Source organism: Leptodactylus fuscus, chromosome 8, assembly GCF_031893055.1.
Source record: "Leptodactylus fuscus isolate aLepFus1 chromosome 8, aLepFus1.hap2, whole genome shotgun sequence".
Lineage (NCBI taxonomy): Eukaryota > Metazoa > Chordata > Amphibia > Anura > Leptodactylidae > Leptodactylus > Leptodactylus fuscus.
This window is the reverse complement of record NC_134272.1, coordinates 97,344,450-97,416,538: the sequence shown is the minus strand read 5'-3', so window position 1 is coordinate 97,416,538 and position 72,089 is coordinate 97,344,450.

Below are 72,089 nucleotides of genomic sequence, written 5' to 3'. Positions count from 1 at the left end.
GAGGTGTAACTATGAGGTGTAACTATGGGGTGTAACTGGGTGTAACTATGAGGTGTAACTATGGGGGTAACTATGAGGTGTAACTATGGGGGTAACTATGAGGTGTAACTATGGGGAGTAACTATGAGGTGTAACTATGAGGTGTAACTATGGGGGTAACTATGAGGTGTAACTATGGGGGTAACTATGAGGTGTAACTATGGGGGTAACTATGAGGTGTAACTATGGGGAGTAACTATGAGGTGTAACTATGAGGTGTAACTATGGGGGTAACTATGAGGGGTAACTATGGGGGGTAACTATGAGGTGTAACTATGGGGTGTAACTATGAGGTGTAACTATGGGGGTAACTATGAGGTGTAACTATGGGGGTAACTATGAGGTGTAACTATGGGGGTAACTATGAGGTGTAACTATGGGGGTAACTATGAGGTGTAACTATGGGGGGTAACTATGGGGTGTAACTATGGGGGGTAACTATGAGGTGTAACTATGAGGTGTAACTATGGGGGTAACTATGGGGTGTAACTATGAGGTGTAACTATGGGGGGTAACTATGGGGTGTAACTATGGGGGTAACTATGAGGTGTAACTATGGGGGGTAACTATGGGGTGTAACTATGGGGGGTAACTATGAGGTGTAACTATGAGGTGTAACTATGGGGGTAACTATGGGGTGTAACTATGAGGTGTAACTATGGGGTGTAACTATGAGGTGTAACTATGAGGTGTAACTATGGGGGGTAACTATGAGGTGTAACTATGAGGTGTAACTATGGGGGTAACTATGGGGTGTAACTATGAGGTGTAACTATGGGGTGTAACTATGAGGTGTAACTATGGGGGTAACTATGAGGTGTAACTATGGGGGGTAACTATGAGGTGTAACTATGGGGGTAACTATGAGGTGTAACTATGAGGTGTAACTATGGGGGGTAACTATGAGGTGTAACTATGGGGGGTAACTATGAGGTGTAACTATGGGGGGTAACTATGAGGTGTAACTATGGGGGGTAACTATGAGGTGTAACTATGGGGGGTAACTATGAGGTGTAACTGTGAGGTGTAACTATGAGGTGTAACTATGGGGGTAACTGAGGTGTAACTATGGGGGGTAACTATGGGGTGTAACTTTGAGGTGTAACTATGGGGGTAACTATGGGGTGTAACTATGGGGTGTAACTATGGGGGTAACTATGAGGTGTAACTATGGGGGTAACTATGAGGTGTAACTATGGGGGGTAACTATGAGGTGTAACTATGGGGGTAACTATGAGGTGTAACTATGGGGTGTAACTATGGGGGTAACTATGAGGTGTAACTATGGGGTGTAACTATGGGGGTAACTATGAGGTGTAACTATGGGGGTAACTATGAGGTGTAACTATGGGGTGTAACTATGGGGGTAACTATGAGGTGTAACTATGGGGTGTAACTATGGGGGTAACTATGAGGTGTAACTATGAGGTGTAACTATGGGGGTAACTATGAGGTGTAACTATGGGGGGTAACTATGAGGTGTAACTATGGGGGGTAACTATGAGGTGTAACTATGGGGGGTAACTATGAGGTGTAACTATGGGGGGTAACTATGAGGTGTAACTATGGGGGGTAACTGTGGGGGGGTAACTATGGGGGGTAACTACGAGGTGTAACTGTGGGGTGTAACTATGGGGGGTAACTATGGGGGGTAACTATGGGGGGTAACTATGGGGGGTAACTCAAAGCTGCAAACCAAGAAATTCTTGCCGCCGCCTCTCGTTGCTCTTTTCCGCGCTCATGGAACTTATTAACTCTTTTTGAATTAAAAGTTATTTTTTAACCGACACGCCGGAGCCGAGAACACAGAGAGTCCGCCTGACAACCGGGGAGTCCTCCTGATAACACAGAGAGTCCGCCTGACAACCGGGGAGTCCTCCTGATAACACAGAGAGTCCGCCTGACAACCGGGGAGTCCTCCTGATAACACAGAGAGTCCGCCTGACAACCGGGGAGTCCTCCTGATAACACAGAGAGTCCGCCTGACAACCGGGGAGTCCGCCTGATAACACAGAGAGTCCGCCTGACAACCGGGGAGTCCGCCTGATAACACAGAGAGTCCGCCTGACAACCGGGGAGTCCTCCTGATAACACAGAGAGTCCGCCTGAAAAACGGGGAGTCCTCCTGATAACACAGAGAGTCCGCCTGACAACCGGGGAGTCCGCCTGATAACACAGAGAGTCCGCCTGACAACCCGGGAGTCCGCCTGATAACACAGAGAGTCCGCCTGACAACCGGGGAGTCCGCCTGATAACACAGAGAGTCCGCCTGACAACCGGGGAGTCCACCTGATAACACAGAGAGTCCGCCTGACAACCGGGGAGTCCGCCTGATAACACAGAGAGTCCGCCTGACAACCGGGGAGTCCGCCTGATATCACAGAGAGTCCGCCTGACAACCGGGGAGTCCTCCTGATAACACAGAGAGTCCGCCTGACAACCGGGGAGTCCGCCTGATAACACAGAGAGTCCGCCTGACAACCGGGGAGTCCTCCTGATAACACAGAGAGTCTGCCTGACAACCGGGGAGTCCACCTGATAACACAGAGAGTCTGCCTGACAACCGGGGAGTCCTCCTGATAACACAGAGAGTCTGCCTGACAACCGGGGAGTCCTCCTGATAACACAGAGAGTCCGCCTGAAAACTGGGGAGTCCGCCTGATAACACAGAGAGTCCGCCTGACAACCTGGGAGTCCGCCTGATAACACAGAGAGTCCGCCTGACAACCGGGGTGTCCGCCTGATAACACAGAGAGTCCGCCTGACAACCGGGGAGTCCGCCTGATAACACAGAGAGTCCGCCTGACAACCGGGGAGTCCTCCTGATAACACAGAGAGTCCGCCTGACAACCGGGGAGTCCGCCTGATAACACAGAGAGTCCGCCTGACAACCGGGGAGTCCTCCTGATAACACAGAGAGTCCGCCTGACAACTGGGGAGTCCTCCTGATAACACAGAGAGTCCGCCTGACAACCGGGGAGTCCTCCTGATAACACAGAGAGTCCGCCTGACAACCGGGGAGTCCACCTGATAACACAGAGAGTCCGCCTGACAACCGGGGAGTCCGCCTGATAACATAGAGAGTCCGCCTGACAACCGGGGAGTCCGCCTGATAACACAGAGAGTCCGCCTGACAATCGGGGAGTCCAACTGATAACACAGAGAGTCCGCCTGACAACCGGGGAGTCCACCTGATAACACAGAGAGTCCGCCTGACAACCGGGGAGTCCGCCTGATAACACAGAGAGTCCGCCTGACAATCGGGGAGTCCAACTGATAACACAGAGAGTCCGCCTGACAACCGGGGAGTCCGCCTGATAACACAGAGAGTCCGCCTGACAACCGGGGAGTCCACCTGATAACACAGAGAGTCTGCCTGACAACCGGGGAGTCCACCTGATAACATAGAGAGTCCGCCTGACAATCGGGGAGTCCAACTGATAACACAGAGAGTCCGCCTGACAACCGGGGAGTCCGCCTGATAACACAGAGAGTCCGCCTGACAACCGGGGAGTCCACCTGATAACACAGAGAGTCTGCCTGACAACCGGGGAGTCCGCCTGATAACACAGAGAGTCCGCCTGACAACCGGGGAGTCCACCTGATAACACAGAGAGTCTGCCTGACAACCGGGGAGTCCACCTGATAACACAGAGAGTCCGCCTGACAACCGGGGAGTCCACCTGATAACACAGAGAGTCTGCCTGACAACCGGGGAGTCCACCTGATAACACAGAGAGTCTGCCTGACAATCGGGGAGTCCACCTGATAACACAGAGAGTCCGCCTGACAACCGGGGAGTCCACCTGATAACACAGAGAGTCCGCCTGACAACCCGGGAGTCCGCCTGATAACACAGAGAGTCCGCCTGACAACCGGGGAGTCCTCCTGATAACACATAGAGTCCGCCTGACAACCGGGGAGTCCGCCTGATAACACAGAGAGTCCGCCTGACAACCGGGGAGTCCTCCTGATAACACAGAGAGTCCGCCTGATAACACAGAGAGTCCGCCTGACAACCGGGGAGTCCTCCTGATAACACAGAGAGTCCGCCTGATAACACAGAGAGTCCGCCTGAGCAAGCTCTGCACTGCCGGTAGCCCGATCCCGCAGCTGAAACACTTTTAAGAGACGGTCCTGGCGCTTGCTGGTCTTTCTTGGGCGCCCTGGAGCCTTTTTGCCAACAATGGAACCTCTCTCCTTGAAGTTCTTGATGATGCGATAGATTGGTGACTGAGGTGCAATCTTTCTAGCTGCGATACTCTTCCCTGTGAGGCCATTGTTGTGCAGTGCAATGATGACTGCACGTGTTTCTTTAGAGATAACCATGGGTAACAGAAGAGAAACAATGAGCCCAAGCACCAGCCTCCTTTTACAGTGTCCAGTGGTGTCATTCTTACTTAATCATGACAGATTGATCTCCAGCCCTGTCCTCATCAACACCCACACCTGTGTTACTGGAGCAATCACTGAAACCATGTTAGCTGGTGCTTTTAAGGCAGGGCTGCAATGATGTTGAAATGTGTTTTGGGGGATAAAGTTCATTTTCTAGGCAAATATTGACTGTGTAAGTAATTGCTGTTAAGCTGATCCCTCTTTATAACATTCTGGAGTATCTGCAAATTACCATTAGGAAAACTGAAGCCGTAGACTTTGTAACAATTACTATTTGTAGCATTCTCAGAACTTTTGGCCATGACTCTACATACCTCACTCAGTCCTTAATAGTGATTCAGGCTACTCGCAGTCCTTAAAGGGGTGGTCCCATCTCAAGGATCCCATTTATACTGCTAGCTTATGATGTAAGATTTTTCCTATTGCTTCAGTAACACTGCTTTGTTTGGCCGCTATCTGAGAGTCTTCGCTTCATTGTTTACACTGCGTTTCCATAACCACGGACCTGGGGGTGATCTTATCTCTCCGTCCAAGTCAAGTGATGTAGCTCCCTGCTCTCTGGAGGGGGGGGCGGAGTTGAGTATTTGGGAGTAGCTTGTATTTCTGAGCTCTTTACCTCCCTCTTCCAGTTATTAGGTCGGCTAATTGAATTTTGCTGATAAGGGCTGAGACAGGGAGTTTGTCACCTCTGTATGTAACACAGACCTAAAACGGAGTTTACTGCAAGCTGACTCTTGGTCCTGTAGCATGTAAGTTTGGGATTCTCATCACCTATCAAATCCAGCTCTGCTACATATTGTGCACCCTCCAGTGATACTGTGCCAATTTATTTACAACCGTCCCTCATTACTGACTGCAAACATGTACTGCTATGAGGAGAGATAGCAGAGCAAGTGAAACCCAGCCCACCAATGTACCGAAAAAAACCAGGAAGTGAACAGAGAAGACAGCCTGCATGGTGGTGAACAGGCAAGGTGGCAATAACCCTTTTAATAGTGATTTAGACTACTCACCGTCCTTAATAGTGAATCAGGCAGATGATTTTTCAAGGTGTCTCCATTTTTTTGTCCTCCCCCTGTACTTGCATAGGCTTTTAGAAAGACTATTTCACACCTACCTTTAGTAGTTTTTGAATGAGCCTGTTTTTACTCATATGCTAATTAGCCTCCAGCAAGTACCGGAAGTTCTCAGTGAGCGCTGTCTGCTCTGTGTGGTGAAAGCAGGGAGATGAGGCAGCAGCAGCCGGTGCTGCACACACATGGCAGACAGCGCTCGCTGAGACTTCTGGTGCTCGCTGAGACTTCTGGTGCTCGCTGAGACTTCTGGTGCTCGCTGAGACTTCTGGTGCTCGATGAGGCTTCTGGTGCTCGCTGACCCTTCTGGTGCTCAATGAGACTTCTGGTGCTCGATGAGGCTTCTGGTGCTTGCTGACCCTTCTGGTGCTCGATGAGACTTCCGGTGCTTGATGAGACTTCTGGTGCTCGATGAGACTTCTGGTGCTCGCTGAGACTTCTGGTGCTCGCTGACCCTTCTGGTGCTCGCTGACCCTTCTGGTGCTCGCTGACCCTTCTGGTGCTCGATGAGACTTCTGGTGCTCGATGAGACTTCCGGTGCTTGATGAGACTTCTGGTGCTCGATGAGACTTCTGGTGCTCGCTGAGACTTCTGGTGCTCGCTGACCCTTCTGGTGCTCGCTGACCCTTCTGGTGCTCGCTGACCCTTCTGGTGCTCGCTGACCCTTCTGGTGCTCGCTGACCCTTCTGGTGCTCGATGAGACTTCTGGTGCTCGATGAGGCTTCTGGTGCTCGCTGACCCTTCTGGTGCTCGATGAGACTTCCGGTGCTTGATGAGACTTCTGGTGCTCGTTGTTGGCTAATTAGCATACAAATAAAAACGGGCTCATTCAAAAGGTAGGTGTGGCATTGCCTTTCTAAAGCCTGTGCAAGGGTGTGCTTAGATAAAAATGACTTTTCCTAATGATAGTAACCCTAACCCTAATCATAATGGCCTGTGCACTGATGTATCACACTAAGCGCAGTGTGGGAAGAATATGCAAATCTGTCTCCCAAGATATAAACAGGGAGACAGTGCCTCTGTTATGCCGCCCTCTATGGGAAGCACCCTGAACATCATGCGGGGTTATAACCAAATCAATTTCTCAGCTACGGACGGAACCGTTTCTGTCTGTTGGACTTCATCAGCGCAGCCTAGAGAGGTTGAAGTTTGAGGCTGGTAGATTTGGTAGAAGTGAGAGGCTGAGACACCAGATTATGGGGATAACGTCCATCCTTAGGGAGAGATTCTCAGGTGTGTGGAGACTTATACAGCCATAGCATAACAGAGGCACGGTCTCCCTGGTTACATCTTGGGAGACAGATTTGCATATTCTTCCCATGTTCCCTTGCAGTGGAACAATTATGGCTGTATAAGTCTCCGCACACCTGAAAAGGTGGTCTCTCCCTAAGGATGGATGTTATCCCCATAAACTAAGCACAGTGTCAGTAGTCTCTCTGTTTTCTGGGGCTCTTGGTGGGTCACGTCGGCGTCATTACGAATACGTGACCCCTTGGGCAGTTCCTTTGACCTCATTTGCTCTGACATGCGCGGTGACCTCTTATATAGACTGGTCTGCGCCTTTCCTAAGCAAGTCCAATCAGGTCAATTACTCCAGACTCCAAGGAAGAAGAAGCATCTCAAGGAGGATCAGAAGGAAATGGACACATGTGAGTTACATATGAGCGTCACAGCAAAGGCTCCGCATACTTATGGCCTGGGGAGAGCTCAGGTTTTTTTTAAATAAATTTGTAAAAAATCTCTCCATATCTGTGTTTTTTCTGCCCAGATGGGGCCGAGTGTCCATTAGTAAGACAGAACATGGAGACAAAGAGGGAAGAATGTGAAGGGTCTGAAGACTTTCCGTAGCCCCTGTAAAGCCACAAAACAGTAAAGTGAAGAAACTCCACATTATGGATCAGTGTGCACAGACGCCAAGTGCTTTACGCTTTCCACCAGATGAAATCAAATTCAAGAAACAAACATAAGGAATAGAGCCATCAGAATTAGTGTGGACTTGCTGGGGGTTGTAGTCTGGCACGATCTCTGGCCTGGCCGTGCTATGTCCTTGCTGCTCCGCACTCACATCATTTCCTTCAGCTGCCACTTTCCACCCTGGAGATTTAACTGTTTTGACTCATTTGATCAAGACAATTAAACAGCAAAATTGATGTAAGGATGAGAAGTCGTTATTCGCACGCAGCTCCCCGCACAATGAAATTCAATCAGAAAATCTATAGACGGATGAGAGTCTAGTGATTGCAGCACAAGTCATAGACACAAAGAAAATAACCACAAACCCTGAGATGTTCTCCTGGAAGACATCACATTCCCAGAAGTCCGGGACATCTGAAAGCATCAATATGACAGAAGCAAAGTGCCAAGAGGTAGAGGAGGAGAAGAGTCCTGACCATAGGAGCTTACAATCTATAAGAGGAGGAGTAAGAGTCCTGACCATAGGAGCTTACAATCTATAAGAGGAGGAGTAAGAGTCCTGACCATAGGAGCTTACAATCTATAAGAGGAGGAGTAAGAGTCCTGACCATAGGAGCTTACAATCTATAAGAGGAGGAGTAAGAGTCCTGACCATAGGAGCTTACAATCTATAAGAGGAGGAGTCCTGACCATAGGAGCTTACAATCTATAAGAGGAGGAGTAAGAGTCCTGACCACAGGAGCTTACAATCTATAAGAGGAGGAGTAAGAGTCCTGACCATAGGAGCTTACAATCTATAAGAGGAGGAGTCCTGACCATAGGAGCTTACAATCTATAAGAGGAGGAGTCCTGACCACAGGAGCTTACAATCTATAAGAGGAGGAGTAAGAGTCCTGACCATAGGAGCTTACAATCTATAAGAGGAGGAGTAAGAGTCCTGACCACAGGAGCTTACAATCTATAAGAGGAGGAGTCCTGACCATAGGAGCTTACAATCTATAAGGGGAGGAGTCCTGACCATAGGAGCTTACAATCTATAAGGGGAGGAGTCCTGACCATAGGAGCTTACAATCTATAAGGGGAGGAGTCCTGACCATAGGAGCTTACAATCTATAAGGGGAGGAGTCCTGACCATAGGAGCTTACAATCTATAAGGGGAGGAGTCCTGACCATAAGAGCTTACAATCTATAAGGGGAGGAGTCCTGACCATAGGAGCTTACAATCTATAAGGGGAGGAGTCCTGACCATAGGAGCTTACAATCTATAAGGGGAGGAGTCCTGACCACAGGAGCTTACAATCTATAAGAGGAGGAGTCCTGACCACAGGAGCTTACAATCTATAAGAGGAGGAGTCCTGACCATAGGAGCTTACAATCTATAAGAGGAGGAGTAAGAGTCCTGACCACAGGAGCTTACAATCTATAAGAGGAGGCGTCCTGACCACAGGAGCTTACAATCTATCAGTGGAGGAGTCCTGACCACAGGAGCTTACAATCTATAAGAGGAGGAGTCCTGACCATAGGAGCTTACAATCTATAAGAGGAGGAGTCCTGACCACAGGAGCTTACAATCTATAAGAGGAGGAGTCCTGACCACAGGAGCTTACAATCTATAAGAGGAGGAGTCCTGACCATAGGAGCTTACAATCTATAAGAGGAGGCGTCCTGACCACAGGAGCTTACAATCTATCAGTGGAGGAGTCCTGACCACAGGAGCTTACAATCTATAAGAGGAGGAGTCCTGACCATAGGAGCTTACAATCTATAAGAGGAGGAGTCCTGACCACAGGAGCTTACAATCTATAAGAGGAGGAGTCCTGACCACAGGAGCTTACAATCTATCAGTGGAGGAGTCCTGACCACAGGAGCTTACAATCTATAAGAGGAGGAGTCCTGACCATAGGAGCTTACAATCTATAAGAGGAGGAGTCCTGACCATAGGAGCTTACAATCTATAAGAGGAGGAGTAAGAGTCCTGACCATAGGAGCTTACAATCTATAAGAGGAGGAGTCCTGACCATAGGAGCTTACAATCTATAAGAGGAGGAGTCCTGACCATAGGAGCTTACAATCTATAAGGGGAGGAGTCCTGACCATAGGAGCTTACAATCTATAAGGGGAGGAGTCCTGACCATAAGAGCTTACAATCTATAAGGGGAGGAGTCCTGACCATAGGAGCTTACAATCTATAAGGGGAGGAGTCCTGACCATAGGAGCTTACAATCTATAAGGGGAGGAGTCCTGACCATAGGAGCTTACAATCTATAAGGGGAGGAGTCCTGACCATAGGAGCTTACAATCTATAAGGGGAGGAGTCCTGACCATAGGAGCTTACAATCTATAAGGGGAGGAGTCCTGACCATAGGAGCTTACAATCTATAAGGGGAGGAGTCCTGACCACAGGAGCTTACAATCTATAAGGGGAGGAGTCCTGACCACAGGAGCTTACAATCTATAAGAGGAGGAGTCCTGACCACAGGAGCTTACAATCTATAAGAGGAGGAGTCCTGACCACAGGAGCTTACAATCTATAAGAGGAGGAGTCCTGACCATAGGAGCTTACAATCTATAAGAGGAGGAGTCCTGACCATAGGAGCTTACAATCTAAAGGGGAGGAGTCCTGACCTTAGGAGCTTACAATCTATAAGAGGAGGAGTCCTGACCATAGGAGCTTACAATCTATAAGAGGAGGAGTCCTGACCATAGGAGCTTACAATCTATAAGGGGAGGAGTCCTGACCACAGGAGCTTACAATCTATAAGAGGAGGAGTAAGAGTCCTGACCACAGGAGCTTACAATCTATAAGAGGAGGAGTCCTGACCATAGGAGCTTACAATCTATAAGAGGAGGAGTCCTGACCATAGGAGCTTACAATCTAAAGGGGAGGAGTCCTGACCATAGGAGCTTACAATCTATAAGAGGAGGAGTCCTGACCATAGGAGCTTACAATCTATAGGGGAGGAGTCCTGACCATAGGAGCTTACAATCTATAAGAGGAGGAGTCCTGACCATAGGAGCTTACAATCTATAAGGGGAGGAGTCCTGACCACAGGAGCTTACAATCTATAAGAGGAGGAGTCCTGACCATAGGAGCTTACAATCTATAAGAGGAGGAGTCCTGACCATAGGAGCTTACAATCTATAGGGGAGGAGTCCTGACCATAGGAGCTTACAATCTATAAGGGGAGGAGTCCTGACCATAGGAGCTTACAATCTATAGGGGAGGAGTCCTGAGCATAGGAGCTTACAATCTATAGGGGAGGAGTCCTGACCATAGGAGCTTACAATCTATAGGATGAGGAGTCCTGACCATAGGAGCTTACAATCTATAAGGGGAGGAGTCCTGACCATAGGAGCTTACAATCTATAAGGGGAGGAGTCCTGACCATAAGAGCTAACAATCTATAAGGGGAGGAGTCCTGACCACAGGAGCTTACAATCTATAAGAGGAGGAGTCCTGACCATAGGAGCTTACAATCTATAAGGGGAGGAGTCCTGACCATAGGAGCTAACAATCTATAAGAGGAGGAGTAAGAGTCCTGACCACAGGAGCTTACAATCTAAAGGGGAGGAGTCCTGACCATAGGAGCTTACAATCTATAAGAGGAGGAGTCCTGACCACAGGAGCTTACAATCTATAAGGGGAGGAGTCCTGACCACAGGAGCTTACAATCTATAAGAGGAGGAGTCCTGACCATAGGAGCTTACAATCTATAAGAGCAGGAGTCCTGACCATAGGAGCTTACAATCTATAGGGGAGGAGTCCTGACCATAGGAGCTTACAATCTATAGGATGAGGAGTCCTGACCATAGGAGCTTACAATCTATAAGGGGAGGAGTCCTGACCATAGGAGCTTACAATCTATAAGGGGAGGAGTCCTGACCATAGGAGCTTACAATCTATAAGGGGAGGAGTCCTGACCATAAGAGCTTACAATCTATAAGGGGAGGAGTCCTGACCACAGGAGCTTACAATCTATAAGGGGAGGAGTCCTGACCATAGGAGCTTACAATCTATAAGAGGAGGAGTAAGAGTCCTGACCATAGGAGCTTACAATCTATAAGAGGAGGAGTCCTGACCATAGGAGCTTACAATCTATAAGAGGAGGAGTCCTGACCATAGGAGCTTACAATCTATAAGAGGAGGAGTCCTGACCATAGGAGCTTACAATCTAAAGGGGAGGAGTCCTGACCACAGGAGCTTACAATCTATAAGAGGAGGAGTAAGAGTCCTGACCACAGGAGCTTACAATCTATAAGAGGAGGAGTCCTGACCATAGGAGCTTACAATCTATAAGAGGAGGAGTCCTGACCATAGGAGCTTACAATCTAAAGGGGAGGAGTCCTGACCATAGGAGCTTACAATCTATAAGAGGAGGAGTCCTGACCATAGGAGCTTACAATCTATAGGGGAGGAGTCCTGACCACAGGAGCTTACAATCTATAAGGGGAGGAGTCCTGACCACAGGAGCTTACAATCTATAAGAGGAGGAGTCCTGACCATAGGAGCTTACAATCTATAAGAGGAGGAGTCCTGACCATAGGAGCTTACAATCTATAGGGGAGGAGTCCTGACCATAGGAGCTTACAATCTATAAGGGGAGGAGTCCTGACCATAGGAGCTTACAATCTATAAGAGGAGGAGTCCTGACCATAGGAGCTTACAATCTAAAGGGGAGGAGTCCTGACCATAGGAGCTTACAATCTATAAGAGGAGGAGTCCTGACCATAGGAGCTTACAATCTATAGGGGAGGAGTTCTGACCACAGGAGCTTACAATCTATAAGGGGAGGAGTCCTGACCACAGGAGTTTACAATCTAAAGGGGAGGAGTCCTGACCACAGGAGCTTACAATCTATAAGGGGAGGAGTCCTGACCATAGGAGCTTACAATCTAAAGGGGAGGAGTCCTGACCATAGGAGCTTACAATCTATAAGAGGAGGAGTCCTGACCATAGGAGCTTACAATCTATAGGGGAGGAGTTCTGACCACAGGAGCTTACAATCTATAAGGGGAGGAGTCCTGACCACAGGAGCTTACAATCTAAAGGGGAGGAGTCCTGACCACAGGAGCTTACAATCTATAAGGGGAGGAGTCCTGACCACAGGAGCTTATATATTGTTCAGTGTCTGTGTAATGTCAGTACAGTTTCATGTAAGAAGTAACCCCGGGCCTGCAATTCATGGTTGGCAGACGTTTGCTGGGAGTCATGTGACCTATCTCGAAATATTCTTTACACGCCATAGATCAGTGCACACAGAATACAGATGGAGTGGAGCGGAATTCATTATGTAACACGACTGAGTCTGATATCTGTGGCTTTTCATAGGACTGCAGGTGCCTGACTCTACTACATTCACTTAACAATGTACAAAACAATTCACTGGCAAACTTAGCTCTGCTACATGTGATAGTTGTAGAGAGGAATTCTCCTCTATCGACGAGATCTCACTGTCATAGTTCAAAGAAGTTCTAAAAGCCCAGATTTTGGTCGGATTCTGATACATTATCGCCTGCAGCACAATATTCATAGACAATCTCTCGGCAGCCTGACCCCGGCGCGGCAGGAGTGTTATTTAGTGCCGGAGTAGAGCAGCCAGACAGAAGGGAACATTTTCTGAGGATATTGTCTCATTCTTCCAATGTACAAAGGTGAAGGAGAAGCGGCTGAGGATGTGAGAACCTCCCCGAGAAGCCAACGCACATAATAAGCTGCTCTGCAGATGGAGAGGAAATCAGCTCTGCAATAATGAAGCATTTTCTGCTGCTTGTACAGAACTCTCCAGATCATTTGTCTGTGACCTCCTGAGAACAGCAGCCCCTCCATCTCTGAATGTGACTAATGAGAGGTCCATGTCCTGCTGCTCTACGACCCGTGCAGAGGCCTCATCCAGCGGCTCCACAGGCAATGTGATCCTCCAGTCTGGGCTCTTTACTCATGTTACACGGTCACTTATTGCAGCTTCCACCTCCATTTGAAACCAGGTTTTGGTTGCAGATGATTTCACTATTACACGAGGAGCTGCAGAATGAAGGTGAAGATGAATCACTATCACCAGAAAGCAATATCCAGCACATGCACGATGGCCCCGCACTAATACCTGTTACACAGTCATAGTGCATATCACTAGAGAAGAAGGCCCAGTACATGTATGAGCGCCCCCTAGTGATAGCCATTAAACCGGGGCTAGGCAACCCAATTTAAATGCAAAAATCACACATTAGGTCCTTGGAGTTTCAGTCAATAATTGTAAGGCTGATGACCCCTATGCTAAAGTCATATACCACAAACCCTAACACAGAAGTGCTGGCACCAGATGCTCCGGACACAAGTGTTACTGCTATTTCCTCGGACGCTCCTGTAATTTTCCATTATAAGCAAGAAAAGTCCATGTGCGGCCCCATAATGAATGGTAAATGTTTGTGTCTAGGAGCACCGTATGGCAGTATCCTTATGCTGGAAACACACTACTTCTCTGGATGCAAAAACACATCTTTATACTGAATAATGCCCCATAGTGGCCCCTGCACACAGTATTATGTCCCATAGTGGCCCCTGCACACAGTATTATGTCCCATAGTGGCCCTGCACACAGTATTATGTCCCATAGTGGCCCCTGCACACAGTATTATCCCCCATAGTGGCCCCTGCACACAGTATTATGTCCCATAGTGGCCCCTGCACACAGTATTATGTCCCATAGTGGCCCCTGCACACAGTATTATGTCCCATAGTGGCCCTGCACACAGTATTATGTCCCATAGTGGCCCCTGCACACAGTATTATGTCCCATAGTGGCCCCTGCACACAGTATTATCCCCCATAGTGGCCCCTGCACACAGTATTATGTCCCATAGTGACCCCTGCACACAGTATTATCCCCCATAGTGGCCCCTGCACACAGTATTATGTCCCATAGTGGCCCCTGCACACAGTATTATGTCCCATAGTGGCCCCTGCACACAGTATTATCCCCCATAGTGGCCCCTGCACACAGTATTATGTCCCATAGTGGCCCCTGCACACAGTATTATGTCCCATAGTGGCCCCTGCACACAGTATTATGTCCCATAGTGGCCCCCGCACACAGTATTATGTCCCATAGTGGCCCCTGCACACAGTATTATGTCCCATAGTGGCCCCTGCACACAGTATTATGTCCCATAGTGGCCCCTGCACACAGTATTATGTCCCATAGTGGCCCCTGCACACAGTATTATGTCCCATAGTGGCCCTGCACACAGTATTATGTCCCATAGTGGCCCCTGCACACAGTATTATCCCCCATAGTGGCCCCTGCACACAGTATTATGCCCCATAGTGGCCCCTGCACACAGTATTATGCCCCATAGTGGCCCCTGCACACAGTATTATGCCCCATAGTGACCCCTGCACACAGTATTATGTCCCATAGTGACCCCTGCACACAGTATTATCCCCCATAGTGGCCCCTGCACACAGTATTATGTCCCATAGTGGCCCCTGCACACAGTATTATGCCCCATAGTGACCCCTGCACACAGTATTATGTCCCATAGTGACCCCTGCACACAGTATTATCCCCCATAGTGGCCCCTGCCCACAGTATTATGTCCCATAGTGGCCCCTGCACACAGTATTATGTCCCATAGTGGCCCCTGCACACAGTATTATGTCCCATAGTGGCCCCTGCACAAAGTATTATGTCCCATAGTGGCCCCTGCACACAGTATTATGCCCCATAGTGACCCCTGCACACAGTATTATGTCCCATAGTGGCCCCTGCACACAGTATTATGTCCCATAGTGGCCCCTGCACACAGTATTATCCCCCATAGTGGCCCCTGCACACAGTATTATCCCCCATAGTGGCCCCTGCACACAGTATTATGTCCCATAGTGGCCCCTGCACACAGTATTATCCCCCATAGTGGCCCCTGCACACAGTATTATACCCCATAGTGGCCCCTGCACACAGTATTATGTCCCATAGTGGCCCCTGCACACAGTATTATCCCCCATAGTGACCCCTGCACACAGTATTATGTCCCATAGTGGCCCCTGCACACAGTATTATGTCCCATAGTGGCCCCTGCACACAGTATTATGTCCCATAGTGACCCCTGCACACAGTATTATCCCCCATAGTGACCCCTGCACACAGTATTATCCCCCATAGTGGCCCCTGCACACAGTATTATCCCACATAGTGACCCCTGCACACAGTATTATCCCCCATAGTGGCCCCTGCACACAGTATTATGTCCCATAGTGGCCCCTGCACACAGTATTATGCCCCATAGTGGTCCCTGCACACAGTATTATGTCCCCTAGTGGCCCCTGCACACAGTATTATGCCCCATAGTGGTCCCTGCACACAGTATTATGTCCCATAGTGGCCCCTGCACACAGTATTATCCCCCATAGTGGCCCCTGCACACAGTATTATGCCCCATAGTGGTCCCTGCAAACAGTATTATGTCCCATAGTGGCCCATGTGGTACTGAATTTTCCAGCACTAACAGGCTTTCTTGGAGGTCTTTCTCGGTGGGGGCCAGGAGTAGGAGTTCGTCAGCGTATAGAAGGAACTTCACCTCTCGATTGTTCAGGGTGAGGCCTGGGGTTGGTGAGGCCTCCAGGGCTGTAGCCAGTTCATTGATGTAGATGTTGAAGAGCGTTGGGCTCAGGCTACAGCCTTGTCTGACCCCTCGGGCCTGTTGGAAGTATGCTGTCCTTTTCCCATTCACCTTCACACTGCACTGGTTTCCGGTGTAGGAGCTCTTGATGACGTCATATGTTTTTCCTCCTATTCCACTTTCTAAGAGTTTTAGGAGCAGGCCTGGGTGCCATACTGAGTCGAACGCCTTCTTAAAGTCCACGAAGCAGGTGAATATCTTGCCTCTTCTGGTGTTGTGGACGTGCGTCTTGATGAGGCTGTGCAGGGTGTAGATATGGTCTGTGGTGCGGTGGTTCTCTATAATACATAGTGTATGACAATGTTAGGACTCCTAGGACTATATATATCTATAATACATAGTGTATGACACTGTCAGGGCTCCTAGGACTATATATCTATAATACATAGTGTATGACACTGTCAGGGCTCCTAGGACTATATATATATCTATAATACATAGTGTATGACACTGTCAGGGCTGCTAGAACTATATATATCTATAATACATAGTGTATGACACTGTCAGGGCTGCTAGAACTATATATATCTATAATACATAGTGTATGACACTGTCAGGGCTCCTAGGACTATATATATATATCTATAATACATAGTGTATGGCACTGTCAGGGCTCCTAGGACTATATATATATATATATATATATATATAATACATAGTGTATGACACTGTCAGGACTCCTAGGACTATATATATCTATAATACATAGTGTATGACACTGTCAGGGCTCCTAGGACTATATATATCTATAATACATAGTGTATGACACTGTCAGGGCTACTAGGACTATATATATATCTATAATACATAGTGTATGACACTGTCAGGGCTCCTAGGACTATATATATCTATAATACATAGTGCGTGACACTGTCAGGGCTCCTAGGACTATATATATCTATAATACATAGTGTATGACACTGTCAGGGCTCCTAGGACTATATATATCTATAATACATAGTGTATGACACTGTCAGGGCTCCTAGGACTATATATCTACTAGCTATAACCCGCGACTTCGTCGGCGGCCCCCTGATGCCTGCACAAACCACCTGCAGCGCGGCCCATGGGCCCCAACGCCCCTCTACTTGTGGCCAGAGCGGGCCTGCCCCCAGTATCTTGTCCCCCCCCATCTCTGCCCCCAGTATCTTGTCCTTCCATCTCGGCCCCCAGTATGTTGTCCCCCTCATCTCTGCCCCCAGTATCTTCCCCAACCCATCTCTGCCCCCAGCTGCATGTCCCCCCATCTCTGCCCCCAGTATCTTGTCCCCCCCATCTCTGACCCCAGTATCTTGTCCCCCACATCTCTGCACCCAGTACCTTGTCCCCCCCATCTCTGCCCCCAGTATCTTGCCCCCCCCATCTCTGCCCAGTCAGCTGAGTGGGAGGCGTGGGAGACCCGGCGGCTGCTATAGCAACCTGATGTCGGCAGCCTAAGTCAGTGTAGGCGGCGGAGCTGACCATGAGGATGCGTACGCGCAGCGGGGGACAGACGGGAGGCGCGGACCAGGTAAGAGGAGGGGGCTGGAGAGCTACTGTGAAGGATGTTTGTGGCCACGAACCAGGGAGAAGCGCATGCTCCTGTGAAGACAGTGTAGTGGCTGGGTGGGCGGTGCCGCGGATCCTCACAGCGGTGGGAGTCGGCAAAGATGGCTGTGCCGGACAGTGAAAGAGATAGCCTCCTGCAGTATGGGTAAGGTGAGGGTGATAGTCCTAAAGAGTCTATAAATGTGAGTATGTGAGGTTAGGGGCTAGGCTATAGAGGGCAATATGAAGTTTTGGGGCTTGCTGTGGTCCAAAATGTGTGACATTGCATTGATTCTGCTGTGAGTTTGTGTTTTTGTGAGGGTCCTGTGCAAAACGTATGTGCGTTGTCGGGACGAAAAGTAGCCTATTGCACAAACGGGTGTATTAACTATGTTTGTGGAAAATTTGAGCCAAATCGGTGGAGCGGGTTTTGTGTGATTGAGGAACAAACATGCGAACATCCAAACACACAAACTCACAAACCCACAAACTTTCACAATATTAATAGGATAATACATAGTGTATGACACTATCAGGACTCCTAGGACTATATATATCTATAATACATAGTGTATGACACTGTCAGGGCTCCTAGGACTATATATATCTATAATACATAGTGTATGACAATGTCAGGGCTCCTTGGACTATATATATCTATAATACAGAGTGTATGACACTGTCAGGGCTCCTAGGACTATATATATATCTATAATACATAGTGTATGACACTGTCAGGACTCCTAGGACTATATATATCTATAATACATAGTGTATGACACTGTCAGGGCTCCTAGGACTATATATATCTATAATACATAGTGTATGACACTGTCAGGGCTCCTAGGACTATATATATCTATAATACATAGTGTATGACACTGTCAGGACTCCTAGGACTATATATATCTATAATACATAGTGTATGACACTGTCAGGGCTCCTAGGACTATATATATCTATAATACATAGTGTATGACACTGTCAGGACTCCTCGGACTATATATATCTATAATACATAGTGTATGAGACTGTCAGGACTCCTAGGACTACATATATATATCTATAATACATAGTGTATGACACTGTCAGGACTCCTAGGACTATATATATCTATAATACATAGTGTATGACACTGTCAGGACTCCTAGGACTATATATATATATATATATATATATATATATATATATATATATATATATTACATAGTGTATGACACTTTCAGGTCTCCTAGGACTATATATATTTATAATACATAGTGTATGACGCTGTCAGGGCTCCTAGGACTATATATATATCTATAAAACATAGTGTATGACACTGTCAGGACTCCTAGGACTATATATATCTATAATACATAGTGTATGACACTGTCAGGGCTCCTAGGACTATATATATCTATAATACATAGTGTATGACACTGTCAGGACTCCTAGGACTATATATATCTATAAAACATAGTGTATGACACTGTCAGGGCTCCTAGGACTATATATATATAATACATAGTGTATGACACTGTCAGGGCTCCTAGGACTATATATATCTATAATACATAGTGTATGACACTGTCAGGACTCCTAGGACTATATATATCTATAATACATAGTGTATGACACTGTCAGGGCTCCTTGGACTATATATATCTATAATACATAGTGTATGACACTGTCAGGGCTCCTTGGACTATATATATCTATAATACATAGTGTATGACACTGTCAGGGCTCCTAGGACTATATATATCTATAATACATAGTGTATGACACTGTCAGGGCTCCTAGGACTATATATATCTATAATACATAGTGTATGACACTGTCAGGACTCCTAGGACTATATATATATCTATAAAACATAGTGTATGACACTGTCAGGACTCCTCGGACTATATATATCTATAATACATAGTGTATGAGACTGTCAGGACTCCTAGGACTACATATATATATCTATAATACATAGTGTATGACACTGTCAGGGCTCCTAGGACTATATATATCTATAATACATTGTGTATGACACCGTCAGGGCTCCTAGGACTATATATATCTATAATACATAGTGTATGACACTGTCAGGGCTCCTAGGACTATATATATCTATAATACATAGTGTATGACACTGTCAGGACTCCTAGGACTATATATATATCTATAATACATAGTGTATGACACCGTCAGGACTCCTAGGACTATATATATCTATAATACATAGTGTATGACACTGTCAGGGCTCCTAGGACTATATATATATCTATAATACATAGTGTATGACACTGTCAGGGCTCCTAGGACTATATATATCTATAATACCTAGTGTATGACACTGTCAGGGCTCCTAGGACTATATATATCTATAATACATAGTGTATGACACTGTCAGGACTCCTAGGACTATATATATCTATAATACATAGTGTATGACACTGTCAGGACTCCTAGGACTATATATATCTATAATACATAGTGTATGACACTGTCAGGACTCCTAGGACTATATATATATCTATAAAACATAGTGTATGACACTGTCAGGACTCCTCGGACTATATATATCTATAATACATAGTTTATGAGACTGTCAGGACTCCTAGGACTACATATATATATCTATAATACATAGTGTATGACACTGTCAGGGCTCCTAGGACTATATATATCTATAATACATTGTGTATGACACCGTCAGGGCTCCTAGGACTATATATATCTATAATACATAGTGTATGACACTGTCAGGGCTCCTAGGACTATATATATCTATAATACATAGTGTATGACACTGTCAGGACTCCTAGGACTATATATATATCTATAATACATAGTGTATGACACCGTCAGGACTCCTAGGACTATATATATCTATAATACATAGTGTATGACACTGTCAGGGCTCCTAGGACTATATATATATCTATAATACATAGTGTATGACACTGTCAGGGCTCCTAGGACTATATATATCTATAATACCTAGTGTATGACACTGTCAGGGCTCCTAGGACTATATATATCTATAATACATAGTGTATGACACTGTCAGGACTCCTAGGACTATATATATCTATAATACATAGTGTATGACACTGTCAGGACTCCTAGGACTATATATATCTATAATACATAGTGTATGACACTGTCAGGGCTCCTAGGACTATATATATATAATACATAGTGTATGACACTGTCAGGGCTCCTAGGACTATATATATCTATAATACATAGTGTATGACACTGTCAGGACTCCTAGGACTATATATATCTATAATACATAGTGTATGACACTGTCAGGGCTCCTTGGACTATATATATCTATAATACATAGTGTATGACACTGTCAGGGCTCCTTGGACTATATATATCTATAATACATAGTGTATGACACTGTCAGGGCTCCTAGGACTATATATATCTATAATACATAGTGTATGACACTGTCAGGGCTCCTAGGACTATATATATCTATAATACATAGTGTATGACACTGTCAGGACTCCTAGGACTATATATATATCTATAAAACATAGTGTATGACACTGTCAGGACTCCTCGGACTATATATATCTATAATACATAGTGTATGAGACTGTCAGGACTCCTAGGACTACATATATATATCTATAATACATAGTGTATGACACTGTCAGGGCTCCTAGGACTATATATATCTATAATACATTGTGTATGACACCGTCAGGGCTCCTAGGACTATATATATCTATAATACATAGTGTATGACACTGTCAGGGCTCCTAGGACTATATATATCTATAATACATAGTGTATGACACTGTCAGGACTCCTAGGACTATATATATATCTATAATACATAGTGTATGACACCGTCAGGACTCCTAGGACTATATATATCTATAATACATAGTGTATGACACTGTCAGGGCTCCTAGGACTATATATATATCTATAATACATAGTGTATGACACTGTCAGGGCTCCTAGGACTATATATATCTATAATACCTAGTGTATGACACTGTCAGGGCTCCTAGGACTATATATATCTATAATACATAGTGTATGACACTGTCAGGACTCCTAGGACTATATATATCTATAATACATAGTGTATGACACTGTCAGGACTCCTAGGACTATATATATCTATAATACATAGTGTATGACACTGTCAGGGCTCCTAGGACTATATATATATAATACATAGTGTATGACACTGTCAGGGCTCCTAGGACTATATATATCTATAATACATAGTGTATGACACTGTCAGGACTCCTAGGACTATATATATCTATAATACATAGTGTATGACACTGTCAGGGCTCCTTGGACTATATATATCTATAATACATAGTGTATGACACTGTCAGGGCTCCTTGGACTATATATATCTATAATACATAGTGTATGACACTGTCAGGGCTCCTAGGACTATATATATCTATAATACATAGTGTATGACACTGTCAGGGCTCCTAGGACTATATATATCTATAATACATTGTGTATGACACCGTCAGGGCTCCTAGGACTATATATATCTATAATACATAGTGTATGACACTGTCAGGGCTCCTAGGACTATATATATCTATAATACATAGTGTATGACACTGTCAGGACTCCTAGGACTATATATATATCTATAATACATAGTGTATGACACCGTCAGGACTCCTAGGACTATATATATCTATAATACATAGTGTATGACACTGTCAGGGCTCCTAGGACTATATATATATCTATAATACATAGTGTATGACACTGTCAGGGCTCCTAGGACTATATATATCTATAATACCTAGTGTATGACACTGTCAGGGCTCCTAGGACTATATATATCTATAATACATAGTGTATGACACTGTCAGGACTCCTAGGACTATATATATCTATAATACATAGTGTATGACACTGTCAGGACTCCTAGGACTATATATATCTATAATACATAGTGTATGACACTGTCAGGGCTCCTACGACTATATATATATCTATAAAACATAGTGTATGACACTGTCAGGACTCCTAGGACTATATATAGCTATAATACATAGTGTATGACACTGTCAGGGCTCCTAGGACTATATATATATATATATATATATATATATATATATATATATATATATATATATATATATTACATAGTGTATGACACTGTCAGGTCTCCTAGGACTATATATATTTATAATAGATAGTGTATGACACTGTCAGGGCTCCTAGGACTATATATATATCTATAATACATAGTGTATGACAATGTTAGGACTCCTTGGACTATATATATCTATAATACATAGTGTATGACACTGTCAGGGCTCCTAGGACTATATATATCTATAATACATAGTGTATGACACTGTCAGGACTCCTAGGACTATATATATCTATAATACATAGTGTATGACACTGTCAGGACTCCTAGGACTATATATATCTATAATACATAGTGTATGACACTGTCAGGGCTCCTAGGACTATATATATCTATAACACATAGTGTATGTTCTCCCTGGACAGGTTGCAGGTTGAGAATAACTCCTGCCCATCTGAGGAGCAGTCGAGTCTTACCAGCAAGCCCATACTTCATTGGGATAAAACATCAGTCTTGCTTTAGTCCATCCGGTCAAGGGACCAGGACAGAATAGGGGAAGCCTCCGTGTCTGTGGGCAGAGGGCCTTCCATGTAAACGCTGGTATCATGGCGCAGGAATGGAAATTTCCAGAAAAGGCGCATGTTGCTTCAAGGATATTCAAGACTATGTTCCCTGTTGATTCGGCCCAACTCGACCGCTGGGGTCCTCCACTAAAGGTCGATCTCGTAGTTGCGAAGCTGTCCCGGCGTATCATCGTTCCCCTGGAGGATGGGGCCAACCTTCAGGACCTGTTGGACAGAAGGATCGACTCTACCCTAAAAAAGGCATACTCCACCGCATCGGCGCAGTCGGCTGTGTATGTTTCCTCTCCCGAAGTCTCGGATTTCCTCCGTGCCCGCCTAGCGCAACTTGAACAAGACATCGATGCAGGTGTGGGTAGAGACGAGATACTGGCCTCCATGGGCTCCGTCCACTTAGCAGCAGACTTCCTGGGTGAAGCCGCAAGATAGCAGCTGAGATTGTCATCCAAAACTATGGCCCAGACAACGGCCGCAAGAAGACCCTTATGGCTCATACCGTGGAGAGCGGATCTGCCCTCTAAATATGCGCTCTGTGGTTTGCCTTTCCAACCTGGCAAGGTTTTTGGGCGCGGGCTGGACGACCTCATGGAGGGTCTGGCGGAGGATAAAGGGAGATCCTTACCTCAAGCCTCCAGGAATAGAAGACCTCCCCCGATTGAGGGTTGAGGGCCCTCTCCCAGAGCCCAACCTTACAGATGAGCCAGATTCCACTCTAGAGGTGCAGGCTGGGGGCACGCTAGGGAGGAGCCAAAAAAAAGCCAACCATTTGAAGGTGCACCACTCTCTGTGGCCGAATATCCTGTGGGAGGCCGTCTTACCCACTTTGCCACCATGTGGAGTCAACACATAGAAGACCCTTGAGTTTTGCGGGTGGTGAATCAGGACTACGCCCTGGAGCTCAATCATTACCCCCGTGACCAGTTTATTTCAACCCACCATCTTACCTACTGCCCAGCAGAACATACTAGAAGCAGCCGTCCTGGAGTATATGTCAAAAGGAGCCCTGGAATGGGTACCCTCTCAAGAAAGAAGCCACAATGTCTATTCCCCAGTCTTCCTCGTCCCCAAACCATCCAGGGACTGGAGGATGGTAATAGACTTAAGGTTTCTCAACCAGTTCCTAAAAAGAAGACCCTTTTGAATGGAAACCATAGACTCCATGACAGCCTTCCTTCAACAGGATGAGGTAATGGTAACCGTGGATCTCAAGGACGCTTACCTACACGTGCCTATATTTCCTCCACACAGAAGATATCTAAGAATAGCCATCCAGACATCTGGCCACAGAGAGCACTTTCAGTTCACCGCCCTCCCTTTCGGCATTTCATCAGCCCCATACGTTTTTACCAAAATGGTCGCCGCCGCCTCTGAGATTAGAAGGCCTTTTCGTGGTTCCTTATTTTGTCAGCTGGCTCATAAAAACGCAGTCTACTTCAGTGCTTCAACATAATCTTCAGATCGCCCTATCCTTCCTGCAGAAGTTAGGATGGGTGGTCAACTGGGAGAAGTCCGAAGTAGTGCCAGCCACTCAAAGAAAATTCCTTGGTTTTATTCTGGATTCCCAGAACATGCAGATCTTTCTTTCCAGCCCAAGGAAACTGAAGATAGAAGCGGCCGCCCGGTTCCTCCTCAAAACTCGGCGGGTTACCATCCGGACCGCCATGAGGGTTCTAGGCCTGATGTCATCCTCGGCCAGGGCGGTCCCTTGGGCTTTATGGCATTTGCGTCCCCTCCAGAAGGAAGTGTTGAGTGCCTGGAACAGGTCTCCATGGGGACTGCAGAAGAAGATCTGCCTCTCTCCCAGTACCCATCTTTCAATCAGATGGTGGATACACCTGAAAGACGGAAAGTCCACGGTTCCACCAGAGTGGATCCTGCTGACCACAGATGCATCCCACTGGGGATGGGGAGCCCACCTGAACTATACACGGATACTGGACACATCCAGAGATAGGATCTTCCAACCTGAAGGAACTTCAGGCAGTGTACCTTGCCTTGTGTCACTTCGCACCCCTCCTCAAGGGGAAGGCGGTCAAAGTCCGGTCGGACAACATGATGACAGTGATATACATAAACAAATAAGACAGCACCAGATCTCCAGCCCTTCTAAGAACCACGAACCTAATCTTCGCATGGGCAGAGAAGAACCTGTTCCATCTATCCGCTGTTCACATCAAGGGCTCCCTGAACATAGTAGCGGATCAGTTGAGTCGGGGTATTACCGTATCCGGAGAATGGTCACTTCATCCAGGAGTGTTCCATCATTCGTCCAAAGATGGAGTCTCCCAGAGGTCGATCTCATGGCGAGTCGACTGAATGCCAAGGTGGAAACCTTCTGTTCCCTCTATCAGGAGGAAAATCCCTTGGCAGTGGATGCCCTGTCCAGCCCTTGGAGGTTCAGGCTGATTTACATCTTTCCTCCAATTCCCATCATACCCAAGGTATTGATGAAGATTAGACAGGACCAATTCTCGTGTATTGCCATAATCCTGTTCTGGCCGAAAAGGTCTTGGTTTGCCCAACTCATAAGGATGAGTTAAGGTGTTTACTGGAGGCTTCCCCCCCTCCCAGACCTGGTAACTCAAGGAGAGCTGACCTGCCAGGATCTGAGGAGATTCAACTTTACAGCCTGGAAGTTGACCAGTCCCTATTAGGGAATAGCGGACTCTCAAGAGCCGTCCTGAAGACGTTGCCATGTGCCTGAGCGGAATCAACTAATAAAAATTACCGAAGGATCGGTAACATATTCAATTCCTGGTGACGGGAACACGAGGTGGACTCCTTGGATCCCTCAGTGGAGGTAATCTTGGACTTCCTTCACAGGGGGCTCTCGGTCGCTACCCTAAAGGTACACGTAGCCACCCTGTCCGCCTATCTGGGGAGGCGATTATCTCAATACTCTCTAGTAAGCACCTTCTTGAAGGGTGCCAGGAGGTTGAGCCCAGCAGTAACTGCTTTCGTCCACAAGTGGGACCTCAGCACGGTCCTGTCAGCACTATGTGAAAAACCATTTGAGCCTCTAGAAGATACAGAACTAAAGTAACTCACCTATAAAGTGGCTTTCCTCCTGGCCATAACATCGGCCAAGAGGGTGGGTGAGTTGCAGGCATTCTCTTCCGAAGAGCCTTATACCATCTTCTTCGAGGATAGAGTCCAACTGAGGTACCTCCCTGGATTCAGGCCCAAGGTACCATCCGTCTCCAACAGGTGCCAGTTGGTTACATTACCAGTTTTTCATCCATCCCCCTCCACAGCAGAAGAGGTTAAATTTCAATCGTTGGACCTATCGAGATGCCTGAGGATTTACATAGAGTGCACCCGCTCTTTTAGAAGAGCAGAAAACCTGCTCATAAATTTTTTGGAAGGCTAAAAGGCCTTGGGGCTTCTAAACCCACTATATCTAGGTGGGTGAAGGAGGTCATTAAGATTTAATTTTTTTTCCCAAAGTCTGCCTCCACCTGCCTTCCTAAGAGCACACTCCACGAGGTCAGTGGCAACCTCGTGGGCTGAAAGATGCGCTTTGCCGTTAGAACAGATTTGTGCTGCTGCGGCATGGAGCTCAGACTCCACCTTTGTGAGACACTACAGGCTATCTAGCCGTGCGGCGGAGGCCTCTGCTTTCGGCCTTACAGTGTTATGCTGCATGCACACGGAGTTACGCCGGGCTTGTAAAAATCCTCATTCACAGTCGTACATGCGAGTGCAGCGGACAGCTCCCGAACACTTCCCATTCACTTCAATGGGAGCGCTCGTAAAATATAGAGTATATAATGTGTGCTGATATATTACATCACATAAGTTGCAGGTGATATTTGCTGTTGTCTTAGATTGAGTTCTCTGTATCGTTACTCATCTCCCTGTTATGTCATGTGACCGCACAGGAACATTTTCTGATTATCCGATAACGATCCATTTCCCCATTTCCAGACATGGATCGGCACCAGGGTTGGACTGGCCCACCGGGGAACCGGCGAATATCCCAGTGGGCCCTGAGCCTGACCATTAGTTTTCATTTAGCCTATCCAAATGCATTTATCAGGGGCTCGATCGGGATGTTCAGGGTCCCGATCAAGCTCCTAACCATCCCAAACGGGCCTCTGTACCAATCGCTGAAAGTGTGTGAAACCATTAGCAGGCGTACGGTCTTCTGCTCCCTGTGCTGTACACTGCCGTCATGTTGCCCCTCCCCTACACAGATCGGAGTGTGCAGGGGGACGTCTGCCGACTGCTGCAATGAACCAGAGCTTTCACCACTGCCAGACAGGACAGAGCTGCACAGGACCCTACTCCATACCCAGTGCACCCAGCCATATGTATATTTAATGTGTGTATATTTGTGTGAGATAGGAGAGGACACAAGAGGAGTGAGGACCCCGCTCACAAGAGCTTACAATCTATGAGGAGATAGAGAGGACACAAGAGGAGTGAGGACCCCGCTCACAAGAGCTTACAATCTATGAGGAGATAGAGAGGAGGACACAAGAGGAGTGAGGACCCCGCTCACAAGAGCTTACAATCTATGGGGAGATAGAGAGGACACAAGAGGAGAGAGGACCCCGCTCACAAGAGCTTACAATCTATGGGGAGATAGAGAGGACACAAGAGGAGTGAGGACCCCGCTCACAAGAGCTTACAATCTATGAGGAGATAGAGAGGAGGACACAAGAGGAGTGAGGACCCCGCTCACAAGAGCTTAGAATCTATGAGGAGATAGGAGAGGACACAAGAGGAGAGAGGACCCCGCTCACAAGAGCTTACAATCTATGGGGAGATAGAGAGGACACAAGAGGAGAGAGGACCCCGCTCACAAGAGCTTACAATCTATGAGGAGATAGAGAGGACACAAGAGGAGTGAGGACCCCGCTCACAAGAGCTTACAATCTATGGGGAGATAGAGAGGACACAAGAGGAGTGAGGACCCCGCTCACAAGAGCTTACAATCTATGGGGAGATAGAGAGGACACAAGAGGAGTGAGGACCCCGCTCACAAGAGCTTACAATCTATGAGGAGATAGAGAGGACACAAGAGGAGTGAGGACCCCGCTCACAAGAGCTTACAATCTATGAGGACACAGAGAGGACACAAGAGCTTACAATCTATGGGGAGATAGAGAGGACACAAGAGGAGTGAGGACCCCGCTCACAAGAGCTTACAATCTATGAGGAGATAGAGAGGACACAAGAGGAGTGAGGACCCCACTCACAAGAGCTTACAATCTATGGGGAGATAGAGAGGAGGACACAAGAGGAGTGAGGACCCCGCTCACAAGAGCTTACAATCTATGAGGAGATAGAGAGGAGGACACAAGAGGAGTGAGGACCCCGCTCACAAGAGCTTACAATCTATGAGGAGATAGAGAGGACACAAGAGGAGTGAGGACCCCGCTCACAAGAGCTTACAATCTATGACGAGATAGAGAGGAGGACACAAGAGGAGTGAGGACCCCGCTCACAAGAGCTTACAATCTATGGGGAGATAGAGAGGAGGACACAAGAGGAGTGAGGACCCCGCTCACAAGAGCTTACAATCTATGGGGAGATAGAGAGGACACAAGAGGAGAGAGGGCCCCGCTCTCAAGAGCTTACAATCTATGAGGAGACAGAGAGGACACAAGAGGAGTGAGGACCCCGCTCTCAAGAGCTTACAATCTATGAGGAGATAGGAGAGGACACAAGAGGAGAGAGGACCCCGCTCACAAGAGCTTACAATCTATGGGGAGATAGAGAGGAGGACACAAGAGGAGTGAGGACCCCGCTCACAAGAGCTTACAATCTATGAGGAGATAGAGAGGAGGACACAAGAGGAGTGAGGACCCCGCTCACAAGAGCTTACAATCTATGGAGAGATAGAGAGGACACAAGAGGAGTGAGGACCCCGCTCACAAGAGCTTACAATCTATGAGGAGACAGAGAGGACACAAGAGGAGTGAGGACCCCGCTCACAAGAGCTTACAATCTATGGGGAGATAGAGAGGAGGACACAAGAGGAGTGAGGACCCCGCTCACAAGAGCTTACAATCTATGGGGAGATAGAGAGGAGGACACAAGAGGAGTGAGGACCCCGCTCACAAGAGCTTACAATCTATGGGGAGATAGAGAGGAGGACACAAGAGGAGTGAGGACCCCGCTCACAAGAGCTTACAATCTATGAGGAGATAGAGAGGACACAGGAGGAGTGAGGACCCCGCTCACAAGAGCTTACAATCTATGGGGAGATAGAGAGGACACAAGAGGAGTGAGGACCCCGCTCACAAGAGCTTACAATCTATGAGGAGATAGAGAGGAGGACACAAGAGGAGAGAGGACCCCGCTCACAAGAGCTTACAATCTATGGGGAGATAGAGAGGAGGACACAAGAGGAGTGAGGACCCCGCTCACAAGAGCTTACAATCTATGAGGAGATAGAGAGGACACAAGAGGAGTGAGGACCCCGCTCACAAGAGCTTACAATCTATGAGGAGATAGAGAGGACACAAGAGGAGTGAGGACCCCGCTCACAAGAGCTTACAATCTATGAGGAGATAGAGAGGAGGACACAAGAGGAGTGAGGACCCCGCTCACAAGAGCTTACAATCTATGGGGAGATAGAGAGGAGGACACAGGAGGAGTGAGGACCCCGCTCACAAGAGCTTACAATCTATGGGGAGATAGAGAGGACACAAGAGGAGTGAGGACCCCGCTCACAAGAGCTTACAATCTATGAGGAGATAGAGAGGACACAAGAGGAGTGAGGACCCCGCTCACAAGAGCTTACAATCTATGAGGAGATAGAGAGGAGGACACAAGAGGAGTGAGGACCCCGCTCACAAGAGCTTACAATCTATGAGGAGATAGAGAGGACACAAGAGGAGTGAGGACCCCGCTCACAAGAGCTTACAATCTATGAGGAGATAGAGAGGACACAAGAGGAGTGAGGACCCCGCTCACAAGAGCTTACAATCTATGGGGAGATAGAGAGGACACAAGAGGAGTGAGGACCCCGCTCACAAGAGCTTACAATCTATGGGGAGATAGAGAGGACACAGGAGGAGTGAGGACCCCGCTCACAAGAGCTTACAATCTATGAGGACACAGAGAGGACACAAGAGCTTACAATCTATGAGGAGATAGGAGAGGACACAAGAGGAGTGAGGACCCCGCGCACAAGAGCTTACAATCTATGAGGAGACAGAGAGGACACAAGAGCTTACAATCTATGAGGAGACAGAGAGGACACAAGAGCTTACAATCTATGAGGATGTAGGGGGACATAAGATGTCAGAGGGCTTGTTTGCTACAATGGTCCAGCCATCTTTTATTAGAAAAGATTGTATAACTGAATCTGTATGAACCCGTCACCAACCGGTATCTGTGAATAAACAGATACTAAATACAAGGAGTGGAGGGAAACTTCTAGATGGAGAGGAGCGGATCTGAGGAACAGAGGAGGAAGGGTAAAGAGTTATTGTTCCCCATCTCTGCACACTACACGGTAATCAGGTCATGTAATAAGCCTGACCAAACAGATGGGATTTTAGGGCAGTTTTGAAGTTGCTGTAGTCAGGGATTAATCAGATTGTCTGGGGTAAAGCGTTCCAGAGCACCGGTGCAGCTCTAGAAAAGTCTTTTAGATGGGAGTGGGATGTTCAGATAACAGAGGATGCAAATCTAAGATCATTGGCAGACCAGAGAGGACAATTAGGGCGGTAGACAGTGACGAGAGAGGAGATATAGGGGGATGCAGCGCTATGGAGGGATTTGTGGATCAGAGTGATCATTGTATACTGTATTTTGTGATGGACGGACAACCTGGTGACTGACACAAGGAGGATGCGTCTGTTTAGCAGTTAGTCTGGCGGCCGCATTTAGGACAGACTGTGGTGGGGAGAGCTAACGAAGAGGAAGAACAATTACAAGAGAATTGCAATAGTGAAGACGAGGGAGAATCAGAGCAACAATGAGGGGTCAAAGTGACAATCAGGCGTCCGAGTTACAATGAGGGGTCAGAGCGACAATGAGGGGTCAAAGCGACAATGAGGGGTCAGAGTGACAATGAGGGGTCTGAGCGACAATGAGGGGTCAGAGCGACAATGAGGGGTCAGAGTGACAATGAGGGGTCTGAGTGACAATGAGGAGTCAAAGCAACAATGAGGGGTCTGAGCGACAATGAGGGGTCTGAGCGACAATGAGGGGTCTGAGTGACAATGAGGGGTCTGAGTGACAATGAGGAGTCAAAGTGACAATGAGGGGTCTGAGTGACAATGAAGGGTCAAAGCGACAATGAGGGGTCTGAGTGACAATGAGGGGTCAGAGCGACAATGAGGGGTCAAAGCGACAATGAAGGGTCAAAGCGACAATGAGGGGTCTGAGCGACAATGAGGGGTCTGAGTGACAATGAGGGTTCAGAGCGACAGTGAAGGGTCTAAGTGACAATGAGGGTTCAGAGCGACAGTGAGGGGTCTAAGTGACAATGAGGAGTCAAAGCGACAATGAGAGGTCTGAGTGACAATGAGGGGTCAAAGCGACAATGAGGGGTCAGAGCGACAATGAGGGGTCTGAGTGACAATGAGGGGTCAGAGCGACAGTGAGGGGTCTGAGAGACAATGAGGGGTCAGAGCAACAATGAGGGGTCAGAGTGACAATGAGGGGTCAGAGCGACAATGAGGGGTCTGAGTGACAGTGAGGGGTCAGAGTGACAATGAGGGGTCTGAGCGACAGTGAGGGGTCAGAGTGACAATGAGGGGTCTGAGTGACAGTGAGGGGTCAGAGCGACAATGAGGGGTCTGAGTGACAATGAGGGGTCAGAGTGACAATGAGGGGTCTGAGCGACAGTGAGGGGTCTGAGCGACAATGAGAGGTCTGAGTGACAATGAGGGGTTAGAGCAACAGTGAGGGGTCTTAGTGACAATGAGGAGTCAAAGCGACAATGAGGGGTCAGAGCGACAGTGAGGGGTCTAAGTGACAATGAGGGGTCTGAGCGACAATGAGGGCTCTGAGTGACAATGAGGGGTCAAAGCGACAATGAGGGGTTAGAGCGACAATGAGGGGTCTGAGCGACAGTGAGGGTTTTTGATGTGTTAGGATCACATCCTCCATCTTGTATTTTGTCAGCCATCTTGTAACCTTTTTCTTATATAAGCTTCATAAGGATGTCTGTTTAGAGTCTAAGAGACCCCTTTAGGGGATAAGGCGTGTGGAATGTTGATGGTTGGGTTATAACTCCTTATCTGTTTGTGGTGAGAATCTCATAACAGGTTCTATAACCAGTTGACCCTTAGCCACAGACCGGACTGGACAGATAGCATGTGATCATTATCTCTCGTGCTGTGATATATACATCTAGAATTAGTGTAAGATGTTGGTTTACACATAAATATTGTAAATTCTTCTGTATGTCATGAGAAAGGTCATCCCAGGTTGGAGTATAATAATGAGATGCAGACCTTATCCAATAGTCATGTGCCACAGCTTATGTATAACCAATCATGTCAAAGTCCAACCTGCTTTTGTTTGTATAAATGCTAACTTTCTGTAACAATAAATCAGAATCCATTTTGATACACTACCATCTGTGTCTTGTGGTTCTCCAGGCCAAAGGATGGCTTTAGCCGATCTTGGCCTGTTATTTAATTTGAAACTACAACAACATAAGCTCTGGGGCTATTATGACCCCAACAGATGTTTCCACGGTGAGAATAGGGCAAATTCTAGAGATGTTTTTGAGGTGTAGGTGGGGTAAAGGTGTGATCTGAATCAAATACAACCCCAAGACAGCAGGCATACTGCCTCCGTGTAATAGTAAGGCCACAGTAAGGAGATATGAGGGTTCGGTGGGTTAGAAGATGGAGGGAAAACAACAAGTTCAGTTTTTGTCCCTATGTACAATTTTACAACAAACAGAAAGCTACAATGAGCCGCACTGACTGGACTGATTCTTTACTCACAGCGCAGTTTGCAGACAATAACTCTCAGCAGAACTCAACATTACAAAGTCCATTTTATGTAAATCCAGGTTTTCATCCAGTCTTCATTCCAGATTTATCAATTTCTTCCTCTCTTCCAGTCGTGAATGAACGTTTGACAGCATTACAGAAGGGTCTAGAAAAGATTGTTGAGAATTTACATGATGCTCAAAAGCAATCCAAAAAGTCTGCTGACAGACAGTTGTTGAAGCAAAACGTACAAAGAGGTCCCCAAACATATCGTGACTTCTGTATATGTAAAATACAAAGTTCTATGGAAGTCATAGAAAGAGGCCGGAGATAAACCTCTTATACGCTGACTCCACCTAGATTTGTATCATCATTTCCTGACGCCAGGAATCTGCAGGAATACGGTAAGAATTGGATGCCACACTACGTAGAGAACTCCTTATTCTGCTTCAACCTTCTTTGGGAGTTTGTAGAACATCCCTGAAGAGCAGGAACATCTCTCCATATAGCAATAAAACTATAGGAATACATTCATCTCTGGCTTAGTGAGTTTTCTATTGCCTCCCCCTACGTGCTGCGAGTTACATGGATTTTACCCACATGGAAGTTACTATACGTTGCTTTATGCCTGTTTCTGTTATCATGTGCATCGGCGATTTTTGGTACGTGAGATAAAAACCAGAGTTTCTAGTTTTTGGGTGGCAGCTGAATATTTGTGGATCATGTCTAAGATTGTGGGAAACGTTCGGAGTATATTGTAGTAGATCCCAAAGTTCTTGTTTGATGTTAATGTGGTGTGACCTGACACTACACCCCGTTACACCCGTTACACCCCGTTAGATTGTTTGATAGAATTCTTTCCTAATACCTTCCTTGGCCTCACATCGCTATAACTTTTTTCTCTTGTTGTTAAGTAGAGATGTAACTGGAAGCTCCTGAACCCCAGTGTGAAATCTGTAACAGGACTCCTGCCTTGGGCCATTTAGGACAGTGATATTTTATGTGGCAGAGGGATCTTTTTGGCCTCTCCAGGGCCCGGTAGCAACTTCTGCCACTGCACCCCTTATAGCTCCGTTCATACTGCTGAGACATCATGCTAGAGTCACCTCATGATCTGGTCTGTACCGTACGTGTGGGGAGTCTGTAAGCATTTACTGTAAGTGTGCTCTGGGTTTGCAGTCCAAGCTTTGGCATAGAGACTTGTCAGGAACAATACAGAGCTGATTTGTGGTTACGGCCATGCCCCTGGTACCAAAGTCTGTGGGGAACCTCTGATGGTTGGTCTGTGGGCACGGTCAGGACCTTAGAATAAGGGCATGTAAGGAACTTCTGAGCAGTTGTCTGTGGATATAGGCATGACCTTAGCATGAAGGTCTGTGAAAAACCTTTGAGGGGTGATCTGTGGGTGTAGTCCAAACCTTGGTGTAAAGGTCTATGAGTCGACTCTGTGGTGTGATCTATGTTTTCGGTTCCAGCCTTGGTGTGAGGAACATCTAAGTAGTGGTGTATGAATACAACCTGAACTTGCTATGAGGGTCTTTACAACAGCTATAAGGGACATTCTGTTTGAATCTGGAGCTTAATCCACTGGGAGCTGTTTCTTCAGGATTCTTTACAGCTCCTTGGTGATAGCAGCATCATTGGCTCCAGGCCCAAGACGTGACTGGATATTAACTGAGAATCTAATTAATCTGTAAGTGAATTATGGACTCGTTGATATCCTGCTTGTTAATCAATTTAGTGGAGAGATCAGATAACCAAACAAATGCAAAGCGAGAAACTCGATAAAATTTAACAGCGGAGACAGAATCTTCAGATTGGGATCATTTTACATGGAAAGCACCATCTCCCTGTTAATGTGATTACACGCGGGTGAAGGGTTCACACTTCATTTCCATATTTATGAAATACTTATTAGAAGTAGCTCCAGTTTGTGGTCGTTTCGACATCAAGCTCTTTGTTCTCCAGAGCCCTTTGCTGCTCTGTCCTTGTTCTTCTGATGGATTGTTAACCTCTTGTGACAAAGGCGAATGTTACATTCATTGAAGAAAACTACTGATCATAAGAGGTCAAAGCAGGAGGGTGACCTGCAATCAGCTCTTTGTCGGGATAAGAGCAACGGTCTCTGGAAAGGAAGGTCTGAAGAAGCACAAATATGGCTGCACTTCTCTGTTTCGCCTCCGAGTTCCTACACCATAATACCTGAGTATAATGCCCTGCCCATCACCCGACTTTCATCCACAGCAGAAGCAAGAAATGGTTTTGTGGTGATTCAACATATTTCAGCAAAATTACATTTGTGTAGGTTTAGAAATAGGAAAAATTTATTTGGGACAGTAAAGCAAAAAAAAAAAAAAGTTCAATCTCCAAAGATAACGAGGATTCTTTACCAGAAGACTGTGAAATGATGTGCAGTATTCATCTTAGGAACGTATTCTTTACTGTAAGAGCTGTATATCTGTAGAATAGTCACCTCAGGAGCCGGTTCTTACTGTAAGAGCTGTATATCTGTAGAATAGTCACCTCAGGAGCCGGCTCTTACTGTAAGAGCTGTATATCTGTAGAATAGTCACCTCAGGAGCCGGCTCTTACTGTAAGAGCTGTATATCTGTAGAATAGTCACCTCAGGAGCCGGCTCTTACTGTAAGAGCTGTATATCTGTAGAATAGTCACCTCAGGAGCCGGTTCTTACTGTAAGAGCTGTATATCTGTAGAATAGTCACCTCAGGGGCCGGTTCTTACTGTAAGAGCTGTATATCTGTAGAATAGTCACCTCAGGAGCCGGTTCTTACTGTAAGAGCTGTATATCTGTAGAATAGTCACCTCAGGAGCCGGTTCTTACTGTAAGAGCTGTATATCTGTAGAATAGTCACCTCAGGAGCCGGTTCTTACTGTAAGAGCTGTATATCTGTAGAATAGTCACCTCAGGAGCTTGTTCTTACTGTAAGAGCTGTATATCTGTAGAATAGTCACCTCAGGAGCTTGTTCTTACTGTAAGAGCTGTATATCTGTAGAATAGTCACATCAGGAGCTTGTTCTTACTGTAAGAACCAGCTACTCCCAGCATCAGTAATAGTATACTGGGAGGCGGGGGCGCACACGGCGCTCTGCAGGCATGTGAATTGGAGAGAAGAGGAGCGAGAACAACATGGAACGGCTAGAACTATTAGACTGCATTCACACTGAGTAACGATGGCGGTTTTTGTGCTTATTTTTGCACATAGCGCCGCGTTAACGCCGTGTATATGCCACGTTTGTGCCGTTCAACGTGACCGCAAAATAGCGCGGCGCAAACGTGGCGTATACGCGGCGTTAACGCGGCGCTATGTGCAAAAATAAGCACAAAAAAACTCCAGCGTTACTCAGTGTGAATGCAGCCTTAACATGTTTGTGGCCGTTAGGGAAGGGAACTGATTACTTCATGGCCAGTGTAAGAGTCTTATGAGGAAGATGCAAAAGCATTGACTTGTGCTATTGAATCGTAGTTCAGATCTGGTTCTTGCATTTCTGTGGCTGTATAGGTTAGTTTGATATTTGTATAATATTAAAGCTTATGGTTTACTAGCAGTTACCCGCGACTTCGTCCAGGGGTTGGCGGTGGCGCTGAACCGCTTATATTTCTTGTTCTCCTATGTCTGCCCCCAGTTTCATGTCCCCCCTTTATCTGCCCCCAGTTTCTTGTCCCCCTATCTCTGCCCCCAGTTTGTTGGCCCCCCATCTCTGCCTCTAGTTGCTTGTCCCCCCCATCTCTGCTCCCAGCCTCAGCCCACCCCCCACCCCACCCACATTGTCCCGAGTGTAGTTGGACTTACCTCGTCATGCTCCACCGCTGCTCTCTCCGCTCGCTTGCTGTTCATCAGTGTCGGGCGGCTGGCTGCGTGCGGCGTATAGGAGGCAGAGCGAGGGCGCCAGGTTGCTATGACAGCCAGAGCCTCGCTCTGCCTCCCTGGCCTGTCAGGCGTGCGCTTGTATTGCAGCCTAGGCAGGTAGACTGCAATCCAGGCGCCGGTAGCATAGAGTGCATTGCCGAATACCGGCGCCTGTATAGCAGGGTACCTGCCATGCGCAGCCAGCCGCCGGACACCTTTGTGCAGCGAGCGAGCGGAGAGAGCGGCGGGGGAGCGTGGCAAGGTGAGTTGAACTACACTGGGGCCAATGAAGCTGGGGAATGTGGTTGCCCCCCCCCCACGGGACACCCCCCCCCCACGGGACACCCCCTCCCCCCCAGGACACCCCCTCCCCGGGACACCCCAACCCCCTGTACCCGCTGCACTTACCTGTAATATGTCAGGTGCAGCAGCCTCCTCCATCCAAAAGCTGTGTAGGTGGGCTGGGACAGCTGTGGCGCCGGGACCATGTGCGCTGCCGCCATCTTCCTTAGTGTTTCTCTGCTGAATCGGCACGCCCACCTTCAGCCCCAGCCTATGGTGCCGCATCCCTGGCTCCAGAGCCCGCCCACAGCCTGCCATGCACCAATAGGAGGTGCTTGCACAGACCAGCGCTGGCAGAATGCCAGCTTCTACAGCCGAGCCCGGAAGATTGTTTGGAGGGTCCCGGTGGCGATGGGCCACTATGGGGTATAATACTGTGTGCAGGGGCCACTATGGGGTATAATACTGTGTGCAGGGGCCACTATGGGGTATAATACTGTGTGCAGGGGTCACTATGGGTCATAATACTGTGTGCAGGGGCCACTATGGGGGATAATACTGTGTGCAGGGGCCACTATGGGGGATAATACTGTGTGCAGGGGCCACTATGGGACATAATACTGTGTGCAGGGGCCACTATGGGGGATAATACTGTGTGCAGGGGCCACTATGGGGTATAATACTGTGTGCAGGGGCCACTATGGAGGATAATACTGTGTGCAGGGACCACTATGGGACATAATACTGTGTGCAGGGGCCACTATGGGACATAATACTGTGTGCAGGGGTCACTATGGGACATAATACTGTGTGCAGGGGTCACTATGGGTCATAATACTGTGTGCAGGGGACACTATGGGACATAATACTGTGTGCAGGGGCCACTATGGGGGATAATACTGTGTGCAGGGGCCACTATGGGACATAATACTGTGTGCAGGGGCCACTATGGGGGATAATACTGAGTGCAGGGGCCACTATGGGACATAAAACTGTGTGCAGGGGCCACTATGGGACATAATACTGTGTGCAGGGGTCACTATGGGGGATAATACTGTGTGCAGGGGTCACTATGGGTCATAATACTGTGTGCAGGGGACACTATGGGACATAATACTGTGTGCAGGGGCCACTATGGGGGATAATACTGAGTGCAGGGGACACTATGGGACATAATACTGTGTGCAGGGACCACTATGGGGGATAATACTGTGTGCAGGGGTCACTATAGGGGATAATACTGTGTGCAGGGGTCACTATGGGACATAATACTGTGTGCAGGGGCCACTATGGGGGATAATACTGTGTGCAGGGGTCACTATGGGACATAATACTGTGTGCAGGGGCCACCATGGGGCATAATACTGTGTGCAGGGGTCACTATGGGACATAATACTGTGTGCAGGGGCCACTATGGGGGATAATACTGTGTGCAGGGGCCACTATGGCACATAATACTGTGTGCAGGGGTCACTATGGCACATAATACTGTGTGCAGGGGCCACTATGGGGGATAATACTGTGTGCAGGGGCCACTATGGGGGATAATACTGTGTGCAGAGATCACTATGGGACATAATACTGTGTGCAGGGGCCACTTTGAGGACATAATACTGTGTGCAGGGGCCACTTTGAGGACATAATACTGTGTGCAGGGGCCACTATGGGACATAATACTGTGTGCAGGGGCCACTATGGGGTATAATACTGTGTGCAGGGGCCACTATGGGACATAATACTGTGTGCAGGGGCCACTATGGGACATAATACTGTGTGCAGGGGCCACTATGGGACATAATACTGTGTGCAGGGGCCACTATGGGACATAATACTGTGTGCAGGGGCCACTATGGGACATAATACTGTGTGCAGGGGCCACTATGTGGGATAATACTGTGTGCAGGGGCCACTATGGGGGATAATACTGTGTGCAGGGGCCACTATGGGGCATAATACTGTGTGCAGGGGCCACTATGGGGCATAATACTGTGTGCAGGGGCCACTATGGAACATAATACTGTGTGCAGGGGCCACTATGGGGCATAATACTGTGTGCAGGGGCCACTATGGGACATAATACTGTGTGCAGGGACCACTATGGGACATAATACTGTGTGCAGGGGCCACTATGGGACGTAATACTGTGTGCAGGGGCCACTATGGGACATAATACTGTGTGCAGGGGTCACTATGGGACATAATACTGTGTGCAGGGGCCACTATGGGGGATAATACTGTGTGCAGGGGTCACTATGGGACATAATACTGTGTGCAGGGACCACTATGGTGTATAATACTGTGTGCAGGGGTCACTATGGGACATAATACTGTGTGCAGGGGCCACTATGGGGGATAATACTGTGTGCAGGGGCCACTATGGGGGATAATACTGTGTGCAGGGGCCACTATGGGACATAATACTGTGTGCAGGGGCCACTATGGGACATAATATTGTGTGCAGGGGCCACTATGGGACATAATACTGTGTGCAGGGGCCACTATGGGACATAATACTGTGTGCAGGGGCCACTATGGGACATAATACTGTGTGCAGGGGCCACTATGGGAGATAATACTGTGTGCAGGGGCCACTATGAGACATAATACTGTGTGCAGGGGCCACTATGGGGGATAATACTGTGTGCAGGGGTCACTATGGGAGATAATACTGTGTGCAGGGGCCACTATGGGACATAATACTGTGTGCAGGGGCCACTATGGGGCATAATACTGTGTGCAGGGGCCACTATGGGACATAATACTGTGTGCAGGGGCCACTATGGGGGATAATACTGAGTGCAGGGGCCACTATGGGACATAATTCTGTGTGCAGGGGCCACTATGGGACATAATACTGTGTGCAGGGGCCACTATGGGGGATAATACTGTGTGCAGGGGCCACTATGGGACATGATACTGTGTGCAGGGGTCACTATGGGACATAATACTGTGTGCAGGGGCCACTATGGGGGATAATACTGTGTGCAGGGGCCACTATGGGACATAATACTGTGTGCAGGGGTCACTATGGGGTATAATACTGTGTGCAGGGGCCACTATGGGGGGATAATACTGTGTGCAGGGGCCACTATGGGGGGATAATACTGTGTGCAGGGGCCACTATGGGACATAATACTGTGTGTAGGGGCCACTATGGGGCATAATACTGTGTGCAGGGGACACTATGGGACATAATACTGTGTGCAGGGGTCACTATGGGACATAATACTGTGTGCAGGGGCCACTATGGGACATAATACTGTGTGCAGGGGCCACTATGGGACATAATACTGTGTGCAGGGGCCACTATGGGACATAATACTGTGTGAAGGGGTCACTATGGGGTATAATACTGTGTGAAGGGGTCACTATGGGGTATAATACTGTGTGCAGGGGCCACTATGGGACATAATACTGTGTGAAGGGGTCACTATGGGGTATAATACTGTGTGAAGGGGTCACTATGGGGTATAATACTGTGTGAAGGGGTCACTATGGGGTATAATACTGTGTGCAGGGGCCACTATGGGACATAATACTGTGTGCAGGGGCCACTATGGGACATAATACTGTGTGCAGGGGTCACTATGGGCTATAATACTGTGTGCAGGGGTCACTATGGGACATAATACTGTGTGCAGGGGCCACTATGGTGTATAATACTGTGTGCAGGGACCACTATGGTGTATAATACTGTGTGCAGGGGCCACTATGGGACATAATACTGTGTGCAGGGGCCACTATGGGACATAATATTGTGTGCAGTGGCCACTATGGGGGATAATACTGTGTGCAGGGGTCACTATGGGGCATAATACTGTGTGCAGGGGCCACTATGGGACATAATACTGTGTGCAGAGGCCACTATGGGACATAATACTGTGTGCAGGGGCCACTATGGGACATAATACTGTGTGCAGGGGTCACTATGGGCTATAATACTGTGTGCAGGGGTCACTATGGGACATAATACTGTGTGCAGGGGCCACTATGGGACATAATACTGTGTGCAGGGGCCACTATGGGGTATAATACTGTGTGCAGGGGTCACTATGGGACATAATACTGTGTGCAGGGACCACTATGGGACATAATACTGTGTGCAGGGACCACTATGGTGTATAATACTGTGTGCAGGGGCCACTATGGGACATAATACTGAGTGCAGGGGCCACTATGGGACATAATACTGTGTGCAGGGGCCACTATGGGACATAATACTGTGTGCAGGGACCACTATGGGACATAATACTGTGTGCAGGGGCCACTATGGGGGATAATACTGTGTGCAGGGGCCACTATGGGGGATAATACTGTGTGCAGGGGTCACTATGGGACATAATACTGTGTGCAGGGACCACTATGGGACATAATACTGTGTGCAGGGGCCACTATGGGACATAATACTGTGTGCAGGGACCACTATGGGACATAATACTGTGTGCAGGGACCACTATGGTGTATAATACTGTGTGCAGGGGCCACTATGGGACATAATACTGAGTGCAGGGGCCACTATGGGACATAATACTGTGTGCAGGGGCCACTATGGGACATAATACTGTGTGCAGGGGCCACTATGGGGGATAATACTGAGTGCAGGGGCCACTATGGGGGATAATACTGTGTGCAGGGGCCACTATGGGACATAATACTGTGTGCAGGGGCCACTATGGGACATAATACTGTGTGCAGGGGCCACTATGGGACATAATACTGTGTGCAGGGACCACTATGGGACATAATACTGTGTGCAGGGACCACTATGGTGTATAATACTGTGTGCAGGGGCCACTATGGGACATAATACTGAGTGCAGGGGCCACTATGGGACATAATACTGTGTGCAGGGGCCACTATGGGACATAATACTGTGTGCAGGGGCCACTATGGGGGATAATACTGAGTGCAGGGGTCACTATGGGACATAATACTGTGTGCAGGGGCCACTATGGGGGATAATACTGTGTGCAGGGGTCACTATGGGACATAATACTGTGTGCAGGGGCCACTATGGGACATAATACTGTGTGCAGGGGCCACTATGGGGTATAATACTGTGTGCAGGGGTCACTATGGGACATAATACTGTGTGCAGGAGCCACTATGGGGTATAATACTGTGTGCAGGGGCCACTATGGGACATAATACTGTGTGCAGGGACCACTATGGTGTATAATACTGTGTGCAGGGGCCACTATGGGACATAATACTGAGTGCAGGGGCCACTATGGGACATAATACTGTGTGCAGGGGCCACTATGGGACATAATACTGTGTGCAGGGGCCACTATGGGGGATAATACTGTGTGCAGGGGCCACTATGGGGTATAATACTGTGTGCAGGGGCCACTATGGGACATAATACTGTGTGCAGGGGTCACTATGGGGGATAATACTGTGTGCAGGGGTCACTATGGGACATAATACTGTGTGCAGGGGCCACTATGGGGTATAATACTGTGTGCAGGGGCCACTATGAGACATAATACTGAGTGCAGGGGCCACTATGGGACATAATACTGTGTGCAGGGGCCACTATGGGACATAATACTGTGTGCAGGGGCCACTATGGGGACATAATACTGTGTGCAGGGACCACTATGGGACATAATACTGTGTGCAGGGGCCACTATGGGACATAATACTGTGTGCAGGGGCCACTATGGGGGATAATACTGTGTGCAGGGGCCACTATGGGGTGTAATAGTTAGTCCGAATTATACTCCCATGCCAACTATCGAGTGCTCTAGTGATGTTTCTACGTCATAGTGTTATTGTGGCCCTCACCCAATCTCGGGGCCCAGGTGTCTGCTTGCAGGCCACAGAGTTCAGGCTTCTTTCCCTGTATTTTAATGAAGAACAATCAGTGTTTGTCGCGGAGTTGGGATTGTCTTCTCCAGATCATGGACTCCTGCAGATTCTTCATTGTCCCGTCCTGTGCACACCAATCCATCTCTTATTTTATCAGCGAGGACACAATCTATTTCCTTGCATTCTATTACACCTCCAGCAAATTAAGTAAATAAAATCCTTTCACTTGGGATCTGCCTTCTCCCAGGTGCTTTATTATCTCTCACTAGATGGGCCTGGAGAGTGATTTGTGTGCACAGCACAGAAAGGAGATAAGGAGATTTTTCAGAAGCAATTACTGAGAGGAGCCATTTTAATCATCACTGTTTCAATTTTTTTTTTTAAAGTTTCCTTGGGCACATAAATCAAACCTATTTCTTGCTTTATTTCTTGTCACATTTCTGCATTTCTTCTTCACTATCTGCTTCGTTTTGCATATCATTGTTGAGGATTCCATTGAAGAGTTAAGGTAAATGACCCCGATGTCATCCGTGGTTCATGGAGCTGCTCAATGTAATGAAAGGAATATACAATTAGCGTTGTGCCTGGAACAGTGTGGAACATACAAAGGCAAAAACTGTCTGTAAATGACTTCTATCATGTCTTGACTATTCTGGGCCCGATACTCTTTGTAACTTCTCTCCATATTTTAGGCCTTTTGCTCTCTTGCTTCCTTTGGGTAGGGCAGACATGATGCCTTATACAGTTATTTAGTTCTTTTCATTTAGTCAGGTATATCTGTTGGCCCCTTTCCAATATAATATATTCTAAACACAAACCTTACGTCCTGTTTTCAATCTTTAGTCCTTTATCATCCATCATACCTTGACTATTACGGGCCACTCTCCTCTCTGTATTCTACTTCAGTTGAATTTTGGCTATTCTGGTCCCTTTACTGTCTGTAACTTCCTTTCATCATAACCATTCACATGTATAGATAGACAACCAGCGAAGCCTTCTACCAAACACAAAAGGTAAAAGTTTTCCTCCAGTGTTTCTGGAGCGGCTCTTACAGGTCAAAAGGGCAATGTACGCTTTCTCAGCAACATATACAGCTTTGTGGGGGGCTAACAATATCTTATGAAAAATTATGTATAGAGGTGGAGGCGAGATTGTTCTATCTGTCCATTTCCCTTTCCCAGAGATGAGTAGTTTGGAACTTGCCAGACTGGTTATGTAGACACTATGCTCTGCGTATTGGGTGATGCTATCTTACAAAGAACGGAGACAGTTTGGCTGGGACCAGGGGCATTGTTAGTAAAAGATCAAAGCCGAAAGACCCCTTTTTAGATAAAGGGAGAAGAGAAGGGTAATTAAGCTAATTGTCTCCAAACGAGGATGTAAACACAGGATGTCTATTGTCTTTAGAATACCTTGAGATAGACATCTAGAGAGAGAGACTGTGGGGTGGTAGTTTCCTGGTGGAATGTACTAATTAGATGTAATTAGGCCTTAGCCAATGAGAAGATGTTAGGTTATGTTACTATGTCATTAGAATAACCCAACCTGTATAAATACTACCTCTCTGTAACAATAAATCAGAATCCATTTTGATACATCACCATCTGTGTCTTTGTGATTCTCCAGGCCAAAGGATGGCTTTAGCCAATCCAGGCCTGTTATTTAATTTGAAACTACAACAACATAAGCTCTGGGGGTCTTGTGCCCCTAACAGCTTTATATGTGATACATATATATATATATATATATATATATATATATATATATATACATATATATACTGGGTAACAGTGTATTGCCCTGATTGTCTACTGTATCTATATAAGTGAATGGTTATAGTGTTATAGAACAAAACATTGATTATTACCTGGGCAGGCGACGTGTGCTCAATGTGTTCACAAAATTCTTGAAACCAAGGTAGGTATTTGATACAAAATAATAATAATAATAATAATAATAATAATAATAATAATAATGATAAATGTTATTTCTATAGCGCCAACATATTTCGCAGCGCTGTACAAGTTGTAGGGTTCAAATACAGACAAAGATACATTACAAAGAAAGTCATTTCACACAATGGGACTGAGGGCCCTGCTCACAAGAGCTTACAATCTATGAGGTAGAGGGGGTGATATAGGAGGTAGCAGGGGCGGCATTGCTTATACAGGGGTCAGACACTTCTGTAATAGAGGTGACTGTCATTACACAAACATAAGACTTTATGAGCCGTCACCAGTCGTGTCCTGTAACATGTGGATGGAGCTCGGACCTATAAAGTTATCCTGAGATGACATCATATCATGTGGGGTAATGTGGGGGCAGGGACAGAGGAGGGTGAAGGGTTTACGTTAGACATTGTGATCGGCCGGTCTGATAAGATGCGTCTTTAGTTTGCGTTTGAAACTGTAGAAATTGGGAGTTACTCTGATTGTCCGGGGTAGAACATTCCAGAGAAGTGGTGCAGCTCGGGAGAAGTCTTGTATACGAGCGGGGGAGGTTCTGATAATAGAGGATAGAGGCACAGACCAGAGGCCTCGCTGTAGTGACCGGCACAGACCAGAGGCCTCGCTGTAGTGACCGGCACAGACCAGAGGCCTCGCTGTAGTGACCGGCACAGACCAGAGGCCTCGCTGTAGTGACCGGCACAGACCGGAGGCCTCGCTGTAGTGACCGGCACAGACCGGAGGCCTCGCTGTAGTGACCGGCACAGACCGGAGGCCTCGCTGTAGTGACCGGCACAGACCGGAGGCCTCGCTGTAGTGACCGGCACAGACCGGAGGCATCGCTGTAGTGACCGGCACAGACCGGAGGCCTCGCTGGAGTGACCGGCACAGCCAGGAGGCATCGCTGTAGTGACCGGCACAGACCGGAGGCCTCGCTGTATTGACCGGCACAGACCGGAGGCCTCGCTGTAGTGACCGGCACAGACCGGAGGCCTCGCTGTAGTGACCGGCACAGACCGGAGGCCTCGCTGTAGTGACCGGCACAGACCGGAGGTCTCGCTGTAGTGACCGGCACAGACCGGAGGCCTCGCTGTAGTGACCGGCACAGACCGGAGGCCTCGCTGTAGTGACCGGCACAGACCGGAGGTCTCGCTGTAGTGACCGGCACAGACCGGAGGCCAGTGGCGGATCCAGGGTTTGCGGGGCCCTGGGCAATTGACTTTGGCGGGGCCCTACGTGCAGCGCGCCGCATCAAATTAGGCACCGCCCATCTTCCTCTATGGTATGTACCCCTTAGCTAAACACAGAGGACCCTGACGGACCCCATAGCTACTCCATGATCTTCCTCTATGGTAGATACCCCTTAGCTAAACACAGAGGACCCTGGCGGACCCCATAGTTACTCCATGATCTTCCTTTATGGTATGTATCCCTTAGCTGTACACACAGAGGACCCTGGCGGACCCCATAGTTACTCCATGATCTTCCTTTATGGTATGTATCCCTTAGCTGTACACACAGAGGACCCTGGCGGACCCCATAGCTACTCCATGATCTTCCTCTATGGTATGTATCCTTTAGCTGTATACACAGAGGACCCTGGCGGACCCCATAGTTACTCCATGATCTTCCTTTATGGTATGTATCCCTTAGCTGTACACACAGAGGACCCTGGCGGACCCCATAGTTACTCCATGATCTTCCTTTATGGTATGTATCCCTTAGCTGTACACACAGAGGACCCTGGCGGACCCCATAGCTACTCCATGATCTTCCTCTATGGTATGTATCCCTTAGCTGTACACACAGAGGACCCTGGCGGACCCCATAGCTACTCCATGATCTTCCTCTATGGTATGTATCCCTTAGCTAAACACAGAGGACCCTGGCGGACCCCATAGCTACTCCATGATCTTCCTCTATGGTATGTATCCTTTAGCTGTATACACAGAGGACCCTGGCGGACCCCATAGCTACTCCATGATCTTCCTCTATGGTAGATACCCCTTAGCTAAACACAGAGGACCCTGGCGGACCCCATAGTTACTCCATGATCTTCCTTTATGGTATGTATCCCTTAGCTGTACACACAGAGGACCCTGGCGGACCCCATAGTTACTCCATGATCTTCCTTTATGGTATGTATCCCTTAGCTGTACACACAGAGGACCCTGGCGGACCCCATAACTACTCCATGATCTTCCTCTATGATATGTATCCCTTAGCTGTACACACAGAGGACCCTGGCGGACCCCATAGCTACTCCATGATCTTCCTCTATGGTATGTATCCCTTAGCTGTACACACAGAGGACCCTGGCGGACCCCATAGCTACTCCATGATCTTCCTCTATGGTATGTATCCTTTAGCTGTATACACAGAGGACCCTGGCGGACCCCATAGCTACTCCATGATCTTCCTCTATGGTATGTATCCTTTAGCTGTACACACAGAGGACCCTGGCGGACCCCATAACTACTCCATGATCTTCCTCTATGGTATGTATCCCTTAGCTGTACACACAGAGGACCCTGGCGGACCCCATAGCTACTCCATGATCTTCCTCTATGGTATGTATCCTTTAGCTGTACACACAGAGGACCCTGGCGGACCCCATAGCTACTCCATGATCTTCCTCTATGGTATGTATCCTTTAGCTGTACACACAGAGGACCCTGGCGGACCCCATAACTACTCCATGATCTTCCTCTATGGTATGTATCCTTTAGCTGTACACACAGAGGACCCTGGCGGACCCCATAACTACTCCATGATCTTCCTCTATGGTATGTATCCTTTAGCTGTACACACAGAGGACCCTGGCGGACCCCATAGCTACTCCATGATCTTCCTCTATGGTATGTATCCCTTAGCTAAACACAGAGGACCCTGGCGGACCCCATAACTACTGTTTTCTGATTTTTAAGCCTGGATAAGTTATTAGAATCATCAGAATCGAAATTCTTTGTAAATTTAGTTCTGTTTTTATTTTCAGATTATTTCAGCAAAATGATGCAACTTATTCTTCGATACTTTGTCAATGAAGGGTGTAGATAGATGAAGCAACTCTCAGCTTCTGTCTTTTATTTCATCTTTTTTAGGCTGTCGATGCCTTTTGCATTATAAAACCTTGAATTCTAAGTAAATCTGTGACTGACCTTGTAGCGGCAATGAAAGAGAATGGGAGTCTGGAAATGTGCAATATGCAGGAAATTCAATCCAGCTGATGTAGAAGTGAGATAGCAGAGAGGAGTGTGTTATCACTAGTCGCCCCATTAATGCTGCAGACAGAAGACGCTTCATCTCCACAGACACATTCTGCTGCTCTGCGCTTCCCATTACCTTTAAGTAACATTATTATTTTGTACTTTTCCATTGTGGATTCTTCAGCACAGTCGGAGCTCGGCCTCGGCCCGTTGCATTGTGTTCATAATTCAGTCATATGTAACGAAAGAATTGGGTGCAACAGCACTGTGTACAAAAAGAAGGGACTACAGCCTGTCTGTTCACCTGCTGCTTACCTACAAAATCATACTTGTCAGCCACAATGTGTGTACATAGCCCTAGACAAAACCACAAAATAATAAACCCAGTACTAAAAAAATGAAAATACAAACCCCAGATCCTCAAAAGAGGTGCAGACAACACAACCCAAAATCAACTCAGACTCCAAATAAACAGTCCCATACTCTATACATACAGAATAAGATAAATGGTACCTCCCAACCGTCCCAGATTCTGCAGGACAGTCCCGGATTCGGGGTCGTGTCCCTCGGTCCCGGGCAGTGGGAGGTATGTCCATAGAGGACACAGATGAGTTGAATACAGTGGTGATGCAGGAGCGAAGCGGACAGCCCCCACCTCATCACTGTGTCCCTGCCTTCTCGGTGGGTCTAAATAGATCTGCACCGGGTAGATATGATGTCATGGGAACAGGTGGGGCTTCTCCGAGGAGGGCGGGGTCTCTTCCATCACAGCTCTGGAAGAACAGAAAGCAGTGAGGACTGTCTTGTGGGACTGCAGGATGGAAGGGGATTAGGATAGGGTTGTGTAGCATGGCACTGCATGTTGAAGAAGTCTGAGGGGAGGGAGTGATGTATTTACATGGGACTGCATTGTTGAGCGGCTGAAAAGAGAGAGATGTTTTCCATGGGACTGTATCCTGGAGAGCCTGGGGGATTGTATTGATGTTTAGGGTGATATAAGAGTCCCTGGAGTACCATTGGCATCAAGGGAGACAGAGTCTTTAGGGTGCTGCTGGCATCTGATGGAGGGTAGGTGTCCTTAAACTGGGGGCAGTGAAGGGGGGCATTAAACCCAGGGAGGTAGCTGGAGGAGAACATTAAAATAGGGGGAACTGGAGGCAGACATTAAACTGAGGCAGCTGGAGGGGAACGTTAATGTCCCCCTCCAGCTGCCCCCACGGTTTAATGTCCTCCTCCAGCTGCCCAAATTTAATGTCCCTCACCAGCTAACCCCACAGTTTAATGTTCCCCTTTAATTGCCCCCAGTTTAAGGTCTTCCTCCAGCTGCCCCAGTTTAATGTTCCCCTCTAGTTGCCCCCAGTTTAAATTTGGGCAGCTGGAGTGGGACATTAAACTGTGGGTGCACCGAGAGAGATTTTATACTGTGGGGTCAATTTGAGGAGAACATTATACTGTGGGGGCATATACTATTAGGGTTATTGTGTGGGGAGCATAAAGAGAAATGGAGGGGTGTGGCCTAGCTATGCCGGAGTAGAGACGTGCGTCGCCTGAGCTCCTTCCCCGGCTTCTGAAACTGCCTGTTTTCCCGACCGACCGGCAACTTCGCAACCTTCCCGTCATGGGCAAACCTCGCTAGAACATACAGCGCTCCTCTTCAACCCCTCCCGGGGCCTCACACAACTCCTCCATTGAGCGGTTCTTTCGGGGACCGCACACTGAAGCTGCCGGGATGGACGCGGGTCCCAAGATGGCGCCCGCTACCGTTCCTCCACCATGTGGCCTGAACACCTGCACCCCTTTGGAGGATCCCGCTGCCCTGTGCGACCCTCTGGGTGATACCGGAACTTTCCCTGGCACTCCTGGTGAGCCCTGCCTTGCTCCTGGCCCACAGATCTCTTGGACACAGGGGAGAATCAACTACTGCTCACACTCCTCCTCCCCCCTGAGGGATCGGATACTGCGTGGCCCTCATTGTCACCATCCCCTACAGCTCCTCCGGCCTCACCTCGTTTTATGACCCATCTGGACTCTTCTCAGCCGTCCTGCAGCAATGGTGGCATTCCTCTTCACTCCTCTCAAGGTACCTTGTCTGCCTAGGCAACTCCTGTCTCCCCTCTTAGCTCTGGGACTCGGGCGCCAGCCCCTCTGCTCCTCCTGGCAATGCAGATTGTGCCCCTGGTGTGTTGTCTGCCTCTGTGGATCCAGGACTCGTCCCCCGGTTTGGGGCACCTCGGCTCTCTGTCTCTTCAGCTCCATCTCCCTCCTCCTCTACTCCTGGCTCCCTGGTTCCCCAGATAGCTCCTCCTGGCATGGAACCTACTCTGGTTGGCTCTGCTGCACTGGAGCCCCTTCCCCATGATGACTCCATGTGCTCTACCCCCTCTGTGCCCTCTACCTCTTCCACAGACACTCTTGCCGAACTTCGCCGCCTCAGCGCTCATTTAACCGCTGTTCCTACTAAGACTGACATGGAGGAGTATGTGTATAGGTTGGAACAATCCTACAGATCTGAACTTTCCGCTGTCCGGTCCTCGGTGAAACAACTTGAGGAGCAGGTTGTTGGCCTGGAATCTTCCGTCACCACTGTGGGACCTCAGCTTTCTGCCCATGACTCCATTATTTCTTCTCATACTCAGCAGCTGCAATACCTGACGGACTTGCTGGATGATCTTCAAAAACCTCAATCCACAGAACAATATCAGAGTGAGAGGTCTCCCTGAGTCTGTTGAGCACCAGCACCTGGACTCCACCCTACGCATTATCTTCAACTCGCTGCTGGGCGACCCCCCCCCCCCCCCAACCCTAACCTTAACCCTGGTAGAAGCAGCGGACTCAGACAGTCAGAGACAGACACAAAAATTCAGGTGCACATAGGATTTACCCTGTACATTTCATTTGCAAAAAACGGCAAAACAAAATAAGCCTTAACTTCAGGCAAAACAATAACAGAAATCCTGCTCGTCTGAGCTACTAACTATACAGCAAAAATCCTAACTGTACGTGTGGCTTGCTTCATCCTCACGGTCAACAAAGAGCACAGTAATGGTAACAGTTCAGACTGGACTCTCACCAGTTTGCAGTGTTAGGACAGAACCCAGCTCCCCTCTCTCTCCCCGAGAACTGAGGTCTTGTCAACATTTTATAGGCTTTTAACGAGGCCCAGCTCCCATATGCACTTGAAGGCTCCTCCCTAGTAGGAGAAGAAGTGGTTAATAGAAAGGTCTTCTCACAGCTAGATCTAATGAAATTATACAGATAAAACGTACAAAATAAGAAAACCACTCTCTGATATAAATCCAAGATACAAAATACCACAAAGCATCATCAGGAGTGTTTGTATACAGAAATGGATAAAAGCGCATTTGAACACCACAAAAAAACTATATAAAATACAAAACCTTTGTCTAACCTAGTGGTCAAATGTGTGCACAAGTTCAGCTGCCATTCCCTCAACGTTAGGACTATATTCATAAGGAAAAAAACAATCTTTAGTAATTATATACAAGTTCAGGTAAAAAAAGCCCAATTCTAGTATAAGTGTTCACAGCGTAAATGACCCCTCTAACATAGTGAACTGGAGGGCACGCTATATCATTAAATGAACAAACAGATATACACTATATACTCGAGTATAAGCCTAGTTTTTTAGCACAGTTTTTGTACTGAAAAAGCCCCCCTCGGCTTATACTTGAGTCGAGCTAAAAAGAAAAAAATAATAATTTTTTTTTTTTTTTTTTTTTTTTTTGGGGGGGGGGGGGGGCTATGACCAGCCGCAATAGTGAAAAATAAAAAAGCTTTAAAGAAATATTATAAAAAAAAATAAAATAAATAAAAGTTGTAAATCCCTCCTTTCCCTAGAATACATATAAAAGAGAGAATTACTATGAAACACTTACACATGAGGTGACCCTGTGTCTGAAAGTGCCCGGTCTACTGAATATAGGGGATCTGCAGTGCTCCTGTTCCGTCGGGAAGGGGTTAATAGGAGCACTGCAGATCCCCTATATTCAGCCAGGCTGAGTTCCAATTGGGGGGAAAAAAAACTGTCCTCAAGCTCAGGGAAGGGGCAGAAGGACAACCAATACACCCCCTCCCCTTTCCCAGGATCTACTGCACCCAAAAACTCTAACCATTTTAATTTTTGAAATGTTCCAGTAGCTGCTGCATCATGCTGGGTATGAGCACCCCTTGTTTATTTGGAAATATTGTTTATTAGGAGGCCAGCGGTAGGCTGCCCCCTGGTTAGTAAGGGAATATCTTGTTTAGTTAGCCACCGGAGAGGCGTAGTATTTTATTTTCCTTTGTTTTTGATATCCTGAGTGGCACAAACTGGACATATAACCCCGTGTGCTACAATACATATAGACGTTACACATATACAGACATTTCTATACATACACATATACACATATTACACATCTATACTGGACATATAACCCCGTGTACTACAATACACATAGACGTTACACATATACATACATAGCTATACATACACATATTACACATCTATACTGGACACCTGACCCCGTGTACTACAATACATATAAACATTACACATATACATACATTTCTATACATACACATATTACACATCTATACTGGACACCTGACCCCGTGTACTACAATACATATAGACATTACACATATACATACATTTCTATACATACACATATACACATATTACACATCTATACTGGACACCTGACCCCGTGTGCTACAATACATATAGACGTTACACATATACAGACATTTCTATACATACACATATACACATATTACACATCTATACTGGACACCTGACCCCGTGTGCTACAATACATATAGATGTTACACATATACATACATAGCTATACATACACATATACACATATTACACATCTATACTGGACACCTGACCCCGTGTGCTACAATACATATAGACGTTACACATATACATACATTTCTATACATACACATATACACATATTACACATCTATACTGGACACCTGACCCCGTGTGCTACAATACATATAGACGTTACACATATACATACATAGCTATACATACACATATACACATATTACACATCTATACTGGACACCTGACCCCGTGTGCTACAATACATATAGATGTTACACATATACATACATAGCTATACATACACATATACACATATTACACATCTATACTGGACACCTGACCCCGTGTGCTACAATACATATAGATGTTACACATATACATACATAGCTATACATACACATATACACATATTACACATCTATACTGGACACCTGACCCCGTGTGCTACAATACATATAGATGTTACACATATACATACATAGCTATACATACACATATACACATATTACACATCTATACTGGACACCTGACCCCGTGTGCTACAATACATATAGACGTTACACATATACAGACATTTCTATACATACACATATACACATATTACACATCTATACTGAACATATAACCTCGTGTACTACAATACATATAGACGTTACACATATACATACATAGCTATACATACACATATACACATATTACACATCTATACTGGACACCTGACCCCGTGTGCTACAATACATATAGACGTTACACATATACAGACATTTCTATACATACACATATACACATATTACACATCTATACTGGACACCTGACCCCATGTACTACAATACATATAGATGTTACACATATACATACATAGCTATACATACACATATACACATAGTACACATCTATACTGGACACCTGACCCCGTGTGCTACAATACATATAGACGTTACACATATACATACATACACATATACACATATTACACATCTATACTGGACACCTGACCCCGTGTGCTACAATACATATAGACGTTACACATATACATACATAGCTATACATACACATATACACATATTACACATCTATACTGGACACCTGACCCCGTGTGCTACAATACATATAGACGTTACACATATACATACATAGCTATACATACACATATACACATATTACACATCTATACTGGACACCTGACCCCGTGTGCTACAATACATATAGACGTTACACATATACATACATAGCTATACATACACATATACACATATTACACATCTATACTGGACACCTGACCCCGTGTGCTACAATACATATAGACGTTACACATATACATACATTTCTATACATACACATATACACATATTACACATCTATACTGGACATATAACCCTGTGTACTACAATACATATAGACGTTACACATATACATACATAGCTATACATACACATATACACATATTACACATCTATACTGGACACCTGACCCCGTGTGCTACAATACATATAGACGTTACACATATACATACATAGCTATACATACACATATACACATATTACACATCTATACTGGACACCTGACCCCGTGTGCTACAATACATATAGACGTTACACATATACATACATAGCTATACATACACATATACACATATTACACATCTATACTGGACACCTGACCCCGTGTGCTACAATACATATAGACGTTACACATATACATACATAGCTATACATACACATATACACATATTACACATCTATACTGGACACCTGACCCCGTGTGCTACAATACATATAGACGTTACACATATACATACATAGCTATACATACACATTTACACATATTACACATCTATACTGGACACCTGACCCCGTGTGCTACAATACATATAGACGTTACACATATACAGACATTTCTATACATACACATATACACATATTACACATCTATACTGGACACCTGACCCCGTGTGCTACAATACATATAGACGTTACACATATACATACATAGCTATACATACACATTTACACATATTACACATCTATACTGGACACCTGACCCCGTGTGCTACAATACATATAGACGTTACACATATACAGACATTTCTATACATACACATATACACATATTACACATCTATACTGGACATATAACCCTGTGTGCTACAATACATATAGACGTTACACATATACAGACATTTCTATACATACACATATACACATATTACACATCTATACTGGACATATAACCCTGTGTGCTACAATACATATAGATGTTACACATATACATACATAGCTATACATACACATATACACATAGTACACATCTATACTGGACACCTGACCCCGTGTGCTACAATACATATAGACGTTACACATATACATACATACACATATACACATATTACACATCTATACTGGACACCTGACTCCGTGTGCTACAATACATATACACGTTAAACATCTAAGAAAAAAATATCCTTGTACCGAGTTAGCCAGTGGATATGAAATGAAATTTTTTTTGATAGAAGTTCTCAGTAGTTGATACCTTTTTAATGGCTAACTTAAAAAAAAAATTTGATGGCATATTTTGAGCTTTTGGGACTACTATAAAGGTCCCTTCATCAGGATGATGTAACACAATTCCGCGCGGAATACATTGAAAGCAATAGGGAAAAAAGCCTCCCATTGTTTTCAATGGGGAGCGCACGTATGCTGGCTCTCATTCAAGTCAATGGGAGCTGCTTTTTACGCGCTTATTCTGAACGTGTTTTTATGATCAGAATGAGAGCACCGTAACTCCGTGTGAGGGCTCCCTTATGTGGTGTATTTGATATTGTGTACTAAGTGTCCTGAGGGCCTGTATGTAGGTGAGACAGGACAGTCACTTAGGATGAGGATGAATTCACACAGACATACGATTAGAGAACAGAGACTGGACCTCCCTGTGCCAAAACACTTCTGCAATGAAAATCATAATATGAGCCCGGATATGAAGATCCTGATACTAAGAGGAAATTTCAGAAACAGAAAGGATCGCCGCATATGGGAGATTAAACTCATGATGACCTTCAACACTCTCCAAAGGGGGTTAAATCAGGCCCAGGGTTTTATGACGTTTTATAAGAACTAGACACCACGTCACTGATCAAAGGAGCCATAAACCCAGAGAACTTTCCTGTGACTGATAGATATGGGTTTATATACTGTGCATTTACATTGTGTTCTGTTCTCCATCTATTTTGCATCTAACACTCCATTCCTGTATATATATATGCCTACCTTCAGAAATTGTGTTACACCATCCTGATGAGGGGATGCAATTGCAGATTGCTATATTTGCGGCCTCATGTATTTGTTTTATTAGTATATTTTCAGCTTCTTCCGTTATATTTGGAGATTTATAACAAACCCCTATCAGTATTTTATAATTTTTTGTTCCTCCCGTAATTTCCACCCATAAGGACTCCACATAGTCATTTTCCTCCCAGATGTCCTCTCGCAGTACTGGCTTAAGGCCGGTTTTTACGTATAAGCAAACCCCTCCCCCTTTCTTATTTGTACGCTCCTTTCTAAACATGCTGTACCCCTGTATATTTACAGCGCAGTTATAGCTAGAGTCCAGCCATGTCTCACTTACCCCCACTATGTCATAATTTTTCTTCCAACATCATCACTTCTAGTTCCTCCATCTTGTTAGTAAGACTTCGGGCATTCGTATACATACATTTCATAGATTTATCTTCCCTACTCTTCCACTGCCTACTGACTGCTCTAACCCCACCCCCTGCTCCACCCCCAGTTACAGTATCTAGCCCTCTTTCCATTTCTACACTATCTTGCCCTCTACATCTGTTACCCTCCCCCCCACTACCTAGTTTAAACACTCCTCCAACCGTTTAGCCATCTTCTCCCCCAGTACAGCTGCCCCCTCCCCATTGAGATGCAGCCCGTCCCTAGCATAGAACCTGTAGCCCACAGCAAAGTCGGCCCAGTTCTCCAGGAACCCAAACCCCTCCTTCCTACACCAACTCTTGAGCCACTTGTTGACCTCCCTAATCTCCCGCTGCCTTTCCTGTGTGGCTCGTGGAACAGGCAGTATTTCTGAAACTACTACCCTGGAGGTCCTTGCCTTCAACTTGCTCCCTAAATCCCTGAAATCACTTTTAAGGACCTTCCACCTACCGCTAACTTTGTCATTTGTGCCAACATGCACCATGACCGCTGGATCCATACCAGCCCCACCCAGTAATCTGTCAACCCGATCCGCGATATGTCGAACTCGAGCGCCAGGAAGGCAACACACCGTACGACGATCCCGGTCTTTGTGACAGATTGCCCTATCTGATCCCCTAATAATTGAATCTCCCACTGCCAGCACCTGTCTAGTCTTCTCTGCACCCCTATCCCCCTTCTTACTGGAGCAGACATTCCCCTGGCTTCCAGAGGAAGGGTCATGCTGCAGCAATGTTACCCCTGTACTAACATCCCCCTCATCTGCCAACTTAGCAAACTTGTTGGGGTGTGCCAGTTCAGGACTAACCTCCCTGGCACTCTTCCCTCTACCCCGCTGCTTTCTGTCACCCAGCTAGCTGCCTCAAGTTCCTGCACCTCCATGCTACCATCCCCATCTGCACTATCCCCACTGCACTGCACTGCTCTGTGAGCGACAAACTCCTTTCCATGTTATCAATGGATTGCAGTGTTACAATTTGCCCATTTAGATCCATGATCTGGGCTTCCAAATGTGCAATGTGCTTGTATCTTTCACAACAGTAGGCCCCCTCAAGCGGCTGCTCAAGCAGAGCATACATGTTGCAAGATGCACACTGGACTGCATTGGTAAATATGGAGCTCATCTTACCTTATGGGGAATGTTACAGCAACACAAACAAATTCAAAGAGTGAAAGGGTTTTCCTTGTAAAGTCCCTGAATCTAAAGTCACTTAATCTAAGTCACACTTAGACCAAACCACACTTAGGAACAAACCACACTCGCAAGCTCCCACACTCACTTTATACTTAGCTTTTTTAAAGCTGTTCCAAGCAAGCCAGAAAGCTGCAACTGTTTCCACTGATTTCTCTGGTTGCAAAGGGGACTGGACTGCGCTGGGAGACACTGGAGACAGGAGAGTTTGCTTGTGTGCCGTAAAAAACAAAACAAAAACAACCTGTGTTTTTTTTGCTATGTTTCGCTCTGTAAGGGCTAATCCTTAAGGGGGTTGACCAGGAATTATAGGTTTCTACAAGGAGGCTGGTGAAGGAAAAAAAATAAAACCCACACTTCCCTTGTCCCTGATTTTCCTACCCCTATCTGGTCCAGCGGCGCCCCGGAGTTTCTTCAGTCCTCGCCACACGTAGCCACTGAAGCCAATCATCCGCCTCAGCAGCCTAAGGAAAGGAACCGGGATATCACTCACATATGTCACCTGTGATGTCACATGTCCATTCCTTAGGCCGCTGATTGGCCTCAGCAGTCACGTGTGGCAATGACATCAGCCAGAACAAGGCCCCAGGAGCCGTTGGACCAGACGGACATGGGAGACACCGGGGACAGGAGAGTATGGGGTTTAACATCTCAATATACTGAACATCCCACTATAAAATACAATGCTAGTATGAATAATGGTAGACATGTACAGAAGAAAACACAGAAAGACACTGATATGCTGGATATACTTAGGCACAGTTCACACCTGCGTTCAGTATTCCGTTATTGGGAAGTCTGCTTGGGGACCCCTGGAACTGCAACCTATACGCATTAGAAAGCGGTGAGCAATGAAACCACACGGACCCCATAGACTATAATGGGGTCCATGTGTTTTCCGTGCAGTGTCCTCATGAATCATGTGGTGAGAAAAATACTTCAAGCAGTACTTTTCTCTCCGCGTGATTCATGTGGACACCGCGCGGAAAACACACAGACCCCATTATAGTCTATGGGGTCCATGTGGTTTAATTTTTAACCACTTTTTAATGCGTATAGGTTTCTGTTTGGGGGAACCCCAAGCAGACTCCCCAAACGGAATACTGAACGCAGGTGTGAACTGTACCTAATACATATAACATATATTTACACATACATACATACATACATACACCTATCCACAAACATACAGGACTCACACAGATCATCAGACACTTTACACAAATATAAACACATTAAATATACATATGGCTGGGTGCACTGGGTATGGAGTAGGGTCCTGTGCAGCTCTGTACTGTCTGGCAGTGGTGAAAGCTCTGGTTCATTGCAGCAGCCAGCAGACGTCCCCCTGCACACTCAGATCTGTGTGGGGGAGAGGTAGCACAGGTCCTGCTACATGACGGCAGTGTACAGCGCAGGGAACAGAAGACCCCGCACCTGCTAATGGTCTCACACACTCCCAGCGATTGGTACAGAGGCCTGTTTGGGATGGTTAGGAGCCCGATCGAGACCCTGAACAACCCGATCGAGCCCTGATAAGTGCATTGGGATAGGCTAAATGAAAACTAATGGTTAGGCTCAGGGCCCACTGGGGGATTCACCGGTTCCCACTACGACCCTGTATACGCGTATTACACATCTATACTGCACACCTGACCCTTGTGTGCTACAATACATATACACGTTACACATATACATGTTACACATATACATACATATCTATACCATACCTCCCAACTTTTAAAGAGCCGAAAGAGGGACAAAATATGCGGCGTGCGTGTGCGCCACGCCAAACTTAGCTCCGCCCACTTTTATGTTGACTTCACCCATTCGCATTCATTTTTCATGTGCCTCCACACTTTATAATCCTCCTATAGTCACCTGTAAATTATATTCCTGTCAGGATACGGAGTCGCCACGGTCTCCTTGCTGCACGGCGCATCCCCGGGAGACGTATTAAGAGTTCTATTGGTTGTGCTTAGGTTATTAAGAGTTAATCTTTTCCTTGCTCTCAGTTCTCCATGCCATTAGTCATCACAGGTGTTGTGGGTGATTTTCTCTGCTGCTATTTAAACCCCACCCAGGCATGGATCCTTGCCAGCCATTCACTTTGTGTTTTCCTGGTCTCCTGCTCTGTCAGTTTTCCTGTCTGAGAGTCTTTCAGTCTGTGTTTTGTTATTGTATACTTGGCTTGTATTTTGACTATTCCTTGTCTTCTGATTCGGTACTTTACTCTTATCTCCTGGCTTGACCTCTGGCTCGTCTGACCTCGCTTTCTCTACTGTGTTTTTGCTGGGACTTGTTGTCCTCCCTTGTTCCATGCTGTTTTGTCTTTTGTTTTGCATTGCATTTTACACTCTGCTTTCTGCTTAGGTGTGACCCTCGTGACTCCAGTCCCTAGCACTTTCAGGGCCTCCTCTTCCCTGACCCTAGCCGCCTGGACAGTAGCGTAGGAGTCGTGGCAGGCGCACTTCAATTAGGAAGTGCATTGGTCTGCCTCATCTCAGATCTACAGCATAGTTATAGCCGCAGGGCCTACGACCCCTTTTGTCATTAGTTGCACAGTGTTGCTTTCCCAGCTGTGTCACTTTGCACTGCCTGACTCTGACTCCGGTCCTTACAATTCCCCCCTCCATCTCTCCCAGTTTCATATAACTCCTTTATCTGCCCCCAGTTTCATGTCCTTCCCTCCATCTCTGTCCCCAGATTCATTTCCCCCTACCTCTGCCCCCAGATTCATGTCCCCCCTTCATCTGCCCCAGTGTCATGCCATTCTCTCCCTCTTCATCTGCCCCAATGTCATGCCATGCTGTTCTCATCCCCCCTTCATCTGCCCAAGTGTCATGCCATTCTCCCCTCCCTTTATCTGCCCCAGTGTCATGCCGTTCTCCCACCTCTTCATCTGCCCCAGTGTCATGCCGTTCTCCCCCTTCATCTGCCCCAGTGTCATGCAGTTCTCCCCCCTTCATCTGCCCCAGTGTCATGCAGTTCTCCCCCTTCATCTGCCCCAGTGTCATGCAGTTCTCCCCCTTCATCTGTCCCAGAGTCATGCAGTTCTCCCGCCTTCATCTGCCCCAGCGTCATGCAGTTCTCCCCCCTTCATCTGCCCTAGTGTCATGCAGCTCTCCCCCCTTCATCTGCTCCAGTGTCATGCCATTCTCCCCTCCTTCATCTGCCCCAGTGTCATGCCGTTCTCCCCCCCCCTTCATCTTCCCCAATGTGATGCCGTTTCCCCCCCCCATATGCTCCCAGTTTCATACAGTTACATTATGTTCCCCTCAATGTTTAACACAAATACTTATACTCAACTTCCGCCGCTCTCCCGCCACTCTCGCTGCTCTCTCACTCCACACACATAGTTGTAGGACCTGTTAGGGACATCAAGGGGTCCCCATAATAGAGTATGTTGCAGAGTTCCAAATTAAACATGAGGCCTGGAGAAGTCACATACACAGCTGATAGTGTATCAAGTGAGTTCTAATTTAATGGTGGGAAAAAGGTAGTTTAAATACAATACAGACAAAAGCAGGTTGGACTATTCTAATAACATGATTGGTTGTAGAGTTATAAGATAAACCTGGCACATGACTATTGGGTGAGGCCTAATGTAACCTGCATCTCATTATAACTTTCCAAACTGGGATGGACTTTCTCATGAAACAAAGAAGAGTATTCAAAATACTTATGCATGAACACCCCCCCCACACACCACCACCACCACCACCACCACCATTTGGAATTCAGGCTGGCTAAAAATAGTGTATCTGCAGTGCTCCTATTAACCCCCTCCCAACAGAATAGGAGCACTGCAGATCCTCTATATTCAGCAGACACAGGGTCTCCTCATGTGTGTAATGTGTTTCACAGTCATTTTCTACTTTTCTATGTATTCTAGGGAAAGGATGGATTTACAACTTTTATTTCCACTATTTTATGGGAGATTCTATACATTACGATTGTGGCTGGTCATAGACCCTCCCAGTAAATAAATACATCTTTTTTTTTTTTTGCTCGACTCGAGTATAAGTTGAGGGGGGCTTTTCAGCAACTGTAACTGTGCTGAAAAACACGGCTTATTCTTGCTGGATTTTGCTGTGTTGGGCCTAATCTTTAAAGGGGTTGTTCAGGAATTATAGGTGTCAAATAAAAACCACACTCACCTGCCCCTGGTCCTTACACTGCTGTCTTGTCCAGTGGCACCCTAGTACTTGTTCCAGGGGCTGTCCTTGCCACACACAACTGCTGAGACCAATCAGCAGCCAAGGGAAAGGAACTGCAATGTCACTCACATATGTCACCTGTGATGTCACTTGCATATGTCACCTGTGATGTCACTTGCATATGTCACCTGTGATGTCACTCGCATATGTCACCTGCGATATCACTCGCATATGTCACCTGTGATGTCACTTGCATATGTCACCTGTGATGTCACTCACATATGTCACTTGTGATGTCACTTGCATATGTCACCTGTGATGTCACTCGCATATGTCACCTGCGATATCACTCGCATATGTCACCTGTGATGTCACTTGCATATGTCACCTGTGATGTCACTCACATATGTCACTTGTGATGTCACTTGCATATGTCACTTGTGATGTCACTTGCATATGTCACCTGTGATGTCACTTGCATATGTCACCTGTGATATCACTCGCATATGTCACCTGTGATGTCACTTGCATATGTCACCTGTGATGTCACTCTCAAATGTCACCTGTGATGTCCGTGTCCTTTCCTTAGGCTGCTGATTGGCCTCAACAGTCACGTGTGTCAGTGATCTCCGCCAGAACAAGCTCCCAGGTGTGCGGTACCAGACAGCCTTGTGAGATACCAACGTACCAGGGACAAGTATGTTTTTTTTTTTTTGTTTTTTCATCTTCCCTGGCCTCCTTATTTAGACCCGCAGCCTCACAAGGTGTGAAACAGTTATATCTTATATATTTAGACCCGCAGCCTCAACAGGTCTGAGCCAGTTATAACTTAAGGTCCAATGTTAGAAAAAGCAGCTTTTTTTTTGTCCTATATTTTGCTGTGTTTTTTTAGCCAAACCCAGGAATGGCTACTAGCTTTGGCTCAAAAACTACCTATCTGGACTCCATGGAGACTTAAGAAAAACAGACGCCTCCTAAGGAAATGACTGCCTTCCCTTTCCATTTGTCTGCTCCACTATCTGCTTTCAATATTTTTCTCTAAATCTACCATTTTGTCACAGTCATCAGAAAATACATTTGGAAAGAAGAGATAACTACAAAACGACTGGAGGCAGTTCCCAAAGTACCAATAAATTGCCTTACAAAAGCGGGTGAGCTGAGTCTGACATCAAGATGAATTGCATGAAGGCCGGAGCCTCTTCCATGAAGCCCAAGCCTCAGATAAGGAATTGAAATGAGCTCATAATGGAGAGATTCATTCTCACTGGACATTCTGTTTGTTGAGTTGTGGAGCCTCATCTGTTATGTCATGGCTCAGGATTCACTTATCAGACCCTTTGTGCGTCCTCCTTGTATCCTTCTAAGATATGATATGAAGGGCCAAATCTTGTAGTGAGCGCAGTCTCTCAGATTTTACATGGCAATAATTATAATACTATGGAAAAGATATTTACAATTCAAAATGACAACAAAGACTTCACCAATATCCAGATATACCGACGTGGAAATAATAGGGTTAGTGCTGCGATATTATTATTTATTGTTTATTTATATAACACCATTAATCCCATCGTGCTGTACATTATTATATTAATCCCATAGTACTCTGTACATTATTATATTAATCCCATGGTGCTCTGTACATTATTATATTAATCCCATGGTGCTCTGTACATTATTATATTACTCCCATGGTGCTCTGTACATTATTATATTAATCCCATCGTGCTGTACGTTATTATATTAATCCCATAGTACTCTGTACATTATTATATTATTCCCATGGTGCTCTGTACATTATTATATTAATCCCATGGTGTTCTGTACATTATTATATTAACCCCATGGTGCTCTGTACATTATTATATTAATTCCATGGTGCTGTACATTATTATATTAATCCCATGGTGCTCTGTACATTATTATATTAATCCCATGTTGCTGTACATTATTATATTAATCCCATGGTGCTGTACAGTATTATATTAATCCCATGGTGCTCTGTACATTATTATATTAATCCCATGGTGGTCTGTACATTATTATATAAATCGCATGGTGCTCTGTACATTATTATATTAATCCCATGGTGCTGTACATTATTATATTAATCCCATGGTGCTCTGTACATTATTATATTAATCCCATGGTGCTCTGTACATTATTATATTAATCCCATGGTGTTCTGTACATTATTATATTAATCCCATGATGTTGTACATTATTATATTAATCCCATGATGTTGTACATTATTATATTAATCCCATGATGTTGTACATTATTATATTAATCCCATGGTGCTGTACATTTTTATATTAATCCCATGGTGATGTATATTATTATATTAATCCCATGGTGCTGTACATTATTATATTAATCCCATGATGTTGTACATTTTTATATTAATCCCATGGTGATGTATATTATTATATTAATCCCATGGTGCTGTACATTATTATATTAATCCCATGGTGCTCTGTACATTATTATATTAATCCCATGGTGCTGTACATTATTATATTAATCCCATGATGTTGTACATTTTTATATTAATCCCATGGTGATGTATATTATTATATTAATCCCATGGTGCTGTACATTATTATATTAATCCCATGGTGCTCTGTACATTATTATATTAATCCCATGGTGCTGTACATTATTAAATTAATCCCATGGTGTCTGTACATTATTATATTAATCCCATGGTGCTCTGTACATTATTAGATTAATCCCATGGTGCTGTACATTATTATATTAATCCCATGGTGCTCTGTACATTATTAGATTAATCCCATGGTGCTCTGTACATTATTATATTAATCCCATGGTGCTCTGTACATTATTAGATTAATCCCATGGTGCTCTGTACATTATTATATTAATCCCATGGTGCTGTACATTATTAGATTATTCCCATAGTGCTCTGTACATTATTATATTAATCCCATGGTGCTCTGTCATTATTATATTAATCCCATGGTGCTGTACATTATTAGATTATTCCCATGGTGCTCTGTACATTATTAGATTAATCCCATGGTGCTCTGTACATTATTAGATTAATCCCATGGTGCTCTGTACATTATTAGATTAATCCCATGGTGCTCTGTACATTATTATATTAATCCCATGGTGCTGTACATTATTAGATTATTCCCATGGTGCTCTGTACATTATATTAATCCCATGGTGCTCTGTACATTATTAGATTAATCCCATGGTGCTGTACATTATTATATTAATCCCATGGTGCTCTGTACATTATTAGATTAATCCCATGGTGCTCTGTACATTATTATATTAATCCCATGGTGCTGTACATTATTAGATTATTCCCATGGTGCTCTGTACATTATATTAATCCCATGGTGCTCTGTACATTATTAGATTAATCCCATGGTGCTGTACATTATTATATTAATCCCATGGTGCTCTGTACATTATTAGATTAATCCCATGGTGCTGTACATTATTATATTATTCCCATGGTGCTCTGTACATTATTATATTAATCCCATGGTGCTCTGTACATTATTATTTTAATCCCATGGTGCTCTGTACATTATTATATTAATCCCATGGTGCTTTGTACATTATTATATTAATCCCATGATGTTGTACATTATTATATTAATCCCATGGTGCTCTGTACATTATTATATTAATTCCATGGTGCTGTACATTATTATATTAATCCCATGATGATGTACATTATTATATTAATCCCATAGTACTCTGTACATTATTATTTTAATCCCATAGTACTCTGTACATTATTATATTAATCCCATGGTGCTGTACATTTTTATATTAATCCCATGGTGCTGTATATTATTATATTAATCCCATGGTGCTGTACATTATTATATTAATCCCATGGTGCTCTGTACATTATTATATTAATCCCATGGTGCTCTGTACATTATTATATTAATCCCTTGGTGCTCTGTACATTATTATATTAATCCCATGATGTTGTACATTATTATATTAATCCCATGATGTTATACATTATATTAATCCCATGGTTCTGTACATTATTATATTAATCCCATGGTGCTGTACATTATTATATAAATTCCATGGTGCTCTGTACATTATTATATAAATCGCATGGTGCTCTGTACATTATTATATTAATCCCATGGTGCTCTGTACATTATTATATTAATCCCATGGTGCTCTGTCCATTATTATATTAATCCCATGGTGCTGTACATTATTATATGAATCCCATGGTGCTCTGTACATTATTATATTAATCCCATGGTGGTCTGTACATTATTATATTAATCCCATGTTGTTCTGTACATTATTATATTAATCCCATGATGTTGTACATTATTATATTAATCTCATGGTGCTGTACATTATTATATTAATCCCATGGTGCTCTGTACATTATTATATTAATCCCATAGTACTCTGTACATTATTATATTAATCCCATGTTGCTCTGTACATTATTATATTAATCCCATGGTTCTCTGTACATTATTATATTAATCCCATGGTGCTCTATACATTATTATATTAATCCCATGGTTCTGTACATTATTATATTAATTCCATGGTGCTCTGTACATTATTATATTAATCCCATAGTACTCTGTACATTATTATATTAATCCCATGGTTCTGTACATTATTATATTAATCCCATGGTGCTGTACATTATTATATTAATTCCATGGTGCTCTGTACATTATTATATTAATCCCATAGTACTCTGTACATTATTATATTAATCCCATGTTGCTCTGTACATTATTATATTAATCCCATGGTTATCTGTACATTATTATTATTATATTAATCCCATGGTGCTCTGTACATTATTAGATTAATCCCATAGTACTCTGTACATTATTATATTAATCCCATGGTGCTCTGTACATTATTATATTACTCCCATGGTGCTGTACATTATTATATTAATCCCATGGTGCGGTACATTATTATATTAATCCCATGGTGCTCTGTACATTATTATATTAATCCCATGGTGCTCTGTACATTATTATATTAATCCCATGGTGCTGTACATTATTATATTAATCCCGTGGTGCTCTGTACATTATTATATTAATCCCATGGTGCTCTGTACATTATTATATTAATCCCATGGTGCTGTACATTATTATATTAATCCCATGGTGCTGTACATTATTATATTAATCCCATGGTGCGGTACATTATTATATTAATCCCATGGTGCTCTTTACATTATTATATTAATCCCATGGTGCTCTTTACATTATTATATTAATCCCATGGTGCTCTGTACATTATTATATTAATCCCATGGTGCTCTGTACATTATTATATTAATCCCATGGTGCTCTGTACATTTTTATATTAATCGCATGGTGCTCTGTACATTATTATATTAATCCCATGGTGCTATGTACATTATTATATTAATTTTATCGTTCTGTATATTAATATATTAATCCCATGGTGCTGTACATTATTATATTAATTCCATGGTGCTGTACATTATTATATTAAGCCCATGGTGTTCCGCACATTATTATATTATTCCATGGTGCTCAGTACATTATTATGTTAATCCCATGGTGCTCTGTACATTATTATATTAATCCTGTGGTGCTGTACATTATTATGTTAATCCCATGGTGCTCTGTACATTATTATATTATTCCATGGTGCTCTGTACATTATTATATTAATCCCATGGTTCTGTACATTATTATATTAAGCCCATGATGCTCTGCACATTATTATATTATTCCATGGTGCTCTGTACATTATTATATTAATCCCATGGTGCTCTGCACATTATTATATTAATCCCATGGTTCTGTACATTATTAGATTAAGCCCATGGTGCTCTGTACATTATTATATTAATCCCATGGTGCTCTGTACATTATTATATTAATCCCATGGTCTTCTGTACATTATTATATTAATCCCATGGTGCTCTGTACATTATTATATTAATCCCATGGTCTTCTGTACATTATTATATTATTCCATGGTGCTCTGTACATCATTATATTAATCCCATGGTGCTCTACACATTATTATATTAATCCCATGGTGCTGTACATTATTATATTAAGCCCATGGTGCTCTGCACATTACTATATTATTCCATGGTGCTTTATACATTATTATATGAATCCCATGGTGCTGTACATTATTATATTAATCCCAAGGTGCTGTACATTATTATATTAATCCCATGGTGCTCTGTACATTATTATATTAATTCTGGGGGCGAGGACAGGTGAGGATGAGGTCAGAGATATATGGAGGGGACAGGTGAGGATGAGGTCAGAGATATATGGGGGGGGCGGTGTGGATGAGGTCAGAGATATATGGGGGGACAGGTGTGGATGAGGTCAGAGATATATGGAGGGGACAGGTGAGGATGAGGTCAGAGATATATGGAGGGGACAGGTGAGGATGAGGTCAGAGATATATGGGGGGGACAGGTGAGGATGAGGTCAGAGATATACAGAGGGGACAGGTGTTGATGAGGTCAGAGATATATGGGGGACAGGTGAGGATGAGGTCAGAGATATATGGAGGGGACAGGTGTGAATGAGGTCAGAGATATATGGGTGGACTGGTGTGGATGAGGTCAGAGATATATGGGGGGGAAAGGTGTGGATGAGGTCAGAGATATATGTGGGGACAGGTGTGGATGAGGTCAGAGATATATGGGGGGACAGGTTAGGATGAGGTCAGAGATATACGGAGGGGACAGGTGAGGATGAGGTCAGAGATATATGGGTGGACAGGTGAGGATGAGGTCAGAGATATATGGAGGGGACAGGTGAGGATGAGGTCAGATATATATGGAGGGGACAGGTGTGAATGAGGTCAGAGATATATGGAGGGGACAGGTGAGGATGAGGTCAGAGATATATGGAGGGGACAGGTGTGGATGAGGTCAGAGATATATGGAGGGGACAGGTGTGGATGAGGTCAGATATATATGGAGGGGACACTTGTGAATGAGGTCAGAGATATATGGAGGGGACAGGTGTGAATGAGGTCAGAGATATATGGAGGGGACAGGTGAGGATGAGATCAGAGATATATGGAGGGGACAGGTGTGGTTGAGGTCAGAGATATATGGGTGGACAGGTGAAGATGAGGTCAGAGATATATGGAGGGGACAGGTGTGGATGAGGTCAGAGATATATGGAGGGGACAGGTGGGGATGAGGTCAGAGATATATGGAGAGGACAGGTGAGGTCAGAGATATATGGAGGGGACAGGTGAGGATGAGGTCAGAGGTATATGGAGGGGACAGGTGTGGATGAGATCAGAGATATATGGGGGGACATGGCACAGCATTATATACCCAGCAGTGTTCCGTCCCCCCCCCACACACACACACAGTATTATATTCCCAGCAGTGTCCGTCCCCCCCCACACACACACACAGTATTATACGCTCCCAACAGCCCACTTTCACTCCGCTCCTCCGACTCCAGAGTATAATAAGCAGAGTTCCAGGGAAGGTGAATAACAATAACAAACACTAATACTCACCTTTCCTGGGTTTCCTGGCTCCGGCTCTCTGCAGCATTTTCATCCATCTCTTCCCAACATCCCGGCTGAGACCTGTGATTGGTCCTCAGTGGTCACTTGGGGGCACATTGAAATCATTATGCAACTGCGCACCATGTGACCTCTGGGGCCTAATCACAGGCCTCAGGTACATGGCAGAAGAGCACCGGAGAGGATACTGAGCCCAGGAGGAGATGTGTGCCCCCACCGGAATGCTCACTCTCCATTTCCTCCTCCTCCATTTCGCCCCAACCACACTGCAGCAATGGGACGCAATGAACTTACCCGCTACCCTCCTGTGTGACAATGAGATCTGCCACTTCCTCCTCCTCCTCCCTCAATGTACGCTGGGAAGCGGACAGGAGTGTGCCATGAATATCCTGCTGGGATGTTTCAGCACCTATGCCCGACTCCTCAACGTCCAATGCGTTATCCCTGATGGCGATGAGGGATTCTCGCATCACACATAGGAGGGGGATTGTGACACTCACAATTGCGTCATCACAACTGACCCTCATGGTTGACTCCTCAAAGACACGCAAGATCTCGCATAAGTCTGCCATCCATGGCCACTCATGGTGCAGAAACTGCGGAAGCTGACTCTGAGGAACCCTTGGGTTTTGGAGATGGTACTCCATCAAGGGTTCTGGCAGATGGATGCGTTGCTGGAGGCTTCAGAGGCTAGCAGCGGCTACTGTGGACTTGCGAAAGTGGGCGCACAAGCGCTGCACTTTCACCAGTAGATCGGCTACATTGGGGTATGTATTCAAAAACCGTTGCACCACTAAATTGAACACATGGGCCAGGCATGGAGCGTGTCGGAGGTTGGCAAGCTCCAGAGCCACTACCAGGTTGCGGCCGTTATCACACATGACCATGCTTGGGCCCAGGTGCAGTGGCAAAAGCCATGTTGCCGTCTCATCAAGGAGGGCATCCCTCACCTCTGAGGCAGTGTGCTGTCTGTCCCCCAAGTTTATGAGCTCCAGCACGGCCTGCTGACGTCTCCCCATGCCAGTGCTGCAGCGTTTCCAGCTGGTAGCTGGGGTCAATGTGATGGCGGAAGAGGAGGGTGGTGGTTCAGAGTCCCTGTCAGGAATGTTGGGCGGGGAAATGAGGTAGACCGCCCCAGATTGTGACCCACTCCCAGCCTCAACTACATTCACCCAGTGTGCCATCAGTGAAATGTAGCGTTCCTGTCCGCATGCACTTGGCCACACATCGGTGGTCAAGTGGACCTTTGTGCAAATCGCGGAACTTAGGGCCCGCCAGATGTTGTGTTACACGTGCTGGTAAAAGGCGGGGGCGGCACACCGGGAGAAGTAGTGACGGCTAGGGACGGCATAGCGAGGTGCCGCACTTGCCATCAGGCCCCCGTAGGCCTGATTTTCAACAAGCCGGAACGCAGTTTGGAGATGTTTCAATAAGTCGGCCAGCAGTTTGGAGATGTGCGCATTTAAGGCTTTGTGCATGGGGGTGGGTAGCGCTGTATTTTTGCCTGCGCTCAAAAGTCTTGGAGATGGTGGGTTGTTTTGAGGAGGCGCATGATGGTGCAGGAGAAGGAGCTAAGGCAGGAGAAGGAGCTGAGGCAGGAAAAGGGGAAGATGAGGGAGAAGTCCCCAAAGTGGTGGAGGAAGATGTGGAGGTTTCCTGACTGCTGGTCTGGACTGCAGGGCAGCACTGGCAAGAGTGGGAGAGGCAGTGGCGGCAACGCCGACGACCATTATCTTGCGTTTGCTCTCTGCCACTGAGCCCAGTACTTGCCTTCCAAATAACGGCGCATGGCAGTGGTTGTTAGGTTGCTCTGTTCAGAGCCCCTACTCAGTTTTGAGTTGCAGAGTGTGCAAACGGCACTATATTTGTCCGTAGCACAGACATAAAAAATTTTTCCACACCACTGAAAACCGTGGCCTTGATGGGGGAGTTTTTCTAGGCTGGCTACAAGAGGGAACATTTTGGGCCCTGCTGGCTGTGGCCTGGCTTCGGTGAAGCTGCTGTCCTCTGCCTCTCGACACCCTCTTTGGTGCTGCACTTCCCTCCACATCTCCACTGCTCTCCCCGCTTGACATCCGCCCTGTCCAGGTCGGGTCAGTGGCCTCATCATCCACCACCTCCTCTTCCAAATCCTCCAACGGCTCCTCTGCTGCAGCGGCGACGGCAACAGGCTGCTCTGATGGCAACTGTGTCTCGTCATCATCGTCACTGAGGGACGATTGCTGGTTAACAACAACAACCGGAGATAACGGATGCTCCAGTGTTTGTGCATCAGGGAAGTCATCTGTCATCTGTTCTCCACCGTCCGGGGAAAGCTGG